Raw genomic sequence first — 54,064 nt, forward strand, 5'->3', positions numbered from 1 at the left:
TATGTAACCTAGCTCTTCTCTGTCATTGATTACGAAGAGCTTTGTCTTTGGAAATGTAATCATTTTTTGGTCTACAGAAATGTGCCCTCATCCTTCTCCTCTGCCTCCCTCTGTCTTACGTCTTCTTAAAAAGATATCTCCCTGCAGAGACACAGGAAACATGGCTTGCTCCCAACTGAAGGCAAAAGTACTCCATGCTTCAACAAACTAGGCATTTGGATGCCTTTTAATGCTTTTAAAGTCCACTTAATTAAATCACATCTAAGTTTTGTAAGACGTCAAATCAATTTCTTCCCTATTGGAATGTGTAAAGAAAGTGTCTTTTCAGAATAAAATTAGAAGCATAGCTGTATCTTAGTTTTTTGACAAAATTTGGAAGCTTTTTTCATCTAGTTTAAAAATTTTTTAAAGAATGGAGATTTTTAGGGGTCACCTTGGGCTTGCTGCCTGGGGCCTTACTGGCTGTACTTACTCTCTTGGTGAGTTCACCCTTCAAAACCTTGACAAACAAAACTTGTGACAAGGCCATATGTAAGAGAACTGCGTCAAAAATCAGTTTCCAAGGTAAGCTCCTGGGATATTTGAGCAGTGAAAGGATGGGGAGGACCCCAAAGGACTCTGAACACGCTCAAAAGCAAATATACTGGGATTTGACACTCAAATCCCCCCACGTCAAATATTCACCCCCAGATTGTGCGCTTTGTGGGCACCATGGGGGAGAACAACTCAAGGGACAACATGTGTACACCCTGTGAGTGCCAAGTTTCCAGAAGAAACATGCAGTTGGCCAGATCCAGGTGAAAAACGAGAAAATGCTACCCCAGGTCGCTAGCATAAGGCACAGAGAAATTTTCTTCCCAAGCTGCTCAAACAGTTCATGGGAAAGTGTCTATTTGTGGTTACTTGTACAGTAGTGTGATCAGGGGTTCCAGTCCTGTCTGTGAGCTGATGCTCTGAGACTGGGGTGGAGACCCGAGTTCTCCTCCATGGGGGCCAGAGGTCACCCTCTGTGAGGCCACAGAGTTGGAATGGAGCAGGCTAAGTGGCACTAAGCTGGTAAAAGGAAACAGCAGGACAAAGAGCACAGTGACCGCCCCTGGCCCTGGCCCCCAGGAGACACCACGGGGAGAGAGCTATGCTGGCCTTGCGGAGCAGGCGCCCACGCTTCACGGGAGCAACACTGCTGCTGGGCAGGAGGAGGCGGGCCTGGTGGTACCAATCTCCTCAATTTTTGCAGAAGAGCCAGAAATCTGGATTTTTATTTGAAATTCTTGGTTTTAAAGTGTTGGCTCAATTTTTGGAAAAACACAGTGCCAAGCACAAAACAAAACCCACTGTACCCGGCCCATTAGCAGGATGACCATCTGTTCCTGTTCACCTGGGACCCCTTCAGTTTACTCCTTTGGTCCGGATGTAATTGTCCCTGTAAATCACAAGGTCACCCTTCTCATGAGGCCCATAGCCCTCCTGTCTACGATGGTGGTGTGTGTCCACTACTCTGTTCTAGTGAAACCATTTGGTTATGCAAATGAAAAGCAAACACTCTGTTTACTGATCTCTGAAATGAAGACATTTGAGAAGCTGGGCCCCTAATACTCTTTACTGTTCCCTGTGATCAGGTACGAGGGGGCCCAGTTGTAGGCAGAACTGCACCCCCCAAGTCGTGTCTCCTGATGGCAAATGTTCCTTCTCTAAGCGAGGTGTTGGACTGCACTTGCCTGCATGGTTACAGACCTTTTTGAAAGTGTGTGTTCCTGTTTGAGCAGCTGTTTAGAAGAGGTCAAGAGCTGAGACCCCGAAGAATGGTAAGTGTCAACCCCCTCTTCATGCAGGAATAACAGGTTGGGGGAAGCTCAGGCTAGCCTGCATTACTGACACCCTCAATATATAATATTTAAGACCAAAGACTTCTGACTCCAGGGATGCACTGATATTGTGATCTCTGTTTGGCAGTTTCTGGGCTCCATTCCCAAGCTCTGAGTCAGCAATGGAACCCAGGGATCTGCATTTTATCATGTGCTTCAGCGATTCCCATCCACATAAGCCCTCAGCACTCTGAGAAGAGTGGTCTTACGGTGGAGTTAGGGCAAGAGCACATCCCTGTAGGAAGGGCAGGATTCCCCTGTGAATGGAATGGATTTGCCCTCCCTACGTCATCCTGGGCAGGGCAGGCTATCCCCAGATAGGTGAGCTGGGATGCTCCTTCCCTCTGGGCCTTGTGTTCTTGGGCCTGGATTCCAAGGAACCTGAGAGGGCTTGGACATTGTCCTGGAGCATGAGAGAAGCTGGTCTCCGCAGCGTGGAGGTAGGTTGGAGGTTAGGCCAGAAAGTATCCTGTGGCTGGTACCCCATGAGTGTGACCAACTCTCCCAGAGCCTCCAGCAAGCTCTGGACTTCTGAGCTGTGATGTGGGGACTTAAGGGAGGGATCTACCCTTCCCGGTCTGTGTCTACTCTTGGGCTGGAGAGAAGAGCAAGGGGGAAGGAAGCAGGCCCCCAAGATGGGCACAGCAGCAGCAGAGGCTTTGGAAGGCAGTGGGCCCGGAACCTACTAGAGGTGACTCCAGGCAATATGGAGGAAAGCCACCCGGAGGGGAGGCCCTGAGAAGGTGGGAGACAACGGGGTTCCCCCCCACCCTCCTGTCCAGACAAAGAGAGTGTGGACTTGTCCTCAGCCACACGGGAGGACACTACTGCACAGACTTGGACTTCTGTTACTAATCTTTCGCTTGTACTCATGAGCTAAGAAGAGCCAGGCAGCCTTTGGTTTAGGCATATAAAAATTATTTGCCTTTCTATATATATCTGTTTAATAAAAACACACACTTACATGATTAGCTTTTTTACTTTGGATAAAAAACAATGCAAGTGTTCTTACTTGACAAAGTAGGTGCTGATTCTTGAGCAGGGAAAAGGGGGATGGAGAGGGAAGTACATGTCCCTGAGAATGTATCAGAGTTAGGCCATGTTTGACCTGAAGACACCTTCTGTGGATTCTTTTTTTGTTTTTCTTTTAAATTAACTAATTTATTTATTTATGGCTGTGTTAGGTCTTTGTTGCTGCACACAGGCTTTCTGTAGCTGCAGAGAGCGGGGCTACTCTTCGTTGTGGTGCGCGTGCTTCTCATTGCGGTGGCTTCTCTTGTTGTGGAGCACAGGCTCTAGGCGCGCGGGCTTCGGTAGTTGTGGCACGAGGGCTCAGTAGCTGTGGCTCGTAGGATCTAGAGTGCAGGCTCAGTAGTTGTAGCACATGAGCTTAGTTGCTCCGCGGCATGTGGGATCTTCCCAGACCAGGGCTCAAACTTTTGTCCCCTGCACTGGCAGGCAGATTCTTAACCTCTGAGCCACAAGGGAAGTCCCCTTCTGTGGATTCTGACACTATGTACTGCCCCTCTCCAGGGGAGCGAGCTCGCGCTTAAGTGAACTGCTGTTACTGATGTGAGTGTTTTGTTTGTTAATTTTATTTATTTATTTATTTATTTATTTATTTATTGGCTGCATTGGGTCTTTGTTGCTGCATGCGGGCTTTCTCTAGTTTCAGCAACTGGGGGCTACTCTTCGTCGCAGTGCATGGGCTTCTCATTTCAGTGGCTTCTCTTGTTGTGGAGAACAAGCTCTAGGCGTGTGGGCTTCAGTAGTTGTGGCACGGGGGCTCAGTAGTTGTGGCTCGCTGGCTCTAGAGCGCAGGCTCAGTAGTTGTGGCCATGGGCTTAGTTGCTCTGCGGCATGTGAGATCTTCCCGGACCAGGGCTCGAACCCGTGTCCCCTGTATTGGCAGGCGGATTCTTAACCACTGTGCTGCCAGGGAAGCCCCAAGTGTTTTTGAACAGGGAAACCTAGGCTGAGAACCATGCCTATGATTTTTTGTGAAGTGCTTCTTTTTTAACTTTTATTTTAAACTTAGAAGTATATTTCTGAACTACTATAACTATTGTGCTACAAGTTGTTCCCCAAATTCATTATGTTTTTTCATGTCTTTTAAGTCCTACCACTGACCTAGACCTTATCCTACACACAGGGAAATCTGGTGTAGGATACCTCAGATAGGAAACCCCAAACTTTTCAGAGTTCCTCAACGCAAAACGTTTCTCTTTTTGCTGCCTTTCTCCTCGTACTGCTTCCACCTCCTGGAATGTCCCTGCTTTGTTCTCTGGTTGACAAGACCTTGCTCAGTTTTCAGGTTCCCACTCACCTATCGGGCGCTCCTTTAGGCCTTCCCTGCCCCCACCGCACTCCCGCCTACAGCACCAGGTACAGCCCCCAGCGCTTCCTACTGTGTGGTATTCCACACGGAGGATGCTGGCTTGCTTCTCTCCCCTCTCTCCCTGTTCCTCTACATGCTGAGCTTATCCAGGAAGAGGCTCTCTACTCTTTGCCCCTGTGCTCTGGATGAGTGGGGTCAAGTTCAGCAGCACATCGAAGGAAAACACAAAATAACAGTGGTTGAAACCAGTTTAAAGGGGGAAGTTATGGGGCTTCCGTGGTGGCGCAGTGGTTGAGAGTCTGCCTGCCAATGCAGGGGACACAGGTTCATGCCCCGGTCCGGGAAGATCCCACATGCTGCGGAGCGACTGGGCCCATGAGCCATGGCCGTTGAGCCTGTGTGTCCGGAGCCTGTGGTCTGCAACGGGAGAGGCCACAACAGTGAGAGGCCCGCGTCCCGCAAAAAAAAAAAAAAAAAAAAAGGGTTGGGGGAGTTGTGATGGTTAATTTCATGTGTCAGCTTGACACGGGATGCCAGATATTGGCTGAAACATTACTCTGGGTGTGTCTATGAGAGTGTTTCTGGATGAAATTAATATTTGAATCATTGGATTGAGTGAACTGGATTGCCCTCCCCACTGTGGATGGGCCTCCTCCAATCGGCGTAGGGCCTGAATGGAACAAAAGGCAGGGGAAGGGAGAATTTGCTGTCTCTGCCCGACTTTCTGAGCCAGGACGTCTTCTTCTCCTGCACTCAGACTGGAGCTACACCACTGGCTTTCCTGGGTCTCCAGCCTGCAGACAGTAGATCGTGGGACTTTACAACCTCCATAGTCATGTGATCCAATTCTTTATAATAAATCTCTCTCTCTCTCTCTTGCTATATATATATATACACACACACACACACACACATATATATATAAACAGATATAGATATAGATAAAGAAATAGATATAGATACAGATATAGATAGACATCTCCTATTCGTTCTGTGTCTCTGGAGAATTCTGACCAGCACAGAAGTGCAGACTGTGACTGCTCCTCAGTCACCAGAGATCCCGAATCCATCCACCTCACTGCTCCACCCATCTTAGCACCAAGCCTCCTAGTCCATGAGGGCTACTGATTTGCAGCCATCAGGCTTGTGTTGCAAGCAGCCAGAAAGAGGAAGGAGCAATAGAAAGCGTTTGCCCTTCTCTTTAAGAAGAATTCTCAGAAGCCCCATATGATCCTGCATTTACATGGCCAAAAGGGACCAGGAAATGAAGATGTTCAGCCAAGCAGCAACGTGCACTAAAACACCTTATTACTAAAGAAGATGAGGAGTACAGCTAATATGGGGTGACTAGAAACCTCAGCCGCATGCTGGCACAAAGTAAATGCTCACCAGACACCTCCTATATCTATTAAAGGGGTCTCAGTCATCACTGAAGGATTATGGTGCCCAGGTCTTGGGATAAGCTGAGTGTTGTAGGTCTGAGAACATTTCTAGGTAGTTCAAAAGCCCCTCTCCTCGTATCTCCTTCCTCCTCCTAAATACTGAGGCAGACTCATCACAAAATATCTACTCTCGGGAATTCCCTGGTGGTCCAGTGGTTAGGACTTGGTGTTTTCACTGCCGGAGCCCCGGGTTCGATCCCTGGTTGGGGAACTAAGATGCCACAAACTGAGCAGCGTGACCAAGAAAAGAAAAAAAAATCAACTCTCCCTAAGTTAATCTAGAAATGTAATGTTAGCCCAATTAAAATGCCAACAGGGATTTTTGGAAACAAGAAAAACTGATTCTAAAGTTTACATTGAAATATAAACAAGCGATAGCAGTCAAAAATAGAATAGAAATCTGAAATCGACAAACAGAGGAATGTAGGGTATGATAAAGTGCTTTTCAAATTAGTAAAAAAGAGTGCTTCCTCTGAAAATGTTGTTAGACAACAGGATAGCCATCTGGAGGAAAGCTGGATTCCCCTAACCTTATCCCAGAATAAATTCCTGATGGATCAAACATTTAGATGTAGTAAATAAAGTCACATACTTGAAAGTTTTTATAAACTTGAAGCGAAGAAGGCCTTTCTAAGTATGACTCAAAACCCAAAGACATAGACAAACAAATGGATAAATTTAACTGAACAAGAATAGAAACGATTTTGTGTTTTAAAAAATGAAAATGACATCAAAATGCAAATGACATTAAAATGCAGATAGGGAAAGGTATTTTCAACTCGTATCTTTAATCTATACAGAGCTCCCACAAGTCACTAAGAAAAAGATTAACAACCCAACAGAAAAAAGGCAAAGAACATGAACAGACAATTCACAGAAAAGGAAATATAGGGCTTCCCTGGTGGCGCAGTGGTTGAGAGTCCGCCTGCCGATGCAGGGGACACGGGTTCGTGCCCCGGTCTGGGAAGATCCCACATGCCGCGGAGCGGCTGGGCCCGTGAGCCATGGCCACTGAGCCTGTGTGTCCGGAGCCTGTGCTCTGCAACGGGAGAGCCCACAACAGTGAGAGGCCCGCGTACCGCAAAAAAAAAAAAAGGAAATATAAATGGTCCTTAACAAGGAAAAGATGTTTAACCTCACTCATAATAAGATCAATGCAAATCAAAAATGAGATACTAAATCAAAAAAATGAGATAGCATTCCATGTTGGCAAGGATGTGGGAAATAGACACTCGTGCGTTGCTGGCAGCAGTGTAAACTGATAAAATGTCTGCAGAGGTATCTGGCAATATTTGTCAAAATTTAAACCATATATATTTTTGTTTGTTTGTTTGTTTGTTTTTTGGGTTTTTTTGTTTTTTTTTAAAATTAGTTTCTGCTTTATAACAAAGTGAATCAGTCATACATATATATCTGTTCCCACATCCCTTCCCTCATGCATCTCCCTCCCTCCCACCCTCCCCATCCCACCCCTCCAGGCGGTCACAAAGCACCGAGCTGATCTCCCTGTGTTCTGCGGCTGCTTCCCACTATCTATCTACCTTACGTTTCGTAGTGTATATATGTCCATGCCTCTCTTTTGCTTTGTCACAGCTTACCCATATATCTTTTGATTCAATAGATTCCTCTTATCCTGAAGATATACATCTGCAAATACAAATTTCTACATGTACAAAAATTCTTTACAGTATGGCTTATAATAAGAGAAGATTGGAAGCTGCCTCATATTCACTAACGAGGGATCGGTTAAATAAACCACAGTTCATTCAAGCAGCGGAAACCTGTGCATCCTGTAAAAAGACCGAGAGATATTTCTGGAGCACTGTTATGAAACAGTCACCAAGATATATTATTTAAGTCCAAAGAAGCATGAAAAATATGGCTCAGAAAAGTACATACTATTACAATTTGTGAAAAAAAAGAGAAAGAATATATGTATATACATTGAATCTGCATAAAGTACCAAGAAACATGCTTGGGGTAGCAGAGGGACAGCAGTGAGAGGGAGACTGCTTCACTAGACACCCTTTTTACCTTTTAAATTTGTATTTAAATTTAAATTTGTATATATTTTATTATACAATAGCATTAAATAAAAATAACATAAATAACATTTAAAAAATAAAGCAGTTGGGTTTAGATTGACAGAGAAACCAGATCACAGCAGAGCAGAGGGCTGTTGACAACACAAGAAACAAGAATCAACTGAAAGACTCTCTGAACTAAAGAGAGAATTCAGTATATGGAGGAAGATCCAAAAATTAGTTACCTCAAGAGATGGTGCTGGGACAACAGGACAGCACATGCAAAAGAATGAAGTTTGATCCTGACTTCACACTGTATACAAAAATAACTCAAAATAGATGAAAGACACATATGTAAGAGCCGAAACTATAAAACTCTTAGAAGAAAACACAAGGGTAAATCCACATGACCCTGGATAAGGCAATGGTTTCTTAGATATGACACCAAAAACACAAGCAACAAAACAAAAAAATAAATTAGACTTCATCAAAATTAAAAACTTCTGTCTTTCAAAGGATAGCATCAAGAAAGTGAAAAGACAACCTACAGAAATGGGAGGAAAAAATTTTTAATCATACATCTGTTAAAGGACTTGTATCTAGAATACATACAGAATTCTTACAATTCAATAATAAAAGAAAGCAAATAACCCAATTTTAAAATGGAGAAAGGATCTGAATAGACATTTCTTCAAAGATATACAAATGGCTGACACAAGCATATGAAAATATGCTCAACACCATTAGTCATCAGGGAAATGGAAATCAAAACTACAGTGAGGTATCATTCACACACATTAGGGTGGCTATTATCAAAAAGTCAACAAGTTTTGGTAAGGATATAGGGAAATCAGAACCCTCATACACTGTTGGTGGGAAAGTAAAGTGGTGCAGCTACTTTGGAAAACAGTCTGACCGTTCCTAAAAAATTAAAACACAGAGTTACCCAGCAATTCCTCTCCCAAGAGCAATGAAAACATATGTTGACAAAAAAGTTGCACATGAATATTCATAACATTTACTCATAATAGCCAAAGGTTTGAAACAACCCAAATATCCATCAACTGATAAGTGGATAAACAAAATGTGATGTATCCATACAATGGACTATTGTTTGGTCATAAAAAGGAATGAAGTACTGGTACATGCTACAACTTGGAAGAAACTTCAAAACATTTATGCTAAGTGAAGTAAGCCAATTATAAAATACCACATATTATATGATTCAATTTGTATGAAATGTCCAAATAAGCAAATAGAGATAGAAAGCAGGTTAATGGTTGCATCGGACTTGGGGGCCTAAGGGGGTGGAGAATTGAAGGGCTGATAGACTATGGGGTTTCTTTTTGACATGATGAAAATGTCCTGTAATTGATTGTGGTGATGGTTATACAAGTCCGTGAATATACCAAAAACAATTGAATTGTACACTTTAAAATTAGTGAATTGTACGACATGTGAATTATACATATATAAAACCGTTACCGAAGAAAGTCAGTTACCTCCTCTCTCCAAACTATTTGAACAACTTTAAAAAGAATGAGATACTATCTATATCTATCTATAGGTGCTGGTTTTGTAAAGATGTCCACATCACATACATGTGAACAATTGTGCAGTCTGTGTATAGTGTGTGTACACATTTGCACAAGTAAAAATATGTCAGGAATCTTGCCCAGGGTCACCTGTGATCAAGGCAAATAGATAGGAGGGGAACTTTCCTTTTTACTTTATATACTTCTATGTTATTCGATTTTTTAAAAATGAGTACTTGCTGTTTTATTAGTATACGATAAAAAATAAGAAAAGGCAAAAACTGAGCTCCTTTACTGACATCTATCAATTATTGAGCCCTTGCAAAGTGCCATACACTGTTCTGACCTCCTGATGTACCTGATCTCATCTCATCCTCAAAAGACTCTTATACAGGGCTTCCCTGGTGGCACAGTGGTTGAGAGTCCGCCTGCCGATGCAAGGGACACGGGTTCGTGCCCTGGTCCGGGAGGATCCCACATGCAGTGGAGTGGCTGGGCCCGTGAGCCATGGCCGCTGAGCCTGCGCATCCAGAGCCTGTGCTCCGCAACAGGAGAGGCCACAGCGGTGAGAGGCTCGCGTACCGCACAAAAAACAAACAAAAAAAGACTCTTATACAGCCCTTCACAGTATTTTCTCTTACTGGGTGGGAAGACTGAGTCTCAGAGAAGGTGAGGGACTCAACCAGGCTCTCTCACACAGCTGAGAGGTGGCTGAGTCTGGAAGCTGAGCCCTCCTCTATGGGCTAAACCCTCATCCTAAGCCTAAGCATTCCAGCTCCACCCCCTCCCATTGCTGGAATGAGACTCGAGCTATTTTTGTAATTTTCCCCAAGCTGACCTCCTTTGAGTCTACTTCAACAACAATGGATGACAACAATAATCTAGTTAAAGTGTCATATAAAATAAACCAGGCCTGTGCAACAAATTTCAAAGTTCACCAAAATTAAGTAAGAGCGTAAATAACACCAAAGGAGGCTCAGAGCAGCCGGTGATCAGGCTCCAAAGCTTGACTGATTCTTGTCTTTAAAATGTTCCAGTCGTTTAAATATTCATTAGAAATTCAGCATCACTGGGGAAGTGGGTTAAATGAACGAAAGACCACAATTCACAATGGGAAAATATCCCAAACTACTTGTTGATTACTGTACTTTCTGAAGTGAGGAGGGGGCTGGCACTAATGCCAGGCAGCCCAATGGCATTTGAATAGTGTATGCCTTCCTGGGAACTGTCCTTAGAGAAACATCTATTTTCCCTGGTTTCGAAAAATGCTTCCAAAACATCTAATCATGTCTCAGTAGTTTTCTGTAGAAGTAAAAAACAAAACTAGCGTGGTGTTTTTAATTGTCTTAAATAAAACTTTTCTCAATTTGCTACAAGCATTAGCACTTTATAACAAGGGTCCTAGTATTACTTGTTTGTTTATAACTGCGAAGGTATTTACAAGTGTTTCTAAATGTATTTCTGTACCAGCGCCCACATATTGGCTCACCCCATGATTCTGTCCATGGTTCTCTTCTCCCTTCACTCTCTAAGGTCACATCCACAGCTTCAGCTATAATTGCCCAACACCTTTCCCAGTCCTCATTTCTTTGCTAAGTGCCAGATGCCAAATCCCAGTGGTCTAGTCAGGAAATTTTACCTTCAAATGTCTTAAGCCAAATACAGTTGGCTTAAGAAAATAGGAAGTACATTGGTTTGTCTAACTGAAAACTACATGTACAGCTTCAAGCTTGGTTGGATACAAGTGCTCAATCAGTGACAGCAGACTCTGTCTCCATCTCTTGGAATTGGCTTCATTCTCATGCAAGCTGACCCAAGCTGCTTCAGGCTGACCTTTCACTAGCGTAGCAGCCCTAGCAGGAAGAAAACTTTACCTTCCCAAATGTTCCAGCAAAAGCCCCAGGGCTTGACTCTCATTGGATCAGGTTGAGTCCTGTGTCCATTTCTGAATTAATCACTGTGACTTGGGCTGGTCATGCTCACTTCTGGAACTGAGAGGAGGGGGACTCAATCCTATTGGAACCTAAAGGACTGTGTGGGAGAGAGGTTAGTTTCCCAAAAGGAAAATAGAGGATCTGTTTCCAGAATAAATAGAAGCTGAGTAGCTAAAACAAAAACAAATAGTTGTCCCACATCTCCTGAACATCTCCAACGGGATGTCCATAGACAACCTGCAGTAAACCTAACACATCTGCTCCCCAACTCTATCTCTCCAACTGTATTCCTCTCGATAATTAAAGTTATGATCAATATCCTACTTAATTTGGAAACTTGGAGACAGCCAATTACTCTTTTAACATCTTCACTTGTTTCTGCTTCTGAAACACTGCTAATCTGTCCTTTCCTCAACAATGCCAGTGCTTCTGCCCTAGTTTGGGATTTCATTGTCTCTTGCCTAGACTAGTTCACTAGATTCTTATCTTGTTATTCTGTCTCCATTATCTCCTCCTGAAAACCACTCTACATTGCTGCTGAAATAATCTTTCTAAAGTATAAATCAGACCGTTTCTTCCCTGTGCATATTTTGTGGGGGTTTTTTGGCTGTCCATCATCATGGTGTGCTTGGGGGTCTCTCCGCCTATGGGCCCTGGTGGAAGCCGAGTGTTGACGTGGGCAAGGAGCTCACACTTGGGCAGCTGGATGCACCTTCCCCAGACCTTGACTCTAGAGCTCTTGGCACAAGGATGAAGAGAGAACGGATAAAGTGTTCTGTGGCTCCAACTCTGGCAGCTAGTCCAGTTTCTGGAGTCATCCAGGCAGTCATGCCAACCACAGCATCCAGCATCCAATGAGGCATGTGGTGCAGGCTGCCATTTCAGCAGCCACAGCCATGGGGGTCCTCCCAGGCCTGTTTTGTTGTGTGACGTGAGGTGTTCCTCTGGCTCCCCTTGTCCCTGTTTTTTCTTTTTTCTTTATAAATTTATTTTTAAATTTATTTTTGGCTGTGTTCGGTCTTCGTTGCTGTGCGCGGGCTTTCTCTAGTTGCGGTGAGCAGGGGCTACTCTTCGTTGTGGTGCGTGGGCTTCTCATTGCGGTGGCTTCTCTTGTTGCAGAGCACAGGCTCTAGGTGTGTGGGCTTCAGTAGTTGCAGCACGCAGGCTCAGTAGTTGTGGCTCACTGGCTCTAGAGCACGGGCTCAGTAGTTGTGGCACACAGGCTTAGTCGCTCCGCGGCGTGTGGGATCTTCCCGGACAAGGGCTCGAACTCGTGTCCCCTGCATTGGCAGGTGGATTCTTAACCACTGCGCCACCAGGGAAGTCCCCTTGTCCCTGTTTTTAGTCCAGCCTGCGTTCGCAGGCTTCCTGGCAATTCTTTGAGCTCCCTGGCTTCCCCTCTCACATTTTCTTTTGAATCTGTCTCAGCCAGAGTCAGCTCTGTGGCTCACAGCTTGAACCCGGACTGAAACATCCCTACATAGCTTCAGGATAAAGCCTAAACTCTTCAGCCGGGCATCAGAGTCCTTTATGATATAGGCCTCACTCACCTCTCCACTTGCCCACTGTCCGCTCCACAGCCCTAAGTGACCAGACCAGGCCCTCCTGGTCTATAAGCCTTTGCACTCCTGTCATGCCCTACTTCACCTGGTAAATGCTGCCTGACTCAAAAGGCTCCTCATCTTTCCTCATCCCTGTCTCTCCCGACAGCCTGGTGGGCTCCCTTCTCTAGTCTCCTGCAGCCCTCGTCCTCCACTGGCTCTGAACAAATGCCTGGCACCTCGTATCAGCGTGTGTCTGTCTCCTGAGAGGGTCATAGAGCTCCTCAAAGCAGCAGCCATGTCATCTTTCATGTCTCTGTGCCTCTTGCCCCAGAGCCTGGCGCACAGCAAGCGTCACCCAGTGAGCTCTCAACGACACGTTGGTCGACAACGAACGGCTCAGATACCAGCAATCAACCCTTACTGAAGGGGCAGTGTGGCCTTCTCGCTTAACAAAGCATGTTGGAAATTGCTTAAATGCCTTGGAGAAACGTGCTTAGTACAAACTGTTGCTGACAATTTCTTAGCATCTCCCTCTGGGGATCAGTTGACTTGCTAGAGAAAACTGTCTCCCTGGGTTCTTGGTAGCTGGAAAACCTCTGGGTCCGTGGAGCACAGAAGACTTGGCTCTCTCCTTTGGCCACTGTGGTGGGCAGTGGCTGTTCACTCCTGCTGCTTCCCTTCCACCTTCTTCCAGGAACAGCCCTGTCGTTAGGGCTCCACCTCTCCCCTACTCTTGGTCCCACTGGGAAGCCAAACTCTGCTCTGCTGCAGCTGAAAACTCATGTCCGGCTAATCAGAGCATGACACCACCCAGGCGAGTGTGATTGGCTTTCCTTAGGCCATTGTGAGTTAGGTTTCCTGTCACCTGGAACCAAAACGTTTTTCACTAGATCAGCCACCAAACACAACAGGGGTGCTCACCAAGATTAAACCAGCCACGGCTCAGAGCAGCTGGAGGGCCTTTGGGACCTCGCTGCAGCTCCGGGGACCCCCACTCCAGTCTGGGACCTGAATCACCACCCTCACCCCTGCAGGAGCTGACTGTTGGCACTCACCCCATCTTCCTCTTAGGGCGCCTGCAAATAAACCCACCTGCCTAGAGGCAGCCACGCACAAAGTTGGATTTATGGAAGCTTCCCTCGGGAGAGGGGAGAGGGCTTCTATCACATACTCCCAGGAAGGGATTTCAGTCTTCCTCACGTTCGTCTGCATGGCCCTCGCCATCACCCCACACCTCACCCTCCTGGCAGAAGCAAACACTTTCCTGTTTTCTCCTCAGGCAGCAAACGCCTCTTCCTTGTCTCAATTCCAGGGAAAAGATGGGCCGCAGGCTGCAGGGCTTCCCTGGGTCAGCTGTTCTGAGCTAGGAAACTATGCCTCGCTCTTCATGTATGTTAATGAGCTCTCAACAGACTGCCGGCTACCAAGCCTGCTATCTGGAGCCTTAAAAACAGTTTCAGAGAGTGAAGCAACTGGCCCCTGGCCACAAGGCTGCTGGGCAGTCAGGACTCAAGCCCAGTCTGCCTTCGTGACCCAGATGAAGCTCAGAAAACAGCGGGGCCGAGCTGTGTGCTGGTGGGGAAGGGAGAGAGGCAGCACAGGTGGTCGGGAACACTGGGACTCACTTCATCAGATGTGGAGAAGGTGTCAGAACATGTTAGGGCTTTTGGCAAAGAAACAGGAGTATATGTTGTGGAGTCTTTCCTGAGAAAAACGATCGTTAACAGTGATATGTTTGGGAAAATCACTCCATCTCCCAACTTGTTCAGTTTGTCATGGTGATTGTTGTTTTCCAGGCAGCTTGATTTGCTCGCAGCATAAGTGATGCCCACCCTGGCGTGCAGAGACGCAGCCTGGATGGCGCCCTTGGTGGTCCAACCATGTATTTCTACAGGCTGTAAGATCCCAGTAAAAAATGCCCCCACCCCCAATCCCTTTACTGAACACAACCCTGGGCACGTGTACGTTTGAGAAAATGCTTTGAAGGTTGGCCAAAGTGAAGTATGTGTGTCAACTTATGGAATGGGGGCACAGGAAAAAAAAAAAAAGATGGCTCTTTTCTTTGTCGCCAACACAATGTGCACAGTTCAGGGCGGAGATTCAGAGCCGGGGTGTAAATGCTAATCCCCCTCTTGGCATCTGTGTGGCTGAGAAATTACTCAACCTCACAATTCTCAGTTTTCTCCTCTATAAAATGGGGGTGGTAATAACATCTTCCTCATGTGACTATTATGAGGATAAAAATGAAAGAACATACGGAGCAGAGCCCAGGTCCTGGCGCACTGTGAAGCCATCAATACATGTTAGGGATTATTATGCTTTATTATTATCTGGAATGTCTCTTTATTACTCAAAGGACATATATTACTTTTCCCATGAGAAAAAAGATGAAGTTTGATTTTTAAGATCCTCTGCAGTAAAGCAGCAGCATCTGTTTTCTTTGACCTTTCTTTTGGGTCCAGCAATTCTGAGAAGGAAATGACTGCAGAGTATTTTCACTTTGCACTTCAGCTGTAAAGAGAGGTGACAAACAGAATGGGAGACAGATCATTTGTAACACAATTCAACACTGGCCTCCAATTTTTGAGAATTCCGCCTTATTATGAAAGTTTCCTTAGTTATTCAAAGGAAAAACAGCTCACATCACCTTCTCTCACTCCCCACATATGGAGAAAACCCAACGAGCCCCAACTGGACCCACACTGACCAACGTGGTCAGACACTGAACAACCATCATGGACTGACCACTGTGTCTGGTGCTCTGTCCATACTGTCTCACTTAATTCTCAATCAACCTTATGAAGAAGCACCTGAGTCCAGAGGTAACTGCGGCTCAGTGGCTCAGGATAAGGACACTAGACCCCAACCAACTGGATGTGAATCCCAACTATGCGACCTTAGGAAAATTACTCAACCTCTCTGAGCCTCAACATCTTAACGGGTAGCACGAAAGTAGTACATGTCTCATGGGGCGCAATGAGAATTTAGAGGTATAATTAGGTGGAAGAGACCAAGAACAGCGACTGGCACATAGTAAGTACCTGCTAAATATCAGCTGTTATTGTTCTCACACCTACTTGGTGGCAGAGTAAGTAGAGTGGGCATCTAGAGTTTGTTCTGCCCAACATCCATATTCTCACCTCCTGGAAACCACACCCCAAGTTTATTTCCAAGTTCCTCTTCCATTCATTGCACAGAGTCTTGGATAGGCTGTCAATCAAAATACTCCAAGAAAGATATGGATGGCCCAAGAAATGCCAATCAGACATTCTTTCCTAGAATATAACTCTTAAGGTTAGTGACAAAATGATTGAACACGATTAGAAATCTAAGAATTCAACTTCAGAACAGCATGGACCAGGCTATTCATTAGTTTCTATTGCCCAGATCCCCAGATCTATTCGGGTCACATCCCTCCACCCCATGAGCTGTCTCCCAGGCTTCCTACGTACAAATTCCAGGGGTCATTTCTGTGGCTTACAATGAAAGAACTCATTCAGCCCATCTATTGATGTCTTTGTTTTGGCAATATTTGGTATTTTCTAAACATCTAATTTTTTTAAATAGTCTGTTACTGTTTCATAGAAGCAAGATCTTCCTTGCCCTCTGAAGTTATTACAGTTCATATAAAGCCTTTGTTCCATGAGCTCCACTTTACTTCCCAGTGTTAGTTATTATCTTTGTAGAGTTTGGAGCCCTCATTTCATGTGCTTGGTTTTCTTCAGTTTGGCAACCCCAGCAATTGGTCCCCACCAGCCTGTCTGCAGCCTCCCTACACAGAGAGTGAGGAAGGGGCAGTGTGTAGTAGGGCAGGACGCACCAACCATCCAACTCCAGAGCGTGAGGGCTCCTTACGAGCCCAGGCACCTCACGGGATGCATCCCCACTCACTGCCACAGCCCAACTGCAGGGAGAGACCCCAGACCACTAGATTTCCACAGGGTTAGGAATACATGCTATGGGAAGAGGTTATTTCCCAAGGGAAGCAGTGTAGCCTCACAGACAGAGGCCAAGTCGACTTAGCGAGTGGCCCTCAACTTCAAGGTTCACATGAAATTATTTGCAAATTCATGTGAACTTTGATTTCCTCATCTATAAAATGGGCATATTCCCAGCCTGCAAAGCCATGGTGAAGGTTAAAGAATATTTAGTAATATATGCAAAACACCCAGCAGAGGACCCAGGACACACATCCTATAAGTGGCAGCTATGATTACTTTTACTTTATGTCACTTAGAACGCTCCTGCAGTGTGATTCAGCATGTACCCCAATAAGCTGTACTTGAGCAGATGGAATTTTAACACCCTATCCTCCAACTTCACATTGATATTTTTCTTTAGGGTGCCCCACTCTAACCCCATGATCAGTATTTCCGGGTCTGCTCTATAAGAGGCTCATCTCTCCCAGCTGTCCTGTAGGACTCTTTCTTCAAACACCATCATCTCCAGGGAGAGTTCCCTGACTTCCACAGCCCTCTGCACTTACCTCCAACATAACCCACAATTCAGTGAATGACAGCAGTCCCTCAGTATCCATGGGGGATTGGTTCCAGGACCTCCCCGAAGATACCAAACTCCACGGATGCTCAAGTCCCTCGTATAAAATAGTATAGCATTTGCATGTAACCTACACACATCCTCCCATGTACTTTTAACTCTTCTCTAGATTACTTACAATACCGAATAAGGTATAAATGCCAGGAAATAGTTGTAAATACAATGTAAATGCCATGTAACATAGTTTGCTTTTTGGAACTTTCTGGAATTTTCTTCCCCAAGTATTTTTGCATCTGTGGATGTGGAACCCCCACAGATACGGAGGGCCAACTGAAAACTGTTTACCCATCTCCCATGCTGGGCTCCAAGACACAGGTTTCTTTCACCCTGGGTCCCAGCGTCTAGCACAGAGGAAGTGCTCTGAGAAGGGGAGCAGGGAATAAATGATTTGCAGAAAGCAAACCATGCCTCCCGTGCTGCTGCTTCCCCAGCATCTTTGCAGGGAAGCAAACCAATGAAAGGCTAAAGACTGGCAATGCCGACAGATCTGCAAACATCGCCTGGTGCTCAAAGGAAAATCTGGCCACAGGAGGCAGATATTTATCCCCTACATGTTTCGTTTTTCTTTCTCCCCATCCCTCACCGTCTCTAAACCATCTGCCTCTTCCCCCAACTTTACAACATGAGGTGACAACAGGAAGTCTCCCTTAAGCATTTTCTAATTTCTCTGTTATTTGGTTTTCTACTTTGGTACATGTGAGCCTTGGCTGTATTTCACACAGAAGCTGACATATTTTATTATGACACGCCCCATAAAACAGAGCACATATAAATCACCTGGCATGGTTTTGCTTCACCTGGTTGTTATTGCTAAAATCTCTATTTCTAAGAGCACAAAAGAGAACAGTTCTTGAATCCACAGACGAACAAGGACAGGGTGAGCAGCAGTCAAATCTACCAGGCTGGGAGAAAGAGACCAGAGACACGGGCTCCTGGGTGGCTGGCTGGCTGCAGAGACATGAACGACACAGACGGAGAAGCCACACAAACACTCCAGAGAGACCCGGAAAGCTGGGGAAACACTCTACAACTACAGCCCATCTATCAGACCCCTCTGGCTTTCTCAGCCCTAAGAGATTCTGAAATAAACACAAAGGCCCAAGGTGGCATAATACCGAAGCCAGCGGTACCTACTCTTTGGCCTCAATCACTGCATGGGTATGTTTTATCTTGGGGCCCCTGACAGTCCCTCTCCTGGGCAGAAGAGCCAGCCAGTCCCCGGTGTCCTCAACAACCCCACAGCAAGACCCAGGCAGGCTCTAAAATGTCTTGCCCTCAAAGGCCTGGAGATTGAAGGCAGTATCCAGAAACTTCTTCAGAGACACCAGGTGAGTGTTCCTGTTTCCTGTGGCTGGTGCAGCTGCTGGGTCTCGGCCAACATACCTGTGGGAGGAGAGTCAAGCTAAGCAGAGGGCTGAGCCTGGCCCTGCTGCTACCCCAGGACTGCACCGGGTCTAATCCAGCTGCAGAAATGAAGAGCCTGAGGTTCCAAGGGGCCAAGTCACTGGCCTAAGATCAAAGGTAGGAGGTTTGAGACACGCAGGAGGTTCTCTAGTTCAGTTCTGTCTGCAGAACAAACACAAAGGTTTCCCCTCCATAAGGCCGTATTAAAGAGGATCCCTGATGGGGAAGCTGATCTGTCACTGACAGTCACAGAGCCAGCAGGGACTATGGGGCCCAACTCCTCAGTTTCCAATGCAGCCCAGAGAAGGGCAGTGGCCAGTGCTGGGTCACACAGCAAATGGGATGGGCAGAGCCAGGATGGGGCCTCAAGCCCCCAGAGCCTCAGGCCTGGCAGACGTGAGGGGTAAATGGCGGGCAACCCCTTGCACCCAGCCTTGTACCATATGGGCCGTGCTCGGCCCAGGATGGTCATGAAGCGCGGGCTGATGTAGTCGTAGTAGCCCATGTTCTTGTGCTCCTCCTGGCACCACACCAGCTCTGCGCCTGGGTACTTCTCTGCCTCTCGCTTGATCAGGTCGAAGGGGAATGGAGAGATCTGGGACAGACAGGGAGAAAGAAGGGAATAGCTAGGGGAAGGGGGGCATGCGCACGGCCAGGCCCCCAGGAGAGCAGCCACCGCTTCCCTCACTGGCCCCAGCCCTGGCACGCTGCCCAGAGACAGGGGGCTGGCGATATGACCTTGCTCGTCACTCTGAGCAGCTGAGGGGCTCGGGCGCACCTGCTCCAGGCGTGTGATGGCCACGTGCTCGTCCAGGCCCTGGCTGCTCCGCTCCTTCACCAGGTCATAGTACACCTTTCCCGTGCAGAAGATGAGCCGCCGCACCTGCCCGGGGGCCTGCGCCGCAGTCCCATCCTCAGGAATCACCCGCTGGAAGCTGGTCCCTGGGGACCAACAGGGCATGGCAGGGGCGTCTGCTCCCAGAGGGGCCAGAGCAGCTTGGGAATCAGGTCCACATCCCTGGCACCTCCAGGCTCTCCCTGGCCACTAAGACAAGCCCCAGATTTAGACCTGTGGCTGCAATAGGAACCTCTTTATTTATTTATTTATTTATTTATTTATTTATTTATTTTTATTAGTTTCTGCTTTATAACAAAGTGAATCAGTCATACATATACATCTGTTCCCACATCCCTTCCCTCATGCATCTCCCTCCCTCCCACCCTCCCCATCCCACCCCTCCAGGTGGTCACAAAGCACCGAGCTGATCTCCCTGTGCTCTGCGGCTGCTTCCCACTATCTATCTACCTTACGTTTGGTAGTGTATATATGTCCATGCCTCTCTTTCCCTTTGTCACAGCTTCCCCTTCCCCTTCCCCATATCCTCAAGTCCATTCTCAAGTAGGTCTGTGTCTTTATTCCCGTTTTACCCCTAGGTTCTTCATACAGAGTGAAGTAAGTCAGAAAGAGAAAGACAAATACCGTATGCTAACACATATATATGGAATTTAAAAAAAAAAAAATGTCATGAAGAACCTAGGGGTGAATAGGAACCTCTTGAGCCAAACAATGGAGCAGGGGACAAAGGACACTCTGAGACGTCATAAGGACAGGGGTGGAGACAGCGGCTGGAGCCAAGGGCAGAGCCTTGGGAGCATCAACAATAAGGTGATGGGGCGGGGGGACGTTGGGGATGATGGGGAGAGCCCCTGAAGGGGACAGAGGTGATGTCACATCCCCATCTGACAGCGTCACTGTCCCAAACCTGCTCCCCATCCAGCCATGCCTACCTCCCAGGCACACTCAATCCACCCAGTCACCAAGCTGGAAGGCGAACCTTGCACAGTCCTCCCTCTCTCAGCCCCAGAGCCCAGCCTCCATCCCCAAGTCCCATCCATTTTTCCTTCCTGAGCTCATGCCATGTGCCAGGCGCCAGACTAAAAATACTACAAAAACCTCTGAGGAAGGTACTGTAGGGTCCCTGCAACCCAGATGAGGACACTGAGGCAGAGAGGGTCACTGGCTGCCAGGGCCCACCAGTACTAGGCACTCAGCCCAGGCGGTCCAGCCCAATGCCAGAGCTCTGCACTGCTGGCTCAGCCACCCGCCACATCTGAGGGGATGCCCACATACACACGTGAAGAACAAGCACCTGTCCACGCCACTGAGGTCCTCCTGGCCAGCCCCTGCCCCTCTGCCTACAACCCAGGACCGTTTTCCCAGACAGCTCTGCTCTGGCAAGCCTCAAGGCCCCACACCTGTTACTCCCTGATCCTCCACTGGGTCATGTCTCAATTCCAAAACCTGGTCCTTCGGGTGCTTTATCTGACCTCCGACTCCCAGCTAAATGAGGCTGAGAGCTCTTGGAGGGGGCGCTGGCTCCCCAGGGCCAGAAATGTCTGTCTGCCTCATGAGAGAAAACAATGGATGAGTGAACTGATACTCAGTGTCCCACGAACTAGCAGACCTCTACCAGGCCTCCTGCCTCTAAGCTCTTCCGGCGCAGCCAGGCCGGCCCGGCTGGGAGGCTGCAGGGCCCCAGTGCACTCCTCTGGCCCTGGTGCTCCGTGTAAGTGACCCAAGTGGGTTCAGCCACCTGGCTGCTGCACCAATCTCCCAACCCAGCAGCTGGCGGGGATCATGCCAGAAGCTGCTGCAGGGCCAACAGAGCCACAGACAGAGGCAAAAACGGAAGAGTCCCGGGAGCAGAGGCCACACATGGGCCACCAGGCCCCCCATCAGCCGCCTCCCCCACACGCCCAGGCACATACCAGAAACCATTTGCTCAAAGCTGGACTTGGCTTCTGGGTGCCTCAGCAGAGATTTGGGTGTGAAGATGATCAGCTGGAAGGGAAACACGTGCCTGGCTGCCAGCCGCCCCTGCTTGGCCAGGGTGCCCTGCACTTGGCCCCTGTACGGTCACGGTGACGACCAGGGCGGGTGGCTCACCGGCTTGCGGAAGGGCAGCAGGATCTGGCGGCGCAACACGTGGAAGTAGCTGGCCGGCGTGGAGCAGTTGACCACTATCCAGTTGCAGTCGTAGAGCTGTCTCACCTCGAAGTCCTGGGTGAACGCCTGGAGGGGCAGGGTGCGGCTGGGAGGTGGCCTGCCTGTGGCATCCACACCCTGGCCTTGCTGGGCACAGCAGCGTGCAGTCCTGTCCTGGGGGAGGGTGGGCAACACTCACGGGGTAGGCGTCCGAGTCATCATTGCTCATCTGCAGGAACCTCTCGGGCCTGGCTGAGGAGTGCTCCGGGCCCTGGAAGTAAATGCCAGATGGCCCAGGCTGGCCAGAGTTTGGGGGGGGGACTGGGGATCTGTCACACAGGACGGGGACCCTGGGCTTGGGGGAGAGTCTAAAGGGCTTCTTGGAGGAGATGCCCTCACTCTGGAGTCTCAACCAGGAAAGCACCAGGAATGTGGGACAAGAGTAGGGAGATACCCTCAGACGAGGGTCCGGCCACAGCCACCATGTGTGAACATGTGGGGCAGAAGGAAAAAGCAAAAAGGCCAAGATGCTCTTTCTCTAGAACGTTCTGACCTACGGCAGTGACTGTTTACTATGTGCCCGTGGTGTGCCAGACATAGCTCTACGGACCCCACACAGATTATTCTCTCGTCTTGTGAAAGCAGCCCTGTGATGGAGATGAAGAAGGCGAGGGACAAAGAGATTAAGAAACAACCTCAAGGTCACTCAGCCAGAAAGGGACAGATTCAAACCCAGGTCTGACTCCTACTCCTGCCCTTGCCCACGTGGCTGCTCTGCTCCGTAAGAGCAGCAAGAACCCCCACACTGTCCTCCAAGCTGGCTCTCTGTGGGACAGGGGTGACCTGCTCCTCCCTTAGTGGGGATGCCCCAAGGACCCATGGCCACAGGCACCAGCCAGGCCGGCCCAACCCTCCGCAATCAGCCTGACTCAAGCTCCACCCAGTGAGATGCCAGCCACCTTTACAGCTGGGAGACTGTGGGCAGTCACAGGCCTTCTCTCCTCGCACGTGAAACGGGAAGAGAACTGACTGCCTGGTCCAGCTGTGAGGATGCCACAGGATTATACGTGGCGTGTAAAGTGCACGGCACAGGGAGACCTGACTCTGAGCAGTACTGATCAATCCCTGACCACATGACCAGTCCAAGCTGAGTGGGTCCTCGGGGCCATCCACTGCAGCCAGCACAGCCCTGCCCACGCTCCACCTGGTCAGGCTACACACCCACCAGGCTGGCATCTCCTGAGGCTGTGCTCCTCCCCTCCCCGAGGGCCTGCACATCCTCCTTCTCCCCAACATGTTGTTCCCCCGACAACATAGGTTCAAATTTCAGCTACTAGCTGTGTGACCTTAGGCAAGCTACTCCACCTCTCTGTGCCCCAGTTTCCTCAGCTGGAAAGTGGGAACAGGTCCCACCTCCTTAAGTTGTTGTAAGGACTGGAGGAGTTAACATGCAGAGAAGGTTTTAAACAGAGCCCGGCACAAAGCGGGCACTCAGGCATGTCCGTTCCCTCTACTGCTAGAACAGTAGCATCACCAACTTCAGCAGTGGTGACACAGAGCCACGCAGGCCCCACCCTGCAGACCCATGTGGTTCCGGGGGACTGGGAGGCACATACCCCACCTCAACTCTGCAAGTGGCCAAGGGTCTAGCCGCCCTCTCCCAGGCCAGCCAGGGCCCGCCCCCACGGCCCTCACCATGCCCTCCATGCCGTGGGGCAGCAGCAGCACGATGCCATTGTGCCGAACCCACTTGGCCTGGCCTGTGCTGATGAACTGGTCGATGATGCACTGGGCCGTGTTGTGGAAGTCACCAAACTGCGCCTCCCAGAGGACCAGGGCGTTGGGGCTGGCCATGGCGTAGCCCAGCTCAAAGCCTAAACGGGAGATGCCAAGGCACAGCCTGTCACACACGGTCCCCAAGGGGTGGTGGCTCCGGCCAGTCCCAGCCCTTCCTCCCACGCGCTGCCTGCCCCGCCCGTCCCTCCCAGCAGAACAGAAGCGCCTGGGGACTCCTTGGCGCCCAAAGGCCAGGATCTCCCTTCCTGGCCGCCGACAACACAGAGATGCCACTCTCAGCCCTGACCTCATGTACATCCAGCTTCAGCCTTATGTAGGCCAGGAGTCAACTCCAAAGACACCCTGGGGAGGCAGCAGGGCCCATCTGCTAAGGGGCCCCCCAAATATGGCGGGGCTGCTGAGGGGAACAGGGGAACGGGCAGGAACAGCCCCAGAGGCAGCTCCCCAGAAGCGGTGGCCAGTCTCGGTGGGTTCCCGCTTCTGGGAGGAAGCAGGAGGGAGGAAGCAGGCCAGCTAAAGGTCAAGCCAAGGGAGAGTGCAGGGGGGAAGTCTGGGGAGCCCAGAGTCTAGGGAGGGGGCCTTGACACGGGGCTGCTGGGTGTGGTGGCACAGAGGGCAAGACAGAGGTCAGGAATGTGGAGATGGCCAGGCCAGGCTCAGGGCCGGTCAGTGGCAGCAGCAGTCAGTGGACTTGATGGGCTTTTCTGTCTGGGCCCACTGTTGCCCAGGGACAGGCTCTGGTATCCAGAGCTCCCACCCAGGCCAGAGTGCACCGTTGCCAATCTGGGCTCTCTGAGGGGCCAGATGGGACAGGACCTCATCTCTGATGTGGCCTCAGGTGGGGGCAGCCCAACCACTGTCCCTCAGGGCTGTCCAAGGACTCAGGTCCACCCAGGGGCCTCTGAGCCTCTTCGGCCCCTCCCAGCCCCAGACCATGGTCAAAACAACAAAAACAGACACCCTGAGGTGCAAGACCCTCTCTGGTTCCCAAGCATCTCAGGGCCCGCCCAACCTGCAGGCAGAGTTCTGACCCACCCAGAACTCCGTACTCCGATAGGGAGCTGTTGCACACAGTGTAGGGGGCCTGGTGAGGCCAGAGATGGTTCATGGGGACACACGTCCTCCGGTCAACTTCCTGGTCATGGAGAACGTGGTGCCGGTGACTGCAGAGACACAGACCAGGAAGGGAGGGGAGGCGAGTGGACTGAGCAGGACGCCAGGCAAAGTCCCACAGGATGGCGACACCAAGAAGGCCGTGGAAAGCCAGAGCAATCTGGTCACTCCTCCGGGCAGCCTCCCCTCCCACTGGTGCCCTCACACATGCCCCGGAGGTCTTGGAGCACAGGCATGAGAGGCTCAGCTTCTCACCTAAGGAGGGATCCGATGAGACCTGCCTTGCCGACCTCCCAGATGCTGGGTGGAGCCTGAGACCCTAGGAGGCCACACCCCAGGGGCACCATCTCCCTGCCCATCCTGCCAGCCCCTTTACCACCTCACCTGCCCTGTCCAGGTTACAGGAGGCAGGAATTCCTGTGCATAAGGGGGGCCCCCCTGGCCAAACCCCAAGCCTTGTGAGGACTGACATGCAACTCAGGGTGCAGTGGAGTGGCCCTCTGTACCCTGGTTGGAGCAGGGCCAGCAGTGATGAGGGAGTGGGACGTGGGAAAGATGGCCTGTCGAATACTGGAAGCCACACCTCCAGGACTCAATAACATGGCAGAGACGGAGTTCAGATCCCAAACATCTGGGGTCCCAAACAGAGGAAATGTAATGAGGACAACCAGCAAGTGTAAAGTCCCTCATCTGGACTCAAAACCCAACTGCGAACAAGCAAGATGGTGGCAGGGAGCTGGCTTGACAGTAGTTCACAGAAGAGAAACAAAGGATCTTGAGGACCATAGATAACCACAAGGGTTGACATCAACCAACAGCTTGGGCCAAGCAGTCAGCTCTGCACGCTGGCCCCGTGGGGACAGAGAGGCGGCCTCGCAGCCCTCAGACAGGTTGGCCCAAGGGTGGGGGCTAGCGTGCTGATGGAGTTACCTGAGAGCACCTCCTTGGCTTGCCAGACAAGGTCTAGGAAGAGAAGGAAGGGCCACTCCACTCCAGAGGCCCTGGGCCGACTGTGAGAGATCCCCAGCACAGCTGAGCTCTCAGCTCCCCCCAGGCACAAGGCTAATGCCCATAGGGCCTAGGGCCCAGAGCCCCCCACCCTCACCTGAATGTGCCCCTCTCCACGTCCTGCCCACTGAGCCGCACATGGATGCCTTCCTTGAGCAGGGAGCCAAAGGCCATGTACTCTGCCAGTGCCCAGTCCACTGTCTTCTTGCTGGTCATGTCCGCACGGCCCCGCAGGATACGAGAGAGGCCTGTGGGAGGGGAGGGCCAGCCTGAGGGCCACAGGGGCTTGGCCACCCCATCTGGGACAGCCGTAGTCCCTGGGACCTGGGCTGGTTGTGTACATACTCAGTGTACACCCCTCCCACCGAGCAGGGCCCCGGCAGGACGCAGGAGGCCCCTCCCCCAGCATCACCACTCCAGCCAACACACCGGGCCAGCCTGAGCCCACATCCCCACCAGCCTCCCTCCCTGCAGGAAGGAGCATCCACCACATGCATACGCTGCATTCGTTGATTCAGGGACGTTTCTCATAAGCCCACAGGAGAGGTACCAACTTCCCCCACCCCTAGATGAGAAGACAGGCTCAGGAGAAGGAAGTCATTTACTCACGATCACATAGCTATGAAGGTGCTTGGATCTGAGCCCAGGCACCCGGCGCAGGCTGGGCTCCCATCAGCCCTACACTCACACAGACCCTGTGTGACTGCACAGAGCCAGTGCCCCAAGACACCTGGGCCTCCACGTGCATGTGGAGGAATCCTCTTGGAACGCCCACAGGCTGCTCAGAGGGTGCATGGGGCCTCACTACCATCGCGGGGTCCCTCCAGGCTGCCTGAGCAGAGGCCGTGATGGCCACCATCATGGCCAAGAGGCGCAGCCAGTGACCACCTACTAGCCCAGGGTCGCCCTCTGTCATCCACCCAGCCCAGCACTCTTGCCGCCGAACATTCTAGGCCCAACCGCCCCCTCCATGGGAAGCCCTTCTTTCCCTGCTCTCCTTCTGCCTGATGCAGGGATGCCCCCGGCAAAGGCATTGGGAAAATACAAGGTGTCCCACAGAAGCCTGGTCACCAGCACCCAGCTGGGAGCGTGGCATCCACATCTGCTCACCCTGAGAGGAGCTGTTAACACAGGCACCTCATGGGGCACAAAGGAGGCACTGAGAGCTCCGCTGATCTACCCAAGACCAAGTCAAGATGAGGGCCAGGCCTCCCTGACTCCTGATGCCATCTCCCTTGGGGCACGATGTCTGGGACAGTGGCCCATGCTGGAGCCTGCACAGCAACCTCACCCGTGTGGATCTTAAAGTCCTCCAGGGGCACAGAGCTGGCCACTTCACCAATGTGGGTCAGCATGTCCTCTGGAATACCCGTGGCTGGGCATGTCATGCTCTTGGGCTCCCCGTCCACAGTGAAGAAGCCTGAGAGGGCAGAGGCTCTGTGACTTGTGTGTGGCAATGGGGCCTCAGCTCCCCTGGCCAGGCTGTCTCCCCAGGACTCAGGGGGCCATCTCTCCCTTAACCCCAATGGCACTCAAGCCCTGAGCCCATCCTGGGGACCTGGGACAGCTGACAGCACCCACCTAACATCCTCCCCTCCGGCGCCTGCGAGGCCCCTCCCTGGACCCAGGGTCACAGCCATCTAGCTCCACCCCAGAGAGGCCCGCTGAGCACCCCTCCCCCAAGGCCCACTCCACTTTACGGTACACCCTCCCCGACACAGCCCTTTCCAGGAAGCAGCTCATCACATGTGTCCTAAGGGCGACACTATCTCCCTCTACTCCCGCCTACCCCACCTGCAGGAATCAGCCCCACACAGCCTCAGGGGTCTCAGGGACGAAGCCCACAGCCTCTGGGCTGGGCAGCAACTGCCTTCATTCAGGATCACTCCAGTGCCAGAGCCCAGGGCCCAGGCAAATCACTCTCAGCCACACGCTGCTCACTCACCAGGCCAGGGGGAGTCCAGCCAGTGCTTTATATGCAGGATCTTTTTATCCTTGGACCTGCCAAACGCCTCCTCACAGATCCGGTCATATTTGGCGATTTCTTCCTGAAATCAGGGTGAAGGCCTGGATTGAGGCAGCGATGCCCTGGGCAGCCAGAGGCTGAGTCAACCCAGACTCATAAACCCTGGTCCCTCTCACCACGTTCTAGAGGAACTGTCTGCCCACAGGGACCTTAAGGCCAGAGATAAAAGTTCCAGAGTGCAGGGGGAATCCTGGAAAGAGTTCAGGTGATTCCACTCAGCAAGGGACTTGGGGGAACGCAGGAGAGACTCACAGTCCTTGCCCTGAGAGCTCCCTGAAGGCGGGAGGGCAAGCACATCCACAGACAACTAAGGGGACAAACCCGGCTCAGGGCTACCTCCTACAGGAAGCCTTCTTGGACTCTGGCCTGAGGATGGGCTTTCATGCATCGCAGCGTTCACTGCATCCCACCAGGCTGTAAATGTCTTTGGTCCTCTGTCCCCCTTGATAACTGGGGGCTACTGGGGACAAGGACCATATTGGCTACTTCTATAAATCGCCAGTGCCCAGCACTGGGCTGGTGACATCAGCAACCACCTCAGGGTCTCGGCTCCAGCAAGGCTGATCCCAGGTGCTGACGGGGCCCACCTCGAATTCCTGCAGGGTCACTGTGCCCTCGGCGATGAGCTTGTCTGCATACTTCTTCAGCACAGGCACCTGCCTGTGGATCTGCTTGTACATGAGCGGCTGCGTGAACATGGGCTCGTCCATCTCGTTGTGGCCACGCCGGCGGTAACAGACCTGCAGGGACAGAGGGTGGGTCCCCGCGCCCAGGCGGTGTGGCTGGTGCAGTCACTGCACAACTGGGGCACACCTGGCAGGCCACATCCCATGAGGCCTCACCAGCCCCCACTACGACCCATCACCAAATGCCCCACCCCCAGGCCTCCGCAGAGATGGTGCTCAGCGGTTCTAAACCTGCCGCTCAGCCCCGACTAGCAAAGATGTTGCAGATCTGGTGCACTTGCCATGGCAGGGACAGTCCGAGCACCTCCACCTCAGTTCCCCAGACCCACCAGGTCCACCACGACGTCTTTATTGAAGGTGTTCCTCCACTCGGCCGCCACACTGCACACATACATCACGGCCTCTGGGTCGTCTGCATTCACATGGAAGATGGGCGCGTTGACCACACGGGCCACGTCGGTGGGGTATGGTGAGGAGCGGGCCATCCGGGGGTCCGTGGTGAAGCCAATCTGCAGAAGCAGGAGGCACCGAGAGCTAGACAGCAGCAGCCACCTGGGAGACCAGAGGGCCACGGGGCCAGGGGAGGGGCGCCTTTGCCTCGAGGTCCATCGGGTGTGCTCAGGAGGTGCAGGGGACATGATGGGGTAACAGTGGATGACCTCGAAATCAGACATAGCCGCAGGGCCCACGGGGACGGCAGTAACACCAGGGGAATTGTGCCTGCTCTTTCTCTTGCGATCATTTTTATACAGTGGGAGTGGGGAGCGCAAGCTGGGGTAAGACCCAGTCTCACCAGTTACTAACTGTACAACCTTGGGCCAGGTACTGAATTCCCAAAGCCTGTTTCCTCATCGATTAAAAGGGCTCATTAAATTCCTACCTCACAGGGTTATACTGTGAAGGTTAAATGACTTAATATGCGAATAAGGTAGTTAACCCAGGGCTTTACAGGCTCAGAAGAAGAGCTGTTATTAACCACAGCTACCTTTTTTAAAAGCAAAGGCTGGGGCTTCCCTGGTGGCGCAGTGGTTGAGAGTCCGCCTGCCAATGCAGGGGGCACGGGTTCGTGCCCCGGTCCGGGAAGATCCCACATGCCACGGAGCGGCTGGGCCCGTGAGCCATGGCCGCTGAGCCTGCGCATCTGGAGCCTGTGCTCCGCAACGGGAGAGACCACAACAGTGAGAGGCCCTCGTACCGCGAAAAAAAAAAAAAAAGCAAAGGCTGTGAGAGTTGTGTTCTAAGACTGCCTGGGTCACATGGAGCTCAAGGCAGCATCTAGTTACATGTTCAGCCTCGGTGCTAGGTGCTGGTTATACCCATCTTCCTCTGTCCTTACTGCTTTCTCACATATATAATATGGGGGGAGGGGGCTGCAGAGGGAAGGACAGAGAGAAGCAGAGACAGAGACAGACAGATGTATACACCTCCCAGTTCCACAGACCAGGAAACCGAGGCTGAGAGATCAGGCATCTTGCCTGAAGTCACACTCTGGTAAATAGCAGAGCAGGGGGGTTAAACCCAGAAACGCCTCACTCCTCCCCTCAAAGTGCTGCCGGGATTCAGGGATGGATGACACTGACAGGGCCCAGCACACAGCCCAGGCCCTCACCTGGTTGTTGACGATGACATGCACGGTACCGTTGGTGGTGTAAGAGGGCAGGTCACTCAGGTGGAAGGTCTCATAGACCACACCCTGGCCAGCGAAGGCGGCATCCCCGTGGACCAGGATGGACATGACCTGCAGGGAAGGATATAAGCCAGGAGGGCCCCCATGCCCCAGCCCGTGCAGCCCAGCCCTGCTCCTGGACTTCAGAGATTCAGAGCCTACCCCTCGGGGCTCACCCCTCAGAACCCAGGACCTCAGGGCCCAGGCAAGCTCACCTTCTTGCCCTGAGCATCCCCGCGGTAGAACTGCTCTGCCTTCGTCTTCCCCTGCACCACGGGGTCCACAGCTTCCAGGTGGGAGGGGTTGGCCACGAGCGACAGAGTGATGTTCCTGTTTGTGACTCGGTTGATCCTCTCATGGTACATGCCGAGGTGATATTTGACATCTCCGGAGCCCTGAAGGTTGAGGTGGCCTGTGATGAACCTCCCCCCAGCCCCATCCCAGACGTGCCAGCTTACAGTGGCGCTGGGACATTCCCTGGATTCTGCTCCCTGGGAAGGCTGTTTTGTCCCTGACTCACACCTGCATCTTTCCCCCAAACCTAGCACGACGCCCTTCTTGCCCTCCAGGCTGGCCTAAGAAAGGCAGGCAGGTTCCCTGGGCCTTGGCTCCCTTATCAGAGCCCCACCACATTATCAACAACCATCCTCTCCGCATTAATGATGGCAGAGTGGGGAAGGGGTAAGGCACCTGTAGGAAGGGGCCAGCCAGCAGCAGTGAAGGCACAGAAATGAAGGGTGGCTCTTAATTGGCATGGAGACCACGGGCTAGGCCTCTGGGCACACATTGGAGCAGGACCCGTACCTAACTCCTTACACCAAAGTAACCAAAAATGTACAGATAAAGCCATAGTATCAGGGGAAAATATGACACACTTTATGATCTTGGAGTAGGGAAAGTCTTTCTAAACAATGTACAAACCTCAGAAGCCATAAAGGATAAGACAGCTAAAATCTATTATATTTGCCATGGGGGAAGAAGATCCATGCACAGTATTAGGGGAAAAAAATCAAGCTGGGAAAATATTTATCAGACAAATGCAGGCAAAGGGCTAACTCCTTCAGTACATAAGGCACTTTTACAAATTGGTGAGATAAAGCCCAAAAAACCCATAGAAAAATAAGCAAAAGCCAGGAAAAGGAATTTACAGCAAAAGGCACCCATGACTTAAACGTGTGAAAAGATGCTCAAATTCGAAACAGAGAAATATGTTCAAATGCAGTGACTTTTGGACCTAGCACATTGGCCAAGATGGAAAGGTTGGACAGAGTAAGGGAAGCCAGGGGCCTGGGACCCTTGCACACAGCATGTGGGCTCGCTGCTGTCTGCAAGCTCTTTGGAGGGCAATTCAGTCCTACCTCCTCAGCTCCAGTCACTGCATGTCTCGGACACCATCTAAAACTGCACGCACACATGTGCGCAAAGACACTCATTCCACCACCTAATGCTCATCAACGGGAGACAGCAGAAACCAGAGGGGCACTCGAAGCTCGGGGAGCTGTGTGTGCAGCTCTGAAACAGTGACAGCTCGTTAAGTGAAAATAGCAAGGTGGCCAGCGGCATCACGAGCTGCTCCCCTGGCTTTTTACAAATAAAGCTGTACTGGACCCATACGTGTGTTTGCACTGCGTGGAACATTTCTGGAAGCACACACTTTAACACAAAAACTGACCACAGCAGAGCCTATGGGGAGCAGGAAAGGGGTCTCAGAAGGGAAACACTCTCATTGTGTAATCTTTTCTTCAAACGATGCTCACATTTCTTTTTCTATTAAAAAAAAAGTAAATTTGGGGGCTTCCCTGGTGGCGCAGTGGTTGAGAGTCCGCCTGCCGACGCAGGGGACACGGGTTTGTGTCCCGGTCCGGGAAGATGCCACATGCCGCGGAGCGGCTGGGCCCATGAGCCATGGCTGCTGACCCTGCGTGTCTGGAGCCTGTGCTCCGCAACAGGAGAGGCCACAACAGTGAGAGGTCCACATACCGCAAAAAAAAAAAAAAAAAGTAAATTTGTTTAAAGTGTCCTTTGGCCAGGTTTTACAGTTTACTCACATGTCGTCTCTGATTCCTCACAACCATTCTGGGGGCAGCAACTTTTATCCCCATTTTACAGAAGAGCAAACTGAGGCTCAGAGAGATGAAGGTGCTTGAACAAAATGAACATGATGGCAGGAAGATTCTGGATTGGGAGCCAGCAGATGTGGATTCTAGTCCTGCTCTGGCCTAATGTGCTGGATGATTTTGGAGCAGTCATTTAATGTGGTTCATTTTAACAAACCATGCACCTGTGCTGAGTGCTGGGGCTTCGGGAATGAGGTCCCTGCCATCACCCTGCTACCAGCCTGGAAGGGAAAACAGACACGCACGCACGCGCACGCGTGACGGAGAAGGCCAGAATAGAGACAGATCTGCTGGGAAAGGAGGCACAGAGGAGGGAGAGACAGGATTGCTGCCTGGAGGACCAGGAAAGTCACTAGAAGGGGAGACGGGCAGGGCTGGGAAAGAGGCAGAGAGCAGGAGAGGAAGGCCATCTGGCTGAGGGCCCAGCATGGGCAGAGGCATGGGGTGTGAGGCATACATGACACGTATACGTGCCAGGAAGGGGATGAGGGCAGAAGAATATTCTCTCTGCTCATCGGTGGGCACAGGAAACCGTCCTGACCTCCCTGCTGTGCTGGTCAAACAAGTGAGTGAGGCAGCCCTTCAGGGCAGGTAGACAGGACCCTGGGCACAGAGGTATGGCCACATGAGCTGAATTGAATAACTTCAGGCACTTCCCTGCACACCTCTCTGGGCCTCAGTCCCCCTAGCTGGAAAGAGGGAGGTTAGCCCAGATTACCCGAGGGCTCTCCCAGCTGTTGGAGATCATAGCACTTGGCTCCAAAACACCTTAGGGGCCTCACACAGACACCCCCAGCCTCTCTCCCACTCTTCTGCATGTCCGTTCACCTCAAGGTCTGTCTGAGCCTGCAAGCTCCTGGCCCAGGCCCTCTCCAGTCCACCCCCAAATACCCAGCTCTCCAGAGGCTCTGGGGACTGGGCCTGGCACCCACCTCATCCGCCGCCTCCAGCTTGGGGTCAAACTGGCAGAAGATCTGCTCCAGGTCCTTGCGGATGACGTTGGCCAGCACATTCAGCCTGCCCCTGGAGCCAGAGGGGGCAGGGCTCTTACCATGCTCCCTGCCCACCTGGGACCTATCAGAATTAGCATGGGGGCTGGAAGGCCCCGCCCTCTCATCCCGCCTCAATCTACAAGGCGTGTGAGCGGGTCCAGCTGGCCGGCCCCCCTGGGCAGGCAGGCTTCCCCCCTACAACTCAGACTCAGGAGGCCCTCGCAAGCAGGGAGCCACCCAGTCTCATGGCAGGGTGTCTACTCACCCCTCTCCCCAACCAAAAGCTGAGCCCAACCCAGCACCTTGACCCCAAGCTGCTAACGAATCACAGTTGCTCACACATGGCTCCCCATCCCAGCCCAGTGATATGGAAGTGATAAGGAGAGGGAGGAGGGGACTGGACTGCCCCTAAGATCAGGAGTCACCAGAGGACCTGTCCAGAGGAGCTGAGTGAGGACTGAGGGGCAGGGGGAGGAAAGCAGCCAGGCCCAGGGATTCTCCAGTCCAGACTGAACTTCCCATCGGGGGCAAGCTATTCAGGGGTGGGCACCAGCCTGATGGGGGCACAGGACATGACTCCAAACCCGCTCCCCACAGACTACCAGCAGACGCCGGCCCCAGGCCTGCTCACACCCTGGCCTCCAGCCCCGCACAGCCCAGTGACAGAAGGGCAGCGCTCTTCCAGCAGGCCCCTCTCCTGCTCCGCGGCAGTGCCAGGGCTGTGGGATCACAGGAGCCTTATGAACAACCCTCAGCCCCTCTGGGCAAAGCCTCCGGCCTCAAAGGCCCCTCCCCAAATACAGAGGCCTGGCCGAGGGCAGCCCTTGGCTCTGGAGCCCTCCTCAGGCCAGGAGCCTGCCCAGCACCACCACCCAGTCCCAGAGCCGCCTGACGGCCCAGCACCATCCTCTCCCACAGTTCTACTGAAGCCACGTGTGCCCCTGCCTCCTCAGACCACGGGGCCAGCTCTGCACGACCCTCTGACCAGACACCAGGCATTTCTGGGACCCCCAGAGCGTGGAGCCTGTGTGGCAAAGCTCGGGCTCCCGGGAGGCCAGCCCACAGGGTGGGGACCCTCCTCACACTGCATCCTGATGCCCCTGGTGCTGATGCAGTCTGGGGCTGGCCCACCTGTGAGCAGCTGGAAACAGGCACAGGAAATGCAGGGGCTTTGCCCCCCAGACTGCTCAGCACGTCCTCTTCCAGCCCATTCAGCAGGACCCCTGGCCACCTTGGCTGTATTCCTCATTAGCCCACAGGCTCCAGCTCAGAGGTAACTGCCCAGTGGCCAGACCAGCCTTCCAAGTCTTTATCAAAGTCACAGGGAAATGTGTGGCCAGCTCGCAGCCGGGCAAAGAGACCCTCGGCTCACCTCCAGAGACCTCCCACCAGGGGATGCGAACCTGAGGCCACCTGCTCAGGCTCTGCCCTCACTTCCCTGGGATGTGCCCCTCCGCATCTCCTTGCCCACAGGAACCTCAAGTAGCGTGATATACCCCTCTTCTGTAACCTCAACACTCCTGGGGACAACAGCAACATGGTGAGAGAGAAACAGTTTAAGAGAGCCTGGTTCCATGTGGCTTTGGCCACGTGCTTTCTGTGATGAGCAGCCCAGGGCCCAGGGACTCTGACAACTTTCTAGACCACTTTGCCTCTATCCCCAGGTCCCACCAACACCCCTGCTCTGATTTTCAAAGTCTCCTATCCACCTCAGCTTGCTGGGCCTGGAGGAGAATGCACAAGGCTGAGGCAGGGAGGAGAAGGGCCCACCTGTGTGGCATCCCCAGGATGACATTCTCGATCCCCATCTCACTGGATTTGTCGATGATGGTCTTGAGGGCAGGAATCATGACCTCACAGCCCTCCAGGCCAAACCGCTTCTCCGAGGACCACTTCCGGGCCAGGAAGTCTTCAAACCTGCTTGGGGAGAGATGGGGAAGGATGGAGAGGCTGGGCTCCTGGGGGCTGTTCATGAGGGCTCGGAGCAGGATGCCAGGACACAGGAAGCTGCAAAGCCACCTCTCTCTGCGCAGTCCAGGACCTGGCACGGACACCATGATGCTCCTACCAGCAAGCAGCATAGGTCGGGGGGGGGAGGCTGAGGGTCCTCCCAACTTAAACAGACCTCTGGCTCCATCCATTCCCAGTTACCACCCTCTCTTCCCCTTCCAGGCACACTGCTCCAACTAGCCATTCCCCTGCTCCCAGACCACTGCCCTCCAGCACACACGTGCCCTGGGGCTCTCTCATCATGCCCCAAAGATGCCTCACGGCTCAACTCAAATTCCAGCCCACAAGTCACTGCTCAGGGAGCCACTTTACTCCTAGCAGCTGGGCCAGGGGCTCCTCCAGGCCCCCGCAGCCCTGGGCAGACCCAGCTTCAGAGAAGTTCAGGGGCAGAGCCAGGCAGTGCCTCACCTGCAGGAAGGCGCTGCTACACTGACTCCACACAGGGACATCTTTCTGCCACTTCCACACTCGTTCAGTGTCATGTTCTCCTGGAGCACCATCCAGCCCTGCCTTCCCTTACCAGGCACCCTCCTAGTTTCTTAGCCAGGGCCTGGGACGTTTCATACAGCCCTGGAGCAGGCCCCCCAGCCACTCAGGCTGCCCGGGGTGGTGCTGGGAGCCTGACCTCATAGAGCGCACCAGCCGGGCCAGCAGGGTCCGCTTCTCCTCGCTGGAGAACTGCATCACACCAGGGGTCTCGAACTTCTGCCGGATCCACTGACACTGCTCCACATCATTGATGAACATGAACTCCAGACCGATGTGCTGGCAGTATGTGTTCTGGGGGAAAGGGGAACACTCCACGAGGGGCCAAGAAGACGACCGACCGCCTTGGGATCTGGAACAGAAAAGGCAGCGCCCTCCCTCCCTCTATCGCACGCCACAGAGCTTCATCAGCTGTGCCCGACACACCTGCCTGTGCTCACCTCCAGGCGCCGAATGATCTCCCGCAGAGAAAGGGTGTTTTCAGAGCCTCCAATAAAGGTAGTTGTGGGCAGCTGGAACTCCTTATCCAGGTCAGCCTCCCGCAGGTCGTAGAAGGCTAGGAGGCACACATGGCAGAGCCCGGGCAGCAGAGAGGAGAGGGAGGTCAGGCCCAGGTGGGGCCCAGCTGTATCCCCAGACCTCCCAACAGTGCCCCCAGGACCCTCCCGGCATGTCTAGCCTAAAGCTCAAAGGCCCTCTGTCTGCAGGGCACAGGGCATGAGTCAGAGCCTAGCTTGCCGCCATAAGGGTGGGTCTGGACAGGTGTCTCAAGCTTGCTGAGCGTGGCACACCAGCTAGGGAAGATGGGGAGACCTCCCTTGCAGGGACGCCATGCATAGCTGGGCAAGGGTCAGAAGAAAGCCTCCCAGGCTGCTGAAACTCAAGGCCCAGAGGCACTGTAGGCTCAGAGCCCCTCACTGGGCACAGGCACCAGCTGGCTCTGGCGTCGCCAGGCCAACAGGAAAGGGTACCGACTCACCCAATTTATCAATGGTGGTGATTAAGTCTGAGGGCACAAAGGAGTCCAGGTCTGCATCCAGAATGCCCAGGGGGTCCAGTTGGGCCACATGGTGGCCACGGATCTGGAGAAGGGGAAAAGGTTGGGGCGGAGCTGGAACGCAGCCGGACAGACCCTCACCAAGACTGAGATTCTGGGCCCTGGCCCCCTCAAGTCCCCCTTCAGAATTTCAAGTTTCCACATATCTCCAGCACCCAGCCACTGAATAGTTGCCTAGGAGACCCCACCATAGCCACTAAGGTGGCAGGAGCTCAACTCTGTTTAAAAGTACAACATGCAGCTTTTAAAAACAGGAAAGAATGCATACACAGAAGTAGTTACTACGGTACTATTAGTAATTGCAAAATTCTAAAAACTTCCCAAATGTCCATCAACAGGAGACTGGCAAATGGATATGGGAAATCCACACAGGGGCTACTACAGAGCTGCTAAAAGAAATGAGGAAAATTCCTAACTGCCACTATGAGGTTGTCTCCACAAAATATTATTAAGCAAAAAAGCAAATTACAGGAAAGTGTGTGTGGTAAACTACCCATTATCTGAGAAAGGGAAGAGAAAAGTAAACACATGCATTTGCATATATTTGTATATATTTGCATGTCTACAAAGAAATATATGCATTAGAAGAATATACAGTAAAATAAGAAAACTATAAAATAAGGAAAATTATTACCTACAGGGAAAAGACAAAATAGGGCAGAGCAGCAGGGCTAGAAGCTAAACTTTTAAGAATATATCTTGCACTGACGATTTGACTTTGGAATCTTATAAATATTTTACATCACTATAAAACAAAATTAAGTTTTAAAAATTGAAAGTAAGACAAAACAAATGAATTATTTGTCTTGTCCTACCAGATAGCAAAGGGGTGCTCAAACACTACTGGGGCTGGGAATAAGGACACATTTTGAGCAACAAAAAGGATAATATCTATAGCAGACTGAAACTTATTAAATATGTTTAAATTCATGCATTCATACCATACTATGAAAAAGAAGAAAAACCTTTATTGGCCATCTTTGGAGGATGCTAGCAAATCATGTCATAATTTTGAAAACCCATCAACAAAAGGAAAAATCAAGCACTGATCCTGCCCTCCCTATACAATTTGTACGTCAGGATAAACAGAGCCGACAAAGGGAAGGTTCTCACGATAGAAGTATTTCAGGTAATAAACAAAGAAAGAAAGAATTAGAATATCACCACTTTTACCACTCCCAATGACTTAATGTATCCAGGAAATAATTATCCTTAGCTGCTAACTGATGAAGTGCCCATCATCACCAGGAAGCTGATTTTGCAACAACAGAAAAAATCAAATCTAAGCTGGATCAAGCATCTAGATCTAACTACCAATTTACAGAAATTACATGGGACAAAGGGACAGATGAAGTGACACCATGAGGATGCAATCAGCAAAATCCAGACTCGAGAAAACGCTATAGGACAAACAACCTGGTTTCTTATACACACACACACACACACACACACACAGAGCAAGAAACACAAAAAGAAATCGAGAGGAACCCGCAGAGTAGAGTACAAGAGACTGAAAAGCCATGTCAACATATCACAACCCGTGGCTTTATTTGGATCCTGATTCAAACAAGCAGTAAAAAGAAATCCTAGGACAAACAGGCAAACATGAATACCAACTGGGTATTTGATGACATTAAGGATTATTACTATTTTTAGGTGTGATAATACTATCATGGTATATTTGAATATTTTTAAAGGAGGCTTTACCTCTGGAAGTACATGCTGAAAACGTTCAATGAATGAAATGATATGAAGTCTGGGATTTGCTTCAAAATAATCAGTGGCCTATGGGTGGAGCCGGAGGTGGGTAAGATGAATCAAGACTGGCCCTGTATTGATGGGGGTTCACTACATAATTCTTCTACCTATTATATGCTTGAAAACATGCATTAAAGAGCAGCCTGGGTTTTTTTTCACTACTATGTGCAGATGAGTCAAGCCAGAGCTCAGCCCCCAAGTGACCTGTGAGGGGCTACAGCCCACCCATTAGGTGCTCACTACCAGGCAGATTTTTATCATGCAAGTATGGAGTAACATTCCTGAATCCAGAGACCATCCTGCCAGAAGGACCCTAGTGCTTTGGTCTTGGCCAGTGAAAGAACAAAGAGCTGCTGCAGAGCTGGGACTGTACTTAGAAGATAAGGCCCTCAGGACGTACTCTGAATGTTACCCTGTATTTCATACAGAGTTTTATGTTCCTTGTCCTTTTTCAAAGTCAACAGTCAGATCACTTTCTGCCTCTTTCAGCCAGCCAAGAAAAACATAATTACAATCACTGCTGTTTACTCGCAGGTGGCCCACGATCCATGGCTCCTGAGGCCAGTGAGGGAGCCCAGTCCTGTGCACCTTTCCTCTTCCGCCCCAGCACACCTGGGCGGGCAGCTGCCATCCCACACAGAGTGCGTCATTCAGAGGCAAGGCACCATTTCCATTTGCTAAGGCCTCCCTCTCCCCCGAGTTCCTGCAGCGGCTTGCTGCACCCTCCCACGGAGTCTCTGCCAAGGACCCCAGGAGGCCCCTACCCTTCCTTCTGCATGTCTTCAAGACAAGTTTCTCTTATGAAATACCTCCTGCCACTGATTCCCAGACAGATCCCAAATGATTACATTTTTATGGAGTGAACACACAGAAAAGCCCTCCAATTAGTCCTGTTCGGTCAAGACCAAGGATAGGAAACATCATCAGGACTCTTTGACATAGCAAGGGCCCAGCCTGGGAACCCAGCAGAGGGGAGACTAAGTCTCCAGGACAGAGCAGCTGACGGGGGAGAGCTGCTTAATGAACTATTCATTCATTCCACAAACACTAATTAAGCACCTGCTGGACATCAGCCCCTGTCCTCTTGGAATGCTCAGTCAAGAGGAGGAAACAGACATTAACAAGGGGCAATCTACTCACCTTTCATTCAACACTCACTGAAACTGGTCACTCACTAAGTACTTCTCCAGGTTCTGGGGCAGAGTGGTGTGGGCGACAGATAACACTCCATGAGAGAGACCACAAACAAACCACTTTACACAAAAAATACAGGGTGGGGGGTGGTAAGTGATGTGAATGGTAACGTGACAAAGAGCAGGAGGAGGGACCAGAGCCACCAAGCTCTCTGAAGTGACACTGGAGCTGAGCCAGTCTTCTTGCCGTCAGCACCTGGCCACACCCCAGGAGCCTGTACCCTCCCAGCCGCTCACCTGGTAGGCCCGGATCAGAGACTGCACAGCCAGGTGGTCCTCCACCAGCTTACTGGTCTTGGTCCGGCTCAACACTGCCGGCCTGCTCTCAGGGACAACAGAAAGGGGCCGGGGCTGAGCCGGGCCATAAGAGGCTTCCTCACTGGCTTTCCGGAAGAAGCTGTCCCAGGACTGGGCAGGCGCAGAAGCAAGAAAACAGCCAGGTTAGGGCCTGGGAGTAGTGGGGGGTGGCCCAGGCTGGGGCCCTAGGGGACCTCAGTCTTCCTTCATCACCATAGCTCTCAGGGCCCTCCCAGGACCCTGCCGACAATACCCTTCTCAATCAGCCCAGGGCCCCCACCCAAATTCTGGATCTCTCCAGGACCCAGCTTGGTAGTGGGTGGGGGAGGTTATAAGCTGTGATCAAGGGGCTTTAGGTATGAAATGGGCTTCTATCCATAGGCGAAACATGCCCTCACACACTGTGGGTTGGAGGCAGCTCTGTGGAGGGTAAGGGCAGGCAGGCCCTCAACATTTCCAATGCATGTATCTTTTGAACCAGCAATTCCACTGCCAGCAATTTATTCTACAGATGTACTTGGACAGGTGTGCCTACATGTACAAGGATGTTCCCTGCAGGATAGTTTATAAAAATGACAATGTAAAAACAATCTAAGCAGTGATCAATAGGAAACTGGTTAAATAAATGCTGGTAAATTTAGATTCTGGAAAATTATGTAGTCTCTTTTTAAAAAGACGCATTTATTATTGTGGATGTGGAATATTGCCAAGATATGTTGTAAAGTGAACACAGCAGAAGAGGATGTATGCTTTGCTATTCGTGCAGAAACAAAAAGCAGATGGGCACATGCACCAGCACCTCCACGTTCTAGCAGAACACATACAAAAGTGCTTTCCTCCATGCCCTCTCATACAGTACTGGTGGGAGAATAAGGTGGTACAAGCCGTGTGGAAAGCAATTTGGCAACACCCATCAAAATTATGTACACAGATGCCCTCTAACCCAACAATTCCACTTTGGGGAATTTATGCCACAGTTAGCTGCACACGTGCAGGATGATGAATGTACAAGATGATGTAGTACAGCACTGGTCATGACAGCCAGAGACTGGAAATGAGCCAGATGCCTGTCCCTGGGGATGTAGAACATCCATCCAAACAGTGGAATACTATACAGCTGGGAAAAAGAAAAATGAGGCTCTTGAGGTACTGACATGGAAAATCTTGGAGATGTATGCTGAGTGAAGAAAGCCTGGGGCAAAACAGTGGATGTTACATGTTACTTTTTGTGTAAAGGGGGAGAATCCAGAGTTATGTTTGCAATAAGTTTATCTGAATGGATACAGAAGAAATTAAGAATAGACTGGGGAACAGACAGGTAGGAGCTGAGCAGATACGGGATGGAATGGGAGGAAGGCTTTTCACTGTAGAACTTAATACTTTTTGTTTTTGGATCATGTGAACATATTACTTTCCTCTGAGGCATGTGAGTGAAGGAGAGAGAGCAGCTACGCTTTTCACTTTTGTCCTGGCATCTGATTTTGATTTTTTTTTTTAACCATCAGTGGGTACTTATTTTATCAGCTTACTATATATGTAAACACTTACGCTCCTAACTATATAACAAGAGGCCATCTGGAGATGGCACTGCATGACAAAGGGGGCAGGGACAGGTCTCAGACCAGGTGTGACTGAGCAGGGCATTATCAGGGCTTCTCAAGCCAGACCACCACCCTCTGGCTGGTCCAGCAACAGGACAGCAATGCACTTTCCTCACCCAATATGAGGACCAAGCTCTTTCATAAAGATGATGGAGGACCTGAGAGACAAAGGAACCTGCCTGGGGTCACAGAGCAGGCAAGTTGCTTCTCCCCACTCCCCTCTCCATAGCCCAGCCCCAGGACCTTCTCTTCTGCACAGAGGGCAGGGTTGGGGTGCCAACCTTGTGGACACTCTGGGGGTTTTCCAACCAGGCGAAGTACATCTCCTCCATGTAACTGGAGCCGCCTCCAACTGTGCTGCTTGGGAAGGTGGCTGGTGGCCCAGACGACCTGCTGTACCAGCTGAACCTTTGGACGCCATGTGCGGCCAGGAGCCTCGAGGCCTGTGCCCCAAGCCGGGATGGCAGCAGCCTCAGCTGACTCATTCTGTACACAGGCAACGAGGGAGAGACATAAACCACAGGACTGGGATGGAAGGAAGGAGGCTCTGGCAGCCACTTATCCACTCATATGGCATTTGCTGGGCCTACTGGGCAGGTGGGCCTGGGCTAGGCAGTGATGAGACAGAGGTGAGAGGGACAGTCAGCCAGGCCTCCTGAACACCCCAGAACTCAGGCAGCAGAGTCCTCCAGGGACTGGGTGCTCCATGCCCGGTCAGGAAAAGGCCGGAAGCAAGGCGTCTGGCTGAGCTGCACTATCTCGAGGCCCATGGTACTGCTGGGTCTCTAGTCATTGTGACCAAAAGGGACCAGTGACTTCCCCTGACTGCAGTATAGGCCCAGCATGTCCTCCCAGGCCAGAAGGCCAATCACACGGGCCTCAATGGCCCCACTTCACATAGGGGACGGCTGAGGCTCAGAGAAGGGAAGGGCACTGGGGGACAGTGGAGGGCAGACCAGAGGCAGGTGCCTTGCCCAGCCAAGCTCCCAGCTGCAGCTGCCCTCTTTGGCTCCCATACCCTGCCCAGAGCTTACACTCAGGACAGCTAACAGCTCAGGGGATATACAGGCTGGAAGCCCACTCAGGATGGAGAGGAAAAAGAACCTGGAGCTCATCTCACCCCCACAATCTCACCTGCTCTTTCCCAGGGAAAACGCTCGAACGACGGGCTTTCAGGAGTCCGTGTGTACATATGGGGAGGTGGGGGGGGAGGGGCTTCCTCTTCCCCCCAGAAGACAGAGGTTGTCGGATAAGAGGCTCCTCTTAGAACCTCTGTTCCTCTACATCACCCCCCAACACAACCATAAGCAGAGTCCCCTCCTCTTCCCCAGCAACGCCTGGACACAGACAGCTCCCCCTGAATACTTGCTAACACCCTTCTGCCCAGAGAATCCCAGCCTGTGAATAGAGTGCAGCACCAGGGCCACCCCACCAGGGGCCATGCAGGCAGGAGGGCCTGCTTCCCCCTGCATAACTCAGTCCCAGAAAGTGTGCCTTTCTGCCTGGGCCTGGGCCTGGCCCTGAGTCAATGCTCCTGGGGCCAGATGTGCCCAGCTCACAGGGCACACAACCCACCCCAGCTCAAACAAGTCACCAGAACCAGCTGGCTGGACCTTCTATTCTACAAGGGGTCAGGCCCCAAGGCAAGGCATGGCACAGCCCTCCTAGCCCACGTGCTCCCTCTTTCCCTCCAAACTTACGTGAGGCAAAGGGCAGGGACGCGGTCTTCTTGAGCGAGGGACAGTGGGCTCCTCAGGGCAACCAGCAGCAAGTCTGAACAGAGGAAAATTAAAAAGCAAAAATATACTGCACTGCAGGGAGGAAGGAGGTGGGTTCAGCTGGAACCTGAGCCTCAAGTGCCCCAAGCTTCCTATCCACATGCTCAGCTGCATGTCCCACCAGCCAGTGACACCAGGCCCTAATGAGGGCTGCTAGGGGCTGGCTCTTCCTGGAGCGGCACCTCTCCAGGTGCTGGGTGGGGACTCAAGGCCTGAGTTCTGGGGTCAGAGGGCCGGGGTCCCAACCCCTGCTCTCCCTCTGATGGTCCCTGAGACCCGGGCAAATACAGGATTGCTGCCCCGGCCCAGATGGCCATAGGGCCCAGGAACTACTGGCCTGGAATGTGAGAAGAATCTAAACAACCCAATGGGGAAACTCTAACATCCCCATCCTAAGGCAAAGAAAACCAGACACCAAGATCATCCATTGAGGGAATAAAAATAAGAGCACAATTAGTCAGCACTGATTCGGGGGCAGGCACTGTGCTCATCTAACCCTCTCAACAATCTCAAGAGGTGGGCACTTGGATTAGCCCCGTTTTACAAATAGGGGAACTGAGGCACAGAGAGGCTAAGCTGGTGAGTGGTAGGGCTCTGTGGTTCCGGAGCCTGTGCCCTCCTCCCTGCAGAGTCATGATGTAAACACAGATTTCTCTTAATGCCAATGCTCCTTCCAACGGCTGCAGCCAGAGCTGCTCTCTCTGCTGGCACCCACCCCCGCAGGGGAATGGGATGGCTCGGGGGGTAGTGACAAGCCTGGCTGTGTCCAGCCTGGCCCAGTGCAGGAACACTGTGTTTCACAAACACTGAATAATCTGGGCAGCCGCTGGACACTGCTGTGGCCTTCACCCGGCCTGACGGAAGGACAGCCAGCCAGCCACCCCTGCCCCAATCCCAGCAGGGCCTGAGGACTCAGGAGCCCTAGAGGACTGGGGACAGAGTCAACCTCAGTATCTGGAGCCAAAGCCCAAGCCTGCCCTGCCAGGTCCTGCCCACACAGGTGAAAGGGAAGAGTTAGGGTCAGGCACCATGCACACCCCCTGACCAGCCCAGCCCCCCGTGGACTAACAGGCAGGTTGCTCTGGGCAGCTCTTGGTGGCCTCCTCTCTAGGGATAAACTCAGTACCATCCCCACCGCCACCCTCAGACACATAATGACGACAGACATCCCTGGCCACTAAGCCTCCCACACGCAAGGCCCTATCTGGGCTGCTCTGCAATACGCCCACTGTAGAGATCCCAAGACCTTGAAGCTGGACAGCAGCAGAGCCTGGATCCATGCTCCGGCAGGCCTACGATGGCCCCACGTTCTGGGAACTGGGTGGGCTTTTCTCAGGAATAAACCCCACCTCTAGTTTACTGAACCCAAAAGGCGGCCACGGAAGCAGACTCCGGCCACGGAAGCAGACTCCGGCCACGGAAGCAGACTCCGAGGTAGGAAGCAGGGTAGGGAGGGGGTGTGCTTATTTCCTTGGCAGAGATGGAGGGCCTGAGCTAAAGGCCAGAGGTGGGAAAAGCCCAAAGGTAAAAGGGGCCTGTTCCAATATGCTACAGGATATATGGGCAGGGGACGCAGGGATGGGTTAGGGCCCATGGTGGAGGGGCATCATGGTACCCTGCTGGGACCTCAGGGTCACCCCATCCCCCCACATGTCCCTGAGGGAAGGAGAAGCACTCCTAGGCTGGCTGCCACCTCAGGTCAGTCTTGCCTCCCTCAGGGCCTCAGTCTCCATTTGTGAGCGGAAACCGCGTTAAAGCCGTCTATAAAGGCCCTGCCCCCTACCCCCACTACGAGGTCCTGAGACTTCGAAGCTGCTTGCCTGTCCCACCAAGCACATAGCTAGACCATCCCCATCCCCAGCGCTGCCCTCCGCAGCCAGGGCTCCTTGAGAAGGCGAAGAGCAGCAGGCCCCTCCCCAGGCCACGAAAGGCGTGGACAGTCTGTAGTCTTTGGGCTGGAGAACCCACGCTGATGCCTGAAACCCCACCGTTAAAAGCTTCGCTCCCTTACGCAAAACACTTCACAAGAACTGCACTCGCAGGGTCGGATGCGCGCGAAGGGCTGAGGGTCCTTGAGGACGCCTCGGCCAAACAAAGGCGGAGCCAAGGTCACGCTCACTCCCCCTCCCACCTCCCGGGCCCGGCTTAGGGCTGCGGGCTGCGGCGCCCCGGGACCCAGGAGACTGGAGCAGAAAGGGCCTCCCGCGACACAGCGGGAGAGGAGGAGGCGCAGGGACCCGGAAGGGAGGGGCTGCCGCGCTCACCGGGCCAGTGGGGGTCGGCGCGGCAGTGAGATCCAGAGGCTGCAGGTCAGGGTAGGCGAGCAGTTGGTGCGCGACTAGCTGTACCAATTATCTGGGTCACGTGACGTGGCGGCGGCGGCAGCCAGCGAGCGAGCGCCGAGGGGACTCCGCGCGCCGTGACGTCTCTGAGGACGCCCCGCCCAGCCCTGCCCCGTTGGCGCTGTCCGCGGTGCTGAAGGCCCAGGGAGGAGGGCTCCGGGGCCTGGAAGAGTGAAGATCCTGCAGACCGCAAGGAGAGATGACCCCGTCTGTCTGGGAAACCTGGCACGCTGCTGAGCCCCTGAACCCCGGGGTCCTCGTCCAAACACTAAGGAGAGTGAACCAGAAAAAAAAGCGGCCGTTTGTGTGTATGGAAGGATAGTTTCTGTTTTACAGACGGTAAACAGTATTTACAGATACTATTAAAAGTCCCACTCTTAGGGCTATTTTGAAGAAAAGACGAGATAACGCATATTAAGTGCTTATCACAAAACCTGATACACATTTTACCCATTCATTGTCCAAATTATGGAGACCTAGGCTGCCTTTACCTCCTTGTTGCTGCAATGAACACCTTCCTATACATTCCCTTAAGAACCTATGTGGAAATTTTTCTGGAATATATAACAGGGTGCTGAATTGCTGGGTCATGGGTTTGTGTATACTTAACTTGACTCAGCAGTGTTACATTGCTTCTTGATTCTGCATTCCCATAAACAGTGCGAGAGAATTTTAAAATCTTCATATCCCAGCCAACTCTTGGCAGTGTCTGGTCATATAATTTTTGCCAGAATAACAGATGCAATGTCATATCATTGTTTTAATCCACGTTTTTCTGCTTATCAATGATTTGTATCTCATGTTGTTTGTTAGTTTGGGGGGCTTCCTGCTGTACTTGTCTTGCATTTTTCTCTTGTTTATATACAAGAGTTCCTGGAAGAGGAACATATACATCCGAGGTTCAAACTGCCATCTACTTTCCCATGGATTACTGCAACAGCCCCTAACTGGCCTTCTTGCTTCCACACTTGCACCCCTGAATTTTAATCTCAACACACTGGAGTTTTCCTTGTAGAACACCAATTCAAATCATGTTGCCCCTCTGCTCAAAACCCTGAAATGACTTCACTCAAAGTAAAAGGCAAAATCCTAACATTTGCTTCTAAGGCTCATTATCTCGTTTCAAACATTTCGTGCATGCTACCATGCTTCATAAAGAAAATCAGAAAACTAAAAGAAATATGTAACGTAATACTCTTGGTGTTAATTAAAAGCACCGGCCCATAAAACTACAACATACATTTCACAAGAACACATTCAAATACATATTGAACACATTCAAATACATATCAAACACATTAATATGGTTGCCTAGGGGAGGGGATTGAGGGATGCAGATATGGGGTAATTAAATGATTGCCCATATCAATACTGATAGGGTGCCAGAATGGACTAATATAATTAACTTTATCCTGCACCTAAAGCCCCCCCTCCAAAAGAATTGTTTATTGGAGATATTTTAAAGTCCATATGGACAAGGACCATATCTGTTTTCTATTGTATCCCCAGCACTTAGCATAGTGCCCAACTCATAGCATGTTTTCAGTAAATATTTGTTGAATGAATAAATGAAGGAGTAAGTGGGCACTTAACTTGGACCCTGAAGGATAAGTAAGAGTTTCTCTGATGCAGAAGGGCTGGGTTCATTGGGAGTTCTTTGATTAAAAGCACCAGAAAATTATCTGGCTGGCTTAAGAAAAAGGAATTGATGGGAAAGTTGGCTAAAGGATAACTCAGAATCATAGGAAAACTGGAGAATTAGTCTCAGGGCTGAGCCAGAAATGGACTGACTCTTCAAGGCTCTCATGATGTTCAAGATTCAAATTCCAAGAAGAGAGATGCTAAATGATCTGGCTTGGCCTGAAGGGGGGAAGAGGGGACCTGGATCCACCCATATGAAACACACATGGATTGAGAAGAAAGGCAGATGGTTCATGGGATTCAGGTAGCACAAGAAATAGGAGTGGATGCTGGGAAAGAAAAAAATCAACACACGTGCACAGAAGACCTCCAGCAGGAAAGCACCATATGCAAAAGCAGAGTTGTATGAAGGGCCAGGGGAATGGTAACTGCCTGGATGCACACAGGGAACTGGTGGCCTAGGCCAGGTGACACTGGGCTTTGTCTACCATGTCAAGGGGTTTGAACTCTATTCAGTAGGGTATTGGATACCAGCAAGATTTTAAGCTCTGAGGGACGTGGTCAGATTTGCTTTTTAGAAAGATTTCTGTGGCAACTGGAGGGAAGATGGAGTAAAAAGGTGAGAGCAAAAATATATCCAGGTGAGAGGCAATAATGCACTGGCTGGCAGTAGAGGTAGAGAGAGAGGGACAGATTTAAGAGACATTTAGGAGTCAGCTCCATAGGGTTTAATGGTTGACCAGGCATGAGTGGTGGGCGCAACGATAACTCACAGATTTCTGGCTTTAGTGACTGTGGGGACAGTGGAACATCTCAGTGAGCTGCGAAACAGGAGATGCAGGTTGGGGAGAACAACAGAAAAAGTATACAAGTTGGAGCCACCAATGAGCCACTTAAGAAAGATGAAGAGTATGACATGGAACAGCAGGCAGGAACAAAGCCCTAGCAAATCAATAGGCTTCAGAACCTCCCATTTGCCTACAGTGGTCTTCAGAGTCATGAGAGGAAACACAGAGCCATGGAGAGAGACTCACACCATGGAGGGAAGCTGAGTCGCTGAAGGGGCTGGGCCGGGCAGTGAAGGGAAGCAGCTGCTGTAGGAGCCTTTTAGCCTAATTGATGCTCTGCTAATTACATTGATTAAAGCAAACATTTGGGGCAATTAAGACTCCCAAGAGGATGTCTGCTATTCTCAGAAGACTGAGAAGCACCGAGGCATGGCTATGGGCTCTGCAAAGATCTTCAGAAGCAGAAACCTTCCTTTTCTTCTCTCTCTCTGACAGAACATGCATGCAAGTTTGTATTTATTCTGGTTGTATAGACTTTAGAATTTAAATAATACGGAAGGATACAGAGCAAAATGTGAAAATCTCCCTTCCACCTGCCTCAGCTTCACCTTTCTCCCCCTCCAGAAATTACTGGCCACAGCTGGGTGAACATCTTTACAAAACTGTCTATGTATTTATTTAAGTCTACTTGTACAAATACACATTTATAAAAACATAAAATTCATCCACTAGACAGTAGTTCTGCAATTTGCGTCCTTTTTTCAATTGTCTTGAAGATCTTTATTTTAATTTCAGTACATGTAAGATCACCTCCTATTTCTTAATGGGTATATTGCATTCATTGTAGGGGTGTGTAATTATTATATTTAACTTCTTTTGCATTGAACAGACATTTACAGCAAAAAAAAAAAGTCCTTCCATGTATATCCTTTAGCACGCATGCAACTATTTTGGCAATACTGATTCCTAGAAGTGTAACACTGGGTTAAAGGAAATGGATGTTTTAATTTTTAATAGCTACTGTCTTCAGTAAGACTATTCCAATATGTGTCCCCATTAACATTTGAGAGTTCCCACTTTCTTACATCCTTGCCAAGACTTGTTATTATCAGTCTTTTAAATTTGTGCCATTATGATAGATGAAAAAAAAACTGTCTTAGTTTGTATAAAACTGGTAAGTGCAGTTGAGAACCCTTTTATGTTTATTTTGTATTCCTCTTCTGTGAATTGCCTAATCATTTTCTTTGCGCATTTTTCTATTGGGTTGTTTTCATCTTTCTTATTGATTCGTCTAAACTCTGTATATATTCTGGATAAGAATACTTTGGTATGTCATAAATACTGAAAATATTTATTTCCCCCAGTCTGTCACTTGTCTTTTAACTTTGTTTATAGATGTTTTAGCCATATGGTAATTAACACTTGTCATGGGCTGAATTGTGTCTCCCACCACCAAATTTATATGCTGAAGTTCTAATGCCCAGTACTCAGAATCATAATAATCATATTTGGAGATAAGATCTTTAAAGATCTTAATTAAGTTAAAATGAGGTTATTAAGTTAAAATGAGGTAGTTAGGGTGGGCATTATAAGTACTTATAAGAAAAGAAATTTGGACACAGACATCTTTACACACAGAGGTAAGACCATGTGAAAACAGAGGGAGAACGTGGCCATCTGCAAGCCAAGGAGAGAGGCCTCAGAAAAAACCAACCCTGATGACACCTTGATCTTAGACTTCTGGCCTCCAGAACTGTGAGAAAATTAATTTCTGTTGTTTAAGCCCCCTTGTCTGTGGTACTTTGCTATGGTGGCCTTAGAAATGAATACAGAAATGAAAAATGCTCTTGTTGGAGGCTCCATTCCTTAATTTGAGAACCACTCAAGACTCCAGGGTTTTCCCTCAATTCCAGCTTCTCCTGGGTCAAGGCTCCTTCTATCCCCAGGTGGGGTAGGGATGGCCCCATTCTACCCTCTCATACAGCTCCTCCTTAAAGTCTGCTTACAGTTGACAAGTACATTTCTTTTCCTCTTTCCTCTCCCATCTCATTATATTATTATTTTGAAGAGAGATACCGAAAGGACAGATCATCACTCAGAGGCAAATACTGTTAGCTTTGGGGTAGATTTCATCTTCACTTTTAAAAATACATCTTTTACAAACACAGTTGAGATAATATGTTATTTACTTAACAGGACAACTTAAGCATTTCCCATGTTTTAAAATATTTATAAACCTGGTTTTAATGAGTGCAAGTATATAATGATATATTTTCTTGGGTGTTTCCTCTAGCACGATTTTTTTTCCAACACAAGCCATTCTCTGTCTGTGGCCTCTGACCAGACTTCACACTGCTCGCTTTTTTCCTACCATGATTATTGCTCCCACCACAGTGCCAGGTTATGTGCTAAGCACTTAACAGGTGTCATCCCATATATTATTTATTTATTTATTTAATTTATTTATTTTTGGCTGCGTTGGGTCTTTGTTGCTGCGCACGGGCTTTCTCTAGTTGTGGCGAGCGGGGGCTACTCTTCGTTGTGGTGCATGGGCTTCTCATTGCAGTGGCTTCTCGTTGCAGAGCACGGGCTCTAGGCGCGCGGGCTTCAGTAGTTGTGGCACATGGGCTCAGTAGCTGTGGCTCACGGGCTTAGTTGCTCTGCAGCATGTAGGATCTTCCTGGACCAGGGCTCAAACCCGTGTCCCCTGCATTGGCAGGTGGATTCTTAACCACTGTGCCACCAGGGAAGCCCCATCCCTTATATTCTTTACAACAACTGAGAGATGAGGAAACTGCCACTTGCAGAGGTCACTTATAGATGTAGATGGAGGCAGAGTAACACTCTGTGTATCAATAAAGAAATATCAGCATAGAACTCTGAGACTTCCAGCTCCAGTCCCAACACTCATTCAGTGCAACTAAAAGCTGAACACTGATTGAGGTGCTGATATTGCACAGGGTCACAGAACACAGCCAGATGAAGAAGTCTTGTTACCCAAAAACTGGGTTTGCCTCTTGGTGGGTGTGGAGCCAAAAGACACAGCCAAGCCAAAGAGCAGGGGAAGGAAGGATTTTATTACTTGTAATGAGTAAGGAGAACACCAGGGATATTTGCCAAAGCTATGTCTCCCAGAACAGCAAAATTGGGGAAGATTTAAGCTAGGGGGGCATACATATTCATGAAGGGGATTGAGCAGAGGAGAATTCAGCATAGAATTGAGGCAAAGTTTAACAGAGTCTGGGCTCTGATTGATTGACATCACGAGGGTCAGCAAAAGTCAGCATCGTCATTCCTTAGGGTCTAGTTATTCTGCTGGTTGAGTGCTTGAGGGGGTTTGGATCCTTGGATCCTGCACAATAGCTCAAGGATGTGCTTCAGGCTCATCTTTACCTTTGAAACAGAACTGGGAGCCTTTACAACTAATTTATTGTCTCCAATATGGTTAAGTTATTTCCCTGGTCTGGTAATAGCTGCTTATTCTTACATTCTTTGTTCTTTTAAAATCATTAAATACCGAGGCCTATTCTTTTGCAAGGGCAAGCTTGTGGCCAGGCTTAGATCACAAAATGGCTTGGGCCTAAAACAGCTACTCTTATGTCAAGAAAGCCGTGCCTGGTTCTCTTCCTCCAGGGACCTCCCTACCCTATCCGGCTACAGCCTGGCCTCCTGTCTCTTCACCCTGGCTCTTTCCATGCCCCAGGCTGCCCTCTCACATGCTTCATACCCTCTCCTAGAGAGGGCACAACCCAGGAGGCCCCATCTCCCAAGGACTTCTCCAGACAAGCCTCTACCCCAGGGAAGTTCAACTTGCCACCTTCTCCAAACTCTCTCCTTTTGGCACTTGGTGGCTGGTGAACTATAGATGAAAGCTTCATTAATTCAGGTGCCAATAGCTCAGAATCAGTGTAGGATCATTCATTCTCAAGATACATTCATATTAACCTTAATAATCTATGTACATGGTTTTTTTTGTACATCGTTGTTTTATAGCAAACGTATTAAAATCAATGACATGGAAAAGGAACACTTTAAATTAAACTTATTTTGAGATAATTCTATATTCATTTGCAGTTGTAAGAAATAACACAGAGAGATACTGTGTACTCCACCCAGTTTCCCCCAGTGGTAACATCTTGCAAACCAATATTGTAACCAGGGTATCAACATCTTCTATCAATACAGCCAATATATAGATCATCTCTATCACCAGGAGAATCCCTTATGTTACCCTTTTACAGCCACATTTGGTGTTGTCACTTTTTTTTTTTGAAATTTTAGTCTTTCTCATAGGTTTCTAGTGATATCTCATTATGGTTTTATTTTGCATTTCTCTGACAGCTAATGAACATCTATCTTTTCATGTGCTTGTTTACCATCTGTGTATCTTCTTCAGTGAAATGTTCATGTCTTAAAGCCCCTTTCTAATTGGATTGCTTTTTTTTTTAACTGTTGAGTTTTTTTTTTTTTTTTGTGGTACGCGGGCCTCTCACTGTTGTGGCCTCTCCCGTTGCGGAGCACAGGCTCCGGATGCGCAGGCTCAGCAGCCATGGCTCACGGGCCCAGCCGCTCCGCGGCATATGGGATCCTCCCAGACCGGGGCACGAACCCGTATCCCCTGCATCGGCAGGCGGACTCTCAACCACTGCACCACCAGGGAGGCCCAACTGTTGAGTTTTGAGAGTCCTTTATATATTCTAGATACTAGTCCTTCAGCATATGTGGTATGCAAATATTTTCTCCCAGTCTGTAGTTTCTTTTCATCCTCAAAACAGGGTCTTACATTGAACTAAAGTTTTCAATTCTGATGAAGTTCAATTTATTAATTTTTCATTTTACGGCTTGTGCTTTGGTTTTCAGTCTAAGAACTTTTTGCCTAGCCCTAGATCCTGAAGATTTTCTCCTCTATATTTTTTTCAGAGTTTTTGGGTTTTACATTTAAGCCCATTATCCATTTTGAGTTAATTTTTGTTTAAGGGATGAAACTTAGGTTGAGCTTCATTTTTTTTTTTTTTTGCCTACAGATGCCCAATTGCTCCTGCACTATTTGTTGAAAAGGCTATCCTCCCTCTATTGAATTGATTCTATACCTTTGTCCAAACTCAATCAGGCATGTTTGTGTGGCTCTATCCCTGGGCTGTGCTTTATTGAGGTATAATTCCCATACCATACAACTCACCCATTTAAAATGTACCATTCAATGGTTTTTAGTAAATTCCCAGAGTTGTGCAAACCATCACCACAATCAATTTTAGAACATTTCATCACCCCCAAAATAAACCAAAAGGGGAACTTTTACCACCTTAAGAAAAACAAGTGGTTCCAAGACCTATGGCTTTTTAAAAATTGTCTCTGGGTTCCCTAAAGTGGATAGCAGGCCTCCTCTGATAAGCCGGTGATGTGTCAGTAGTCTGATCATAGGCCTGGAGGGGTCAGCTCCACCAGAAGCACTTCGACAAGCTCCCCAAGTCACAGCTGCCTCCCACAGACCTTACTTGCTCCCAGCATTGGGACTTGGCTGCCAACTTCCAGAGGACAGGCCAGAGTTTTCATCCTGGGAAGATGGACCCGCTGCTGCCAAGCCTCTGCATTACCACCAGTTCTCCTCCAGCTGGCCCTTTACACTCCGACCCAGGCCAGGTGGAGCGGGCACAAAGACTGGGGTGATTTGGGCTTTCGTTTGGAGCAGCTGGATGCAGATGCAAGTTCAGTCCCCAAACCCATGCAGCCTCCTCCCAGCAGCATCAGAAGGCTCCCTCCTCCCAGAGCAAGCCCCTGGGAGATCACAGCCTGGTTATTGGAAGGATGGAAACATCCGTTCCAGGCATTGCTGTCCCTCCAGGCTCTGACACCTGCTGCTGTGCCTGGCTCAGGCACACCTGTCTGGTCACCTCACAGGCAGCATCTGCACCTCAGGTCCCTCTGTCCCAGCCCTCTGGGTCTGATGAGCTTCTGCTCCTCAGGGTCCTTTTCGGCAAGGTCCTGCGACAGTCCCCTCCTGGGCGGAGGGGTCCAGAGGGCGTGCGGAGCCTGTGCCGACAGCTGGGCTCCCAGCCCACCCACTCACCATCACCACCGC

At 50.5% G+C, this 54,064-nt stretch overlaps 1 protein-coding gene across 4 annotated transcripts; it reads right to left on the minus strand.

Annotated features, from left to right (window-relative positions):
* Positions 1 to 18,498: 18,498 nt before the first annotated feature.
* Positions 18,499 to 41,921, minus strand: OGDHL (oxoglutarate dehydrogenase L; the record flags this gene model as incomplete). Of its 4 annotated transcripts, XM_079704381.1 has the most annotated exons (22): positions 18,499 to 18,622; positions 19,084 to 19,238; positions 19,422 to 19,585; positions 21,413 to 21,485; positions 21,591 to 21,716; positions 21,829 to 21,900; positions 23,325 to 23,503; positions 24,462 to 24,589; positions 25,645 to 25,795; positions 26,839 to 26,967; positions 27,493 to 27,595; positions 28,161 to 28,313; positions 28,589 to 28,768; positions 29,869 to 29,997; positions 30,141 to 30,320; positions 32,975 to 33,065; positions 34,805 to 34,951; positions 35,670 to 35,824; positions 35,971 to 36,086; positions 36,510 to 36,612; positions 39,776 to 39,946; positions 41,718 to 41,921. In XM_079704381.1, 22 exons carry the CDS (start codon positions 41,919 to 41,921, stop codon positions 18,499 to 18,501), a joined length of 3,033 nt encoding a protein of 1,010 aa, XP_079560507.1. The 4 variants fall into 4 exon arrangements, with proteins under 4 accessions (XP_079560507.1, XP_079560508.1, XP_079560509.1 ...); XM_079704382.1 differs by lacking the exon at positions 39,776 to 39,946; XM_079704383.1 differs by lacking the exon at positions 28,589 to 28,768.
* Positions 41,922 to 54,064: the final 12,143 nt, after the last annotated feature.

This window comes from Hyperoodon ampullatus (assembly GCF_949752795.1).
Source record: "Hyperoodon ampullatus genome assembly, chromosome: 1".
Lineage (NCBI taxonomy): Eukaryota > Metazoa > Chordata > Mammalia > Artiodactyla > Ziphiidae > Hyperoodon > Hyperoodon ampullatus.